The sequence below is a fragment of the Pholcus phalangioides genome, unplaced genomic scaffold, assembly GCF_987345545.1.
Source record: "Pholcus phalangioides strain wild (caught in Gottingen) unplaced genomic scaffold, Ppha-v1.0 ptg000007l_1, whole genome shotgun sequence".
Lineage (NCBI taxonomy): Eukaryota > Metazoa > Arthropoda > Arachnida > Araneae > Pholcidae > Pholcus > Pholcus phalangioides.
In genome coordinates, this window is record NW_028301600.1 from 44,501,255 (window position 1) to 44,573,343 (window position 72,089).

The 72,089-nt window shown below is 35.1% G+C and overlaps 1 protein-coding gene and 1 non-coding gene across 2 annotated transcripts; both read left to right on the plus strand.

The window, feature by feature from the left end:
- The first annotated feature begins 842 nt into the window (after positions 1-842).
- Positions 843-32,052, plus strand: LOC149085344 (NK1 transcription factor-related protein 1-like). Its single transcript, XM_089233905.1, has 2 exons — positions 843-1,038; positions 30,860-32,052. The coding sequence occupies exons 1-2, from the start codon at positions 843-845 to the stop codon at positions 31,411-31,413; spliced, it is 750 nt and encodes a 249-aa protein (XP_089090031.1). The 3' UTR covers positions 31,414-32,052.
- A 39,333-nt stretch (positions 32,053-71,385) lies between these two features.
- TRNAK-UUU (transfer RNA lysine (anticodon UUU)) lies at positions 71,386-71,458 on the plus strand. Its single transcript has one exon. It is a non-coding gene; the product is annotated as a tRNA-Lys (tRNA).
- The last annotated feature ends 631 nt before the right edge of the window (positions 71,459-72,089 follow it).

Below are 72,089 nucleotides of genomic sequence, written 5' to 3' on the forward strand. Positions count from 1 at the left end.
GATCGAGTCTAACTAAACTAAAATTTTTAACTGCGATTAATAATTGATCGATTAACCGTCCCAATTAACCAATTAATCGGACCAGTCCTAATTTAAAATCTTTTTCTGAGTTAAAAAAATTTTTTGAGTCCTTATTGAGAATTATATTGGACAGCAGAAATTTTTTTCTTTTCTTTTGGCCCGCTCCGAAAATAAGTTTGCCCATCACTGAGCTACACAAATTTTTCCGCTTTAATTTCATATTCTACTAATTTCCTTTACTATTCATTCTGCAAATTTGTCACCCCTGCAAACTTGCCGCCCAGGCCCCGATGTAAATACGATTCTAATTTTTTTCCTAAGCATTAATTAATCTTGAAAAGAATTTGGGGGGGGGGCAAAATATATTTTAAAAAAATGACACACTCTACAATACCTGAAAAACCTAAAAATTAAATGGTCTTAAATCAATTTTATATCGATCAAACATCAAAAGCTTTCCTCCTCCAAGCAAATAGGATAATGCAATCTCAGCCTTTATTTAGGTTGGTGGCAATATGATAGTCGTTTTATAGCATACGTTTCGGGGATTTATCGCGTTATTCGGAAATGGCGCGAAATTCGTTTTGAGTGGCTTTACTTTTGTACAAGCGAATGTGAAGCATGTGGTGAGAGTGAGAGAGAGCGTGTCGTCACGTGGCACGCGAGCGAGTTTCGGGAGGAGGGCCGGGCCTTGTGTGCGCTCTGCAACAACGAACGACAAGTTGCGCATTACGAGGGGCGGAGGGCGTGACGTTTGCCGCCGAACAAAGAGGCCTTTTGGGCCTAACGAGCCTTTTTCGAGACTTGAACAATTTCATGTCATGGACGGCGGCGGTGAAGAAACCGGCAGCGGTTGCGCCACCGAGGATGGTGAAAAGGTGCTGCCGCCCACCCCGACTCCTTTCTCCGTCGATGATATCCTTGATCCCGGCAAATTCACTGGATCTTCTCGTTTGCGGACCTCGTGTTGGCCACCGAGATCTGAAACTTCTTTTTGTAGGAGCGATGGAGCCAAAGGTAAGAAAAATATTAACCACCGTTCTATAAAAACCTGTCATACATCGAATATATATCGTACTTATTTTTTGAATATTAACCCTTTCATTGGCAAACACTGAGATATAAAAAAATGCAAACATTTTGAGGGGTTATATTAAGCAAACGAGGTAGCCTACTTTGAATGCTACAATGACAGAAAAATTTACTGTCAGTGTTAAAAAATTACTGGACGTTTCACTTCGCAGAACACACTGTATTTATATGGTTTACACAGATTTGAATAATATAAAAAAAAATGTCATTTATTGTTTGACAACTTATTTTTCTATCATTGTTGAAGAATACACAGCAATATGTCTCCCCCACACATGGTATTCCCCTCCAAAATGCAAGGGTCAAAAATCATTCTTGCTTGGCTTGTCAGAAATACGAGACGTGTACCTTTGATTTATTTTTCTGGTAATTATAGAAACTTCGTGAACAGCTCACAAGTAAAAATCGAATGTTTAGAAGTTGCTTAGAAGCATCAATGCCGAAACGAGCTCAAAATATACAATGCCTTTATTTGAAAAATATAAGAAACTCATGTGTTGCTTGTGAGAGAAACACGGCCAAATAAAGGGTGTAAATAAAAATTACCTGAGGACTTCAAATTAGACTCTTTGACTAAGAAACAATCGTTGTGACATACAATCAACATAACGGTCGATGCGAAGGGTTCGACAGCTGGCTGATGCGAAGATGAATTCAGAATTTATGACTGAATAACGGTCGATATTCTTAAAAACTCTATCCTCAAACTTTCTCAAACTGAGAACAAATAAAATGTCCAAAAAAAAAATTCGACGGACAGTAGGCCTAAGTGTGTCTAATTTTAACTTACTTGAATATTTTTAATACAGTATCAGTTTCATACAAATGAATATATGATTAAAATTTTATTTAGAAATTAGTCTGCCTGCGTATCGCATCTGGCCCGCCGATCATAGGTTGAGAATGCTGCTCCATCAAAACCGAATGAGTACGTATTCGGTAAACACAATATTTGTATTTCAGAAATAAAAAAAGAAGTAGATTTATTTATTTATTTATGCATACATCTCAACAGACAAGCATTACTCAGTTACAGAGATGCACAAGAGAAGACAAAGACAATAAAAATACAAATATACATAGACAAGCGAGAAATGATGATTAAAAACATAAATTACATGATACGGTAATTCGAGACAAAAAAGATTCATAAATGCAGCTTGTAAAAAATAGAAAAGAAATTCTGATTCCATGGATATAGTAAAAAACAATAATTAATTAACAAATAAAAATTTTAACGCTGAAATTATACATACCGTATTTGCCAGTCGTTTCGGTAATTAAGATGATTATTCGATAGCAAGTTATTATTATTTTGTGTTTAATACTTTTCAGTAAAGCAAGGCGATAGATGAAACATGAGAGATCTGCGAATACGAAGAGTAAATTTATTAAATTAAAATATTCGTTGTATAGGTTCTGGTTTTTGTAAATTGATTGTTAAATCTTCAATTCTTTGTTAATTTAAAGAATGATTGAATCATCATATGTAAATGTTAGTGTGAGAATGCATAGACTCTTTGCAAACTACCGCTTTATGATCAGATCAATAAACGCATCATAACGAATATCGTAACTGTATTATTAGAGAATCTTGGCTGTTATAACCCCACGCTGTAAACTCATATAAAAAAAAAATAACTTACTTGCATATCCTTTCTTGTGTCATAATCAATTAGTTAATTTCTAACCTGGACTCGACCCTAGAATCTGATCAATGTGAGGTAGTGATTTTCAAAAAATGCTCTATAGGATGTTTTTCAGAACAAAGTAGAAGTAAAAATGAAAATATAAAGAGTGACCACATGGCATATATCGAAAGGGGTCTGTGGTTTCCTTGGTTTTCTCTTTAATCAAGGGGTCCTCGGATAAGTGCTAACTGAAAAAAAAAAGTAAGGTACGCGTGGATCAGGTTCCGGATTGAGTTATCTATACTTCGAAATCAAATTTGTCAATTATTGACCATTATGTCTAATATCGACGGTTTATAGAATTGCTAAGCTGCATTAAAATGTTCATAAAATTCCTATGGCTTCAATAAATTTTGGTAGAAAAGCGTTTACTAGCCTATAGGGTGGTGAGAAAAATAACATGAGAAACTAATAACCATTTTTCATTTTGTTTTCAATGAACAAAAACATAAATTTCACGCGTTTTTCTCAAGAAGACGAGGAAAAATATACGCATTAAACTGTGTATGTATATGAAAAGAAAGAAATGAATAGAAATTTTTAAAAAGTCATTAAGCTTGGCAAAAATCCAGCTCACATTAGGAAAAATGTACAAATTTATTTATAATTCATTCCAGGAATTTCGAAATCATCAGCTAAACGAGATTTCATATAATTATGATCTAAAACAGATTTTGTAATCATATCTACTTTCGCATTTTCTGTATCTCCCATTATGATCCAAGTTTTTTTTTCTTGACGGCTTGTACAAGATGAGTAATGTATTAAGAAAGCGTTTTGGTTTTATTGGCGCGAATGGATATTTCTTTCTCTCTTTTTATTAAATGCCTTTCTTTTTTGATACGATTTGATCTCATTAAAATGAAAAATGGAAGATACGGTATGCTGGAAAAACTACATTAAATATGTAGATTTTTCCATCATTAAAAACTTATAAAATTCTTTATAGAGATCTAAACACGTGTTCGGAGATATTGCATATTCAACACATAATATACAATGGACATTTTAAATTATAAAATCTTCTTGTACATGAACATCTTGTGAATAACTCAGGCTATAATACCAATATTATGATTGAAAAAAAAACAACAACCTCAAACAAACACGAAAAAATATTATTTTGCACACGTTTCTGTGAGGCACTACAGTTTCAAATGTTCTTTGCTATTCTTTATAAAGTAAACGTTACACGGACGGAATATCGGAATGTTGCATTTAAAATTCATTGCTTAAGTTTTTACATAAAAATAATAATCCAGATTGTGTCGAGAAAATACACTTCATGGAAACTGAAGGATAGTATGGTTTTTGATGGGCGATTTTTTTCTATGTACAATTTCTATCCGGTTGAATTAGACCTTGAAAACTAGATGAAGAGTTTTGAAAAGACTTTGTTTCTCGAATCTACTTGGCTCATAGTAGATCAGCCATTGCGTCGTACAAAAAAATATAGAATATAAGTTTGAAGCGATAAATCATTATTTGTACAGAAGTTTCAATTTCTAAATAAATATTTAAATCCGTGCAGAAGCCCACCTGGCAGTCCAGTGGTTAGGGAGCTAGTTTCTGACTATGCAGGTCTGGGTTCGAATCCCGGTTCGGGCATGGATGTCTACTAACAAATTCCCTGGATAGATCGTAAAGATCTATTGGGAATACGTGGTGATCACATACTCTATGAAACTAAGTTGAATTTTGATATCATTAATATCATTAATCCATACTTTGATGAGACAACCATAATTTTTTAAGGGCAGTGTATTATATTTTACCATAATTATTAGTTGGGTTTTTTTTCGTGACCAATTGCTCTTTTTTGAGTTGCTGTATTTTGGATATATTTGACATCCATATTTTTTATGGACATCTTTTTTTCAGCCACTTTGTTGGGAATTTTGTTTGTTGTGGTCTTTGGATTTATATAATTACAGAGAAATATATTGCTATGCGCATTTGAAGATCATTTCATGTTTAAGAGAATAAATACTATACTTTCATCTTTAGTCCAAACTACGATATATTTTAAACAAAAATCAGATAAATGCAAACTTCAGTTATCTCTCTTTAGCAGGGCTGGACAAATCGCAAAAATATCTAGGCGCTAGAAAAAATTTTTAAGCGCCAAAAAAAAAAATTTTTACCTCAAGAAAAATGTCCAAAACAGTGCTCCTTTTGACTTTTTCAGAGAGCACAGGATCCTCTTTTATATGTTATCAGAAATGCTGCTATAAGTTCCAAACATTTTGTGCTGCTCTCAGCCTGCATTGTAGTAGCTACACTAAGAAAATTTTAGGCGCCAATACCAATTTTTTAGTCGCCATGGCGACCTGGCACCTGGGATTTGTCTTGCCCTGCTCTTTAGTGAATATCTCAAAACAAAATACCCTTCTCAAATATAAGTACTGAATATATATAGCCGTATGCTGTTAAAGGAGGCTTTCACATGCCTTATATATTTTGTCTGATGTATTTTTCATTTTTTTACGATTCATGCAAAAACTCAAAGAGCATCGTCCTTGAAGTATTACTCGCGTGAAAATCTCCACTTGGATTTTTTGTGCATCTAACGGAGCAATAAAGGATTGAGGATTGGAATAAGAAGAAGAAGAAAAAAAATGTTTTCGCCTTTTTCTTCTCGATAGCAAATAGCGCGGTAGTTTCGCTTCAGATTTCTGTCTCGTGTTCAAAAAAGAAACCAAAATAAAATAAATAAATAAAAAAACCGGACATTTGGGTCTGAAAAGGAGCGGGAAAAATAAATACGAGAATATATAGCCGTTTTCTATCCCGTACATATCCGTATATAGCTGCGATTACTCTCTTCAAAAGAGCCACTCACCGCAACAACGTGCTAAAAGTGGCAATGGTAACGCGCTAAACTTGGATCACTTTTCATTTCATGGAATTGACCACGTGGCAATGGGTTTTGGACTCGAAGTGACCCATCTCATTTTTTTTTTTTTACACGTGTGAAAAAATGGGAAGCACAAGTTTCCATACCTTCGTCTTTTTTTACATTTTTTTATAGATCCTTTCCTAAAAGGGTGTTTCGTTTTCTTTACGCTCTCTCTTTTGTGCCTCGAGGTCTCAAAAATCGGGATTTTAAATCGTTGAGAAGTTTCTTTTCTGGAGTTTTATCCTTTATATATATATATATATATATATATTCAGTATATTCCTCAAGGCCGTACAAAGAATATATGATCTTAAATACACACGTTTTCTTATCTTTGAAGAAAAATCTAAAAAAAAAAGAAAGAGAGAAGAACGGTTATAGAAGTTTGTGTATTGATATTCGTTATTTTTACTTGATCTCTGAACGGAAAATATTCCACAAAATTTGTGTCGTTTCAACATAAACTAAATTGATGAGATTAAGATAATTTTTATAGCTTTTCTTTTATGCCGTATCAAAATTCTACGCTTAAAACGCGTGTATTTTCTCTCGAAGTAAGCTAATTCTAATGTAGGTCTACTGTATTTCGATTCGAAGAAATATGATGTTTGTGACTCGAAACAATCAAATTTTTTACGTATCCCAAAGAGCTGATACTGGTGAATCCCGTTTTAACGAATACCGTTATAGCGAAAAATCTCGTTTTAACGAATACTGTTATAGCGAAAAATCTCGTTTTAATGAATACTGTTATAGCGAAAAATCTCGTTTTAACGAACACTTTTCTAATCCCCCAGATAACTTTACATAGGAACAATACAAAAAAACCTATAATTCCTTTATAACGAAATTTCGTTATAACAAAGTGATTTCTCCGGTCTCTTGGAGTTCGTTATAACGGAATTCGACTGCAATACAATATACCTTCCATATACATTCCATTTTCCATTAATGTATCATGTGATTCTGTATTTAAACTGTTTAAATTATTGAGGTCTTCGTTGCTCATTTCTAAGTTTTACTTAGTAATAAGAGGATTATTGTGTAATGCTAACACTTTTCAGCCAAAATGTGTTTTATAATACTATAAATTAATCTTCTATAGCAGTGATTCTCAACCTTTAGATGCCTGTTGCCCGGTTGATTTTTTTTTGTAAGTGAAAGACCCGGTCACAGGGCCGCAACTAGGCTGAAGCAGGTGGGTCTGGTGCCCCCCGCGCTGGACCAGAGGGGGGGGGGAACCGAATTCCCCCATTTACTCAGGGGTTCTTAACTTTTTCCAGCCGTGACCCAAAATCAGCAACAAGCTCAGCTTCGCGACCCACGAATCTGTTAGTTTTTCAAAATTAGTGAAACCAGTGACGCAACAAGTGCATTTATAAGTGGATTTGTACAACCCATTTCGGAGACATATGCGAATCAAGTTTTGGTCGTGACCCATATCTCAAAAATCTCTGGCTGTAAATAAGGTACGAGCCTCTCGGAAGCCACTGTGAATTAAGTTTGGGTAATGACCAATAGCTCTAATCCCTATCTATAAGATTCGTACAACTCATCTCTGAAACCCCTGTGACCCAAGTTCCGTTTGCGATCCATAATTCAAGAATCCCTGCTTTAACTGATCCATTTACATTACACGTACTGTATTTACATTACACGGGGAGCAAAAATGAATACTTGCCCCTGCTGACAAAGTATCTGGTGGTGGCCCTGTCCGGTCATACATTTAACTAACAGGAAATAAATAGTAAAAATGAAACGGTGAATCACCCATGGCCCAGTTTGACTGATGTCAGGGTAATGATCGGTGCTCGGTACCGACAAGCGGCCCGGTACAAACACCATGTGAATAATTATTTTTCATATACATAATACAGACATAAATTCTATATGCCCTCAAAATAATTTCAATCATTCACACAGTAAATTAATTAATTTATTTAGACGATAATTAAAATGTACTTATTATAGCTATAAGAGTATTTTTAATTTAAAAAAATAGCTGACTATATTCTTTTTTACTTTCACTTTATTTCCCATTTCTTCAACTTGGTGTAGTTTTATAGGTCTCTCTGAACACATGAAATGTTATCAGAGCGTTTCAAAATGATAGTATCAATAAATTTACTACTTTACCAAACACCAACTCTGGTCATATTGATATATTGCAATTTACTGCCATTAATGAGATGGGTTTGAAATGAAGGCGCTGTCTATTGGTGGTCGCCTCAAGCTCGTTAGGGAAAAAATATCTTATCTATATCTTCCCTCGGTTTCGAACCCGGGACCGTGACAGCAACCTTCACAGTGATAGACCAGCATTTTTACCACCAATAAATTTACTGGTAATATACATGATATAGAAACAGTGATGTAAAAAAATCTGGTAATATACATCTATCTGTGATATGCTAAAATAAATCTTGAAGATGTGTTTTCTATAATACAATGTAGGTTTTAAGAGCACAGTTTTGTAATAATTAGTTTTTGACGATATATTTGCTATCATAAGCGTACGCAGAATTTTCTCAAAGGGGGGTTTTAAATTTTTTTTTTCTTCTCAAGGAGGGGGTATTTACGTTTTTTCCTGCAAAATAACACTATAATCTCGGCTTGAGGGGGGGGGGGGTTAGAACCCCAAAATCCCCCTCTTTGCGTACGCCAATGTTAGCTATTCAAATACTGTAGAATGTGATAAATCGGTTACTAGGCATACTTACCAATCGTGTAAGTTTGATAAATTTATCACTTTCACCAGCGATTATGCATAATAACCAAGTGTCGTTAGTAAATTTGATAAACACTTGAAATTTATCGTCTTTATTTGTGATTATCCATAATATCCTAGTGTAATTGGTGAATTTGATAAATATGAAAAAAAAAAACCAAATGAGCGTAGTATGTGTAAATGAATATAGTCGGATCTCGATGTAATAACAAATTTCACGATCGTGCCCCGATATAATGATACAATACATGTATGAATTATCATTTAGTACGATTTATCATGTTTACCAACGACGCAACGCTTAGGTATTATGCATAATCACCGGTAAAAGTGGTAACTTGTTTAGTACTTACCAAATTTACTAACGACGCTTGGGTACTATGCATAAACGCCGGAAAAAGTGATAAATTTATGGAAATTTATCATGCTTACAAAAATGTTTAGCGATTATGCATAACAACCGGATTTATCACATTTACCGTAACATATACACTACTCTATAGAGGGTTAAAATAAAGTTTTTTGAGAACATATTTTCCTTAATTTACTCTACTTATGCTGTTTGAGATTAAAGAAACTGGATTAAATTTACTAATAACTGAGAAATTAGTCTCATCAATTAATAATAGGTAATTAGACTAATAATTAAGAAAATCTCGAAAAAACTCATCCAGCCGATATTAAGTATCCAGTTCAATCCAGTACTAATATTAGTTGGTGCCTCCATTGCTGAGAGTTCGGTTTGTCATAGATTTTGCTTAAGGTCACGGAAATGGGAATATCGATTGTAAATATTGCTGTTATATGCAAATGCTCAGACTTATCGACCTGAAGAGAAAAAAAAAAGTTAGTGGAAGCTCGCGCATTTTGTGACAGGTGGAAAAAAAAAAGAATCGAAGTTTACCCATGTTTGCAAACTACTCGTCTTTATTGATCTTATCTAAATATTTTTTTACTTCAATTTTTTCCTCCCTTCGAATAGATGCTCACGTTATTTTGTTGATCTATCCATTTATTTACGCCATCCTCCTAAAAAAATATCACTTGATCAGTGTTTTTTGCTGGATTCTTTCGAGGCTTGCGTTGACGCCTCAATGCCTTAACGCTATTTGACGTTAACCTATTGATTGTCGATGTCTGGCAAAGTTTTGGGAATCTTTCGAAGATGAGAGAGAAAGCCAAAAAAAAAACCAAAAAAAAAAAAAAACCCAATAAATTGGCGCGTCTCACCAAATGTTGGAATTTCTAGGAAAAAAATAATAATATCCGCTCTCTTCAAATTTTATTTTTTATTTTGCTCCTCGCCATTTTGATAGAATTCGGTTCGTTTGTTCTATTCAAAATAATGTTTCTAAAATCTCAAAATATTTTAAGAATTTTAACAAGGTCTAAAAAAATATCTGATCTATAATTCGACTCGACGATGGGTCTGTAAAATATTTCCTGTTGTTTGAAGACGAACTTTAAAAAATTAGGGACTTTATTATTAAATTAAAAAACCATTATTGAAAATTAATTTCGGAATAAAAAATTTTGTATGTATAGGTAGAACAAAACAAATTAGGTATGAGTTTTGAATAAAACAGATAACAGCGTGATCGCAATTTTCAATGGTTGTTCATTAAATTATTGAGTAGATATTTTTAATGAAAAACTAGCTTTCAATAACAAATAATTTCGGTCACTCATTAAAATTTGTATACAATGACAATCGATCGGAATTTATTATTTCATTTTATTCTTTTTAATAATTATAATATTGATTATACAAGGTGATTCTAGGATTCCTCTTGATGCATTTTACTGGCGAACCGTTGATACCAGAGGCATGCTTTCAATTAGAAAAAATATCCAAATAACGTGTAGAACTAGGATATGAAATTTATGTTGCAAGGGTTGCAGTTTTTTAAATATGAAGAGTAACTTTTCATACGCACACCCGGTGTTCAAAAACCCAATTATAATGTTGTAGCCCTATCTTTCCTGAGGCCACCAAATAAAATTTCCACGTTTCTAAGTGCAACATTCGCTGAGATATTTGAATTCAAATATCTCCGTAAACATTGCACTTAGAAATGTTTTTGTTGGCCTCAGGAAAGGCAGGTAAACAACTTTCCTATTGGGTTTCTGAGGACAGGGTGTACATATAAAAAGTTAATTCTTTTTATTTTAATAACCTTACGACCCTTTGCAACATAAATGATGTATCCGAGTTCTACACGTTATTTGGATACTTTTTCCAACTGGAAGTATGCTTCTAGGATCAACGGTTTTCCATTAAAATTCGGCAAAGGGAATTATGGAATCACCCTGTATATTTGGTTGAATTTTTTCCTATACAGCTTATCAAAATTCTGCACTACATAATTATGAGTAAACAATAACATTATTAACATTACATAATTAACATAATACAAGTTTATTTCGTTATTGAGAGTAATATGTCGAGAGTAATAGTCGTATCATGAGAAACTCAAAGCAAACTTCTATATGAAGATTTAAAAATCTGTTCATCTCTACAATATTAATTCTCAAGTAAAAATTAATTGGCCTAGAACAATTTAGTGCATTTTATGCAGAACGAAAGCAATATCGCTTCAAGGCAAATACAGTAGGCCTATACATCTTCTATTTGTTTAAAATGCCCTATTTTTTGCAATTCCAATAAATTTTTTCGCGTACATCTTAGGCTTGTAACTCGAGTATTTGTTCGCATATTTTGGGTCATTTTAGCGAATATTTTTGCTCGTAACCTGTATTATTGGTGAGTCGAGGCATTTGTGACTAAGCGTACCACTGTATATTCACAAGAAATATTAAATAAATAAATTAAATTAAAAAATAAATAAATATACAATCATCAAAGTATTTATGACTATAAGTCCGGGATTGCACTATAAAAGTCTGATAAAAGTTCTTTTATAAAACTTGAAAAATGCAACCAATAAGCATATTGCGTACATTCGAGCGAAGGTAATAATAGGCTTATTTGTTGTTTGTGTTGCTGCCCCGTTGATAGGAAGTGGCTCCAATATTTTTTATCCAAGTTTCCAACAAAAAGTAATAGTAATGCTACATTGTAGTAATAAGTACATTGTCAAAACCTGCTTTGAGACGTTTTTCACAGCAGTCGCGCACTGACTACCAGCCACAGCATAAGGTTCAGTGCGTGCTTCTGCTAGCCGAATTTGAATCAGTGACTTATGTTGAATGCCGAGTACGAACTGAGTGGAATGAAGGGCTTCCAACCATGGGGCGGAGATACGGGGGGGGGGCATTGCCCCCCAGCGTCAGAGGTGAAGTTGACTGATCTAATGTATAAATGCATATATTAATTGACATCATCATCATCTTGCCCCCCCCCCCCCACCAGACTTCCAAGTCTATCTTCGCCTATGCTTCCAACATCTGACATCAACAACGTATCTCTGTAGCAGTTGATTTACTAATACACAAATGACTTGGCAAGACATCAAATACCGTTTGGACCTCTGTAGAAATGCTAATGGTGTCGGGCGCGGTAGCCCAGGTCGATATAATACTCGCCTAAAGTACGAGTTCGATACCCGGTTCGTCCTTGTCAGAAACTTTCCTGACACAAGAGTGCAACCGAAATGGCGACATGACCGCAGAAGAAAATTGCTATCGTAGGGAGTCCCACATCGAGGTGTTAGTGCACCAACCCCTCGATGAGTGTAAAAAACAAGTCTGCCGTTCGGAATCGGCAATAAATTGTAGATCCCGGTCTAAATAATTAGCCCTCGTATGCACAAAATGACCGTGGTGCGATAAAATGATCAAATGGTGCCAAACTAAATCAAACTAATGGTGTCACATTTAAACAATTGAACTTTCTTAACCTGCAAATAAACTTGAGGAATAGGCCTCTTTAATGCAACTAAAATTTGTACCTAATCATGGGTTGTTCTCTTGCTATAAACCATTATTTTTGGTTACCTTTAGCCCAGACACCTGTATTTCGTAGAAAAAGTGCGGCGCTTACGTTAACCTTATATATTTGATTATACGTAGCAAATTACTAGATGGTAAAAAAATCCATTATATGTGTTTTTCTTAGTTTTTTTTTTGGTATTTTAGAAAGTAGTCCTACATCTTATAGTGTCATTTCAGTACAAAATACGGCTAACATAAGTATAAAATGTTTTTTTAATCTACAAAGAGTTGATTCCTTCCTTGTTGGTGTCATTTTTTGAGAGCTGCTCAGATTTTAGGTGATCAGAAATTTATAAAACCGTACGAAATTCCGGGGATTGAAAATGAAATTCAAGGTAGAAACTGTTCAACTTTTTTCCGCAAAATTTTATCGCTTTATAGATAACGGTAAAATAAAAGCAAACTATATATTTACCCATAATTAATCGTTTTAGTCTAATTAAAAAATTCACTCTGGTTAATTAAATTACTGTGCTCTGATGTATTATTTCAATTAAAAATATGCTAACAGCGACCCATTCGCATTCGTATTTTCTAAAAAAAAATTCAATACGTTTTTAATGGGGCGAACCACATAAAGAGGTAAATTTTTTTTCAGTGCCGAAAAATACGGAATAGGTATGACAAAAACGGTAATTAAATATTGTTCAAGGTATCCGACTACTCTTTCCAGAGCACTTTTCTGTAAAATGGTACTGGTGTGAACTTTAATAACATTTTTTGATAGAAAGTGTCTCAAAATGGTGAAAAGAATAAAATAAATTTTGGACTATCTATATAATTTTCTATGAAAAAGTGATTTTTATGTAAAATTTTAAGCAAAATTTGTCTAATATTCGAAACACGATTGCAAAAATTTCTATGAATGGAATATTTCGTTGTTTTCACTCTATATGCTATAGTGATGGTGCAGGTTATGGACCAAAATTTAAAGGATTGTATGTGATGCTCATAAGTTATACTCAAATCTGTTATATAAGTACGTGTGAATTTTTTGAAAGTTCATTCTACATATCGTTTGTAAAAAACATTGTAATTAGACAAATACATGAGATAGACCTTAAATTTTGGTGCATGTGAATGTTAAGAATATATAGTAGACTAGCATAATGAAATTTCGTAATGATTCATCCAATAGATTTTTATAAATCATGTTTCAAACTCAAATAAAATGTCAAAAATAGCATTCTTCGTAAAACTCGTTCAAAGTTTTTTATTCACGAATTACCTGTATGTAAAACCACATCACTAAAGTGAACGTAACTTCGATTCTATGCGTCATATAAACGAAACAAGGCTGTTTTGGAATCGCAAGAAATCGGGCTTTCATACTAAAATAAATAAATAAAAATTTGTATTTCTTACAAAATGACATTTTCAACGTAGTCCTTAAGGGGTCTCATATCCTTTAACCTGGGGAAAAACTGTGATCTAGTTTGAATATCTGTAAAAAATACTATTTAATCGTTGATTTATTAGCAATTTTTTCAGATGCTTTTGATCAAATACGCTATCCTATGGCAGTATAAATTTTTACATACATTTTCCATACCTTTAATATTTACATACATTTTCCATATCTTTAATATTTACATGCATTTTCCACACCTTTAATATTTACATGCATTATGGTCCCCAGTCATGATGAATGATTTTTTCATGAAATATATTTTAGTTTATTGCTATTTGCGCGGTCCTTTATTTCCCCACTCTTCAGCAATTTTAACAATAATCAGCAAATTTGTTGAAAATTTCCATTTTTGTCTACAATTTACTCCATATTTAGTATTGCGATTTACAGTATTTTCCTCGATTAGATATGGTTACCCTAAGTATTAAAGTCTAATTTTTATTCGAACCCAGGGCCGGAACTAGAGGGGGCAGGGGGGCAACTGCCTCGGGCAAAATTTTGGGGGTGGCAATTTTTATATGAACACATAGAACACCGTCATGAAATTATCGAATTTCAAATTTGTGGGAGCGGCAAGACAATACAAAAATTCCAGCTAGTTACTGCCCTGTTCGATTTCATAAGAATATTACTAATATCAATGAAAACATTTTTCATTTAATTAGAATTAAAATTATCAAGTCTGCCCAGACTACCTGTACCATACCTCGTCGCGAACCATAGGTTGAGAAACGCTGCTTTAACCCATTTTTGACCGCTTCCCTAATTGACCGAATTGCAATATTTTTTTGTACATGATAAATGGTTACTTGTGAATAACATATTTGAGAAGTATCAAAAAAATTAGACGTTAATTTAGCATGTTTTTCTTCATAATTTATACAAATTTCCGATTAATAAAATTTTTAATTAATATAAATAAACGTAATTGAAATTTGAATAATTCGAAATTATGATTTTAGGAAACCACATGTGCCATGTAGAATTTTAAAAAAATACAATGACATTCATTAGACTTTCTAATTTCCAAAAATGTTAATATCATACAAAAAATTTGTTGAAAACATTTTTGAACAAAGCGTTGTGCAAATGCAACGTCAGTCAAAAATGGGTTGAGGGGTATGTACTGCGCTTCCGCACAATGTAATTAACATCATTAAAATTGGCCAAAAAAAACCCCCTAAAACCCCCATTATAATAAGATCCACGTGGAAATCACGACTACCAGTCAGTGTGAAAAATCGGTGATTATGCCTATTAAAAAAAAGGCTGCCGTTCGGAATCGGCAATTTAAAAATTGTAGTTCTTTATTTACTTATTTATACATACAATATTGTTTGGCCGAGGCCTATACAAGAGGGTACGGTGATGGGATTTGACATAGGCGATTGATGCTACATACAAAATCAGAGATTGAAGTACAGAATTTGATGAATTATAAATCAAGAGCGTGCCGTTTATTAAATATAGATTTTTTTAAGCTCTAAGACGGAGCAAATGGGTCTCTAGTGCATAGGGCATGTTTTGTCTTTTGTTCTGTTGTCCTTATTTATTTATTTTGTATATTATTTGTATTCTGTATTCATGTATTTTATATGTGCTGTTTTGCAATAATAATAATAAAAAAAGGTTGTTCCAATCAATAATTGTATGGGAGAAAAACTAAATTTTTGAAGCAATCTGTGGATGCAAAAAAAGGTTTCAATTTCCTTGAGTGATTGAGTCTACTGGAAAAACGTGAATATTTGATTAGAATGTGGTTAGTGTCAATGTTAAAGTAGCCGTGGATAATTTTGAAAAGTAATGAGTCTTAAAACAATCTCAGTCTAATTAGCCCTCGTGTGCAGAAAATGACCATGATGAGACAAAAATGATCAACCAGTCAGTATGCTTTATGCCAGGGGTTCTTAATTCCAGAATTAATGAAAAATAACTCAAGAATTAATGGAAAATCCCTAGAATTAATGGAAAAGAATTCTTAGGCCGGTATTACACTATAAAAGTTTGATAAAAGTCCTATTATAAAACTTGAAAAATGCAGCCAATGAGGTCAACGGTTGCATTTTCTAGAATGTAGCCAATAACCTTATTGGTTAGATTTTTCAACTTTTATAAAAGGGATTTTATCAAACTTTTATAGTGTAATACCGGCCTAAGATTAATGAAAGGTATAATTGAAAACTTATTAAGGAAATAATTTCAGAATTAATGCAAATTTCGAATTTTATGAAAGAAATAATTTGAGAATTATTGAAAGTTCCTAAAACCTGGCGCCCTCTGTTTGATTCGGGGGGGGGGGGCGGCTCTCAGGTCCCATTGGCCCACCTGTGAAGGCACCACGAACTGGGTTTGAGTAGGTCCAAAACTAAAAAAACATTTTATGTTGATCAGCATTATTTAATAAGAATTTTTAAATCAAAAACAGCCGAAGTTGATCATGTTGTTGATTTTGGGTCGCGGCTGGAAAAAGTTAAGAACCTGCTTTATGCATTAGAGAAAGGCAAGGTTTCTCCATTAGACTGGAACTCAATTCACAGAGAGAGAGAGAGAGAGAGCTATCATCGGCGATTAGGGAACGCGGATCATGATGATGGTGATGCACTTAAGTCACTCTCAATGTTCACTGTCAAGACAGAGGAGAAAAGAGAGATTTTTACGAAATCTCAGCACACAGAGTGAGAGCGAAATAAAGGCCATTCTCCCTCTTTCTAATATAAGAAGAGATTTTTAAGGATTATCTGTTCGGGAGAGAATCTACAAGGCTGTTGCCTCACCTACAGCCAATGGCTTTCGAGGTTTCCGCCTCCAGCAATGCCCCACCTTCTCTCTCTCTTCTCTCTCTCTCTCTACCTGTGTGATCTCTCTCGCTCTCTCTCTCTCTCTCTCTTTCCTTTATCCAAAAGGAAATTTTACGATTCAAACAAAAAAAAAACCACCGTATCGAAACAGGGGTTCTTAACCTATGGTTCGTGACCCAAAATCGAGTCGCAAGGGCTTCTGAGATGGGTCGTACAAATCCACTTGCAGCTAAGAATTCTTGCGCTATGGGTCACGACCAGAGGCACATTTATGGTTTTGCCACCTGCGGGCTATACGAATTTTGCCGCCCTTCTGCCATTCTAGTCTAACTTTCTTGAGTACTCTTTCCTCGAATTCGCCACCCTGTGCTATAACCCGCTTGAACGCCCCCCCCCCGCCCTTCCCCAATCCTGTAAGTACATTTGTGTTTCTAGGGAAGTATTCACCGATATGGTTTAAACTGTAGTCACAATTTTTGGATAAGAGATCAATATAGATTGGTTAAAAACCTGAATTTAATGAATCCGCGTGGATATCTTATATCAAAAAAATGGAACTATAGTTTAAACCATGTCGGTGAATACCGCCCTGAGTTACTCGTTTGGTCACCCCCATGCCACACACTCTTTAATTCACTTTTTTAGTCATTCACATGCTTGCACAAGTTCTAGTTCACTCTTTTGATTGTTCACTGACATAGTACCTCTCTGGATCACTCTTTTGATCATTTACACCTTTACACATGCTCTAGGTCATTCTTTTGGTCATTCACATGCTTGCACGCACTCTAGGTTACTCTTTTGGTCATTCACAAGCTTGTACACGTTCTAAATCATTCACTGACCTGGTCTCTCGCTCTGTAGGTCATTCCTTTTGGTCAGTCACATGCTTGCTCACTCTCTTAGTCAATCTTTTGCTCACTCACGTGTTTGCAATCTCTCTAGGTCACTTTCTTAGTCACTCACGTGTTTGCAAACTCTCTACGTCACTTTCATAGTCACTCACTGACCTAGCCTCTAACTGTCTGGGCAGAGGTGGATTTTTGAGAGCTATACAAATTCTCCCATTCTACTAATTTTTTTGGCCAATTTTCCCTCAAATCTGCCGCCCCTCTGAACTTGCCGTCTTGGGTCCCCCGTGTAAATACGCCATTGGTCACGACACCCAAACTTGATTTTCAGGGGTTTCCGAGCTGGGTCGTTCAAATACACTACCAGCCAGATTTTTCATTTATGGGTCCCAAAAAATCAAGGCAAACTCTATATTTTACCCTTATATAAATAATCATTTCAGCTAATTAAAAAAAATCTACTCTAATATAATTATTTTGCTAGGCTGATGTATTATTTCAATTAAAAATATGCTATAACAGCAGCCATTCACACATCCGCATTTTCTTAAAAAATTTTCTCAATGTGTTTTTACGGGGATGAAAACTATGGAAGGTTAATATGCTGAATGAACTTGTCACACAGACTCTGGAATTTCTTTCTCTGGAACTACTTTCGATCTTTATACTGTTGCTTGTTCACCCTAGACACTCTTTACAAATAATACTTGGTGATGCTCTCTGAATACAAAAACTGCTGTTTACAGTGAAGACAATGAGAGAGAGAGAGAGAACTTCTGTCTTATAATATTAAATATTCTTATAAAAAACTTATTTCATTCAGGCGTTCCTCTCTATATTTATGTATCCCCTATCATTCTATGCTGTTAACTTTAAAAGGTACCGGATATAGTACACTATTATGTCCTTTGCATTCTAATATACACCGAAAACTCAAAATAGGATATACACCAAAGAATCTGAGTGCTGCTATAGTGTTGTTGTTATAAGTGAAATTGCGTCTTTTGCGTGTGTCATGGCTAGCATATTCACGAGATCTTGATCCGGGAAATTTTTGGTTTTGGGACACATAAAGAATGTTGAATGAAATAAAAGAAATTAGAGATACAAATTCGGTGGAACTCAAAGCCACAGCGCACGCACGCACGCACGCACACGCACACACACACACACATATCATATCAAAAACATCTCTACAGAAACACACACATCTGTTGTTAAACATGCTATTTTGATATCCCACCCTGTGTGTATTAGAATGCAAAAGACAGTATAGTCGAATATCATTATAACGAACTCCCCAAGAGACCGGAGAAATCACTTCGTTATCACGAAATGTCGTTATAAAGAAGTTCCAGGTTTTTGTATTGTTCCTATGTGAACTTATTTGGGGGAATAAGAAAAGTATTCGCTGAAACGAGATTCAATCGTATATACTGTCAATGTTTATTAGTATTGCTTTTCACTATAGCGAAGCATCAGGTATTTTCCCACACAGTGGCGAATTTCTGCATTAGTTTTTTTCCCCTCTTCAAACGAAATTCAATTTTTATAGGAGTATTGGCACAAAATTCCAAAATACTCTGACCAGTGGTTTGTATTTCAGAAAATTTTGAAATCGGATCGTTAATTTTAATCACCCAGTAAAAACACTACATGAACTGTTGAAACTCAATATTTACTCAGGTCGCAGCTTTGGTTCAGATGGGAGATACTACTTCACCAAACACCAACTCTGGCCATATCGCTATGTTGCAATTAGTGAGATGGGTTGGAAGTGAAGGCGCTGTCTATCGGTGGTCGCCTCGAGTTCGTTAGGGAAAATATCTTATCTATATCCTCCCTTGGGTTCGAACCCGGGACCCTGACCATCATACCACTCGGGCACTTGATCAGTTGAGAGATACTAGAGTGACTTGTCGCGCATATGCGGAATTATAGCTAATGATTTTCTAAAATATTATGCCCTGGGTAAAAAAGAAGTCAAAGACGCTGAACGGAACTTCTTCAATCCATGTCCCATGGGCCAAACATGTTCAACAAAGTCGCTTGAAGTAGCCCGTAAGGTCTAATTCACATGATAGCTGAAATAAAATTATGAAATTTTAAGTGAGGAACGACTGACATTAACAGAGTCCCTGGTTATTGCATCGATACGAAGAAAACATTGTAGGGTTCCCACCTCCCGGTTGCCTGATGGCCTTTATATATGGGATTCTAGAGCATGGGATTCCAACTGGTATTCGCGGAACCCTGGGGTTCTTCATGATCAAACACCACGGAACCCATAAAAATCCCGGAACCCAGATAGCTTTCAAAGAAGAAAACTTTCTTGTTACTGATAATCGCAAAGCTGTTCTTCGGTTTGATTTTTAACGAAATACTGTCGTTTAAAAAGAATCAGACCAATTAAATGACTAAACAACTCAGAAACAGTTACATCAAATTTTTTCACATCGAATTTTCGAACCAGAAGCACCAGAAGATCATGAATGAGTCGTTTTTCGTTTCATCAGGAAATTATGTATAAGTTGTAAAAACGATGTTTTTTCTTGGGAATATTTTATCCACTAGAAGTAAGGATACTTGAATTGCAGAATTTACGTCTACTTTACTACTTTACGGGACAACCAGGGCAATCTCAACACACAAGTCCCTACCGGGGCACTACACTGGGTCCTCATTTGCATAGGAGGCTTCCACGATAAGATCTGGTTCGATGATTTATGACAATAAATATGTAAACTAAGATGTGGTGCCTATGCCGTCTTTCATTTTACCTGAGGCCATGATGCTGTTGAGACGGCAGTAGAAAAAGCTTTTTACGGATAAATATTCAAAATTGTTTTGAGAGTTCCGTGGAACAGCCAGATTGTCATCAAGGGTTCCGCAGAACAGCCTTATAACTATCAACGGTTTCGTTAGAAGTTTTACGTTGGAAACCCCCTGTTCTAGAAGCACGTGTGCATTAGGCATGCCTTATTTACGAAGTATTGGGGAGGGGAGCTTAAGATCAGCATTAAAAAGCAGGCGATGCACACAACGAATGGCCAAAAGATACATCTTCCACAATCCTCAATTAGATTAATTAAGACTAGATAAATTTCTATTTTTGTATTGCTTATTTTAATATTAACATTATACTTAGTAACGATATCTTGCCTCCTTAAAAGTCTTTTATTTTATCACTGGCAAGCAAAAATATTTTGTAAAGTTTATTTCTCAATGGAACACTTTTCCCTATACCCCTTACTTTAGACCTGCTGAAAATCGCAGCCCATTTAACTTTTAAAAAAAGTATTTTATAGGGGTTTTTTTTAGTGATTTTTACTATGCCGCGCTCTTGAAGGGTTATTTTAACGTCATTTTGAAACATGAATGAACTTTTCTTTGCACTACATTCATTTTCAATGCAACGAGGATATTTTGACCTGGACGTACAGTTTGAAGCTGATTTCAAACGGCTTTTACGAAAGACTCAATGGCGCAAAATTTAAACTCGGCTCTCTTAAATCGAAGACTAGTGTGGCTTGAAAGTGTTTCGTTATAAAATTATACCTGCAATGAGAAAAGTGCTATTATGCGGTCTTAATTGACATTTTTCTGGGCCTACTTTCTCCAATGGCATTTCCCAAGATTATTAAGAAGCGGATCTAGAAAAAAAACGAAACCCCGAAATTTAAGCAGAAATATATGATGACAGACACGAGACAGCGTAACACATGATTTATATTTTTTCAATAGAAAGAAATATTTTATGCAAAATAAGTTTCCGTAGGCGTTGCAATATTCCGAAAAATGAAAACACTGATTTAAAGAAAACAAATCATACGAGCCATGTAATTCTCATTTAATAATTAGTAAAATTGAGTTAAAAATATGAAAAAAAAGAAGCACTTGAGTAATTTTCAAAGAGATATTGAAGCTTTCCTCGAAATTAAATACAAATTCAAAGCGAGTTCTTCTAAATTTCACGGAATTCCATTATTTCAGAATTCGTATATGAAAAGTTAAAATGTTTTTTTTAATAGGAAAGAAAAAGATGCCATTGTTTAAAATGTCTTAACATTAAGCGTTCGTGCTTCATTAAATCTTCATGAACCATTTTTTAGAATGTACGAAAGAGAAAAAGCATTAAGTACCTGAATTTTAAATTATTCTACTCTTATTACGTAAATTCGAAACATTTAAAACCCTAATCATCTTAATCGTATCACAAATTTCAAATCTTTTCTAGGAAATATATGATATCAATTTAATATTTAATTATTTTAAATGTTGAAAAGAAATCAGAATTATTCTGTATTTTCTTTAAAATAACACAGGTTTAATTTTGAATATTTCAGACAAGATGAAATGAAACCACAAAAGAGTTAATTCATTTCAAATACTAATGAAAACACACGAATATCCTTTTCATTAATTTGTTTAAGTGACTTTTAAGTTCTAGATACAAAAATTTGAATTATTAATTCCAATAATCTGTACAAATACACAGGCCACAACAGGCAAATTGCCCAACGAGGTGGCTGAAAAATTATACCCATAAAAAAATATGGATGAAAGATGTATAAGAAATGAAGTTTTTTCTCCTTTTTAATTTCGTTTGCAAAGAAATTTTTGTTTTAAAATGAAACACTTAAAAGCAGGAACATTGAATGCCGCGAGGAAAATTCGTGAAATATTAATTATTTTGATTAGTTTTGACGATTATAAATTATCATACGGAACAGATATTTTAAATTTGAATGCTTTCCGAGCATTTTTTATTATGAATATTGTAATAACACTAAAAACGTTTTCATCTCCAAATTTTTTGTACTATTATGGATGTTTCTAGTAACCGAGATAATCATCTCGATGAAAATCCTGGTATTATTTCCACTTGTTATTGATTAATCTCCATTCATTTATCAACTCAGTACATTCCACATCAAGTTCTGTTTATGTGACAAGGCAAGTGGATTTTATTTTTCGTATTTTTCATATAAGATATCGCTGATAGTTGGCCACATCCTGAGACCCACTACTTATTAAGAACATAAAGAAGTTCGACCAAAAAACGAAAGACAAACGAATAACAGGGTAAGCATTAATTTTTTTTACTGTACCATTAAAAGCTGATATAGTCGGAAAGTAATGTCCCTGAGAAACTAAAAGGTATACAGGGTGTTGCCTTGAAGTGGCGACAATCTCAGATGGGTGATATTAGGCATCAAAAAGAACGAAAATTGCCATAGAACATGGTATCGCAAACTACATTTTCGGTGAAAATCGCAAAAATACATACTTATGAAGGGTGAATGTCAAAAAGTACACGAAGAGAAATGATTACAGGAGTTCTTGACACCACAGGCTGTGTTGTAATCACACATGCTGTCAAATTAATATTTTTTCTTACTTATTTTTTATTGGCCTTTTTTGTCCCACTCGACGTCACACCCTTCATGGGTATTTTTGCGATTTTCATCGATTAAACGTGGTTTGCGATACCATGTTCTATGGCAATTTTTGTTCCTCTTGTTGCCTAATATCGCCTCTCTGACTTTGTCGCCACTTCAAGGCAACACCCCGTATAGAATGGAGACGAATATTTTCATCAGTGTATAGTACGTTCGGGTAATATGGAATAATAGGTTGTCGCAGCCTTCAGGTATGGCTTCTAAGTGTAACAATGATAAACAATTCCAAAACGCCTCCATGATGCTATAGAGCATAGTTTCCAAACTCGTCTCCTCTTCAGAAACTTTTTCTCTCATCGCCCCCAATTCAAACAAGTCCATAGAATCCTATGTTATAACCGCAGCTTCTACTGTATAGCCCCCCTGGACCATTCCATCGCCCACCAGGGGGCGATATTGGCCACTTTGGGAAACACTGCTATTGAGTCAGTATCGCTTGGCTGTCACCACCATCATGGCTGCTATAAGAGAATATTTGTTTTTACACTTCCCGAAATTTACTCAGGCAAGTTTGCAAAAGTGTTCATCAATTATTGGAAATGTGCCCAATAATTTGAAATTAAGCACAATGTACATCACAAGTATTGTATTTTATTGTGCTGTGCTCATTTTTAGCAAGCGATTCTCTCAGGTTAGATGGAACGCTAATTTTTCACAGATAGTATGTCGGGTAATATGGAATACTATAAATATTACCTGAATTGGGCTAGAATAGCTCAGTTTTTTTAATTCGACCCCCCCCCCCTTTTACATATTACCCCACGAAAATATTTTTAATACCTTTTTCATTTTAGTTACACAATATCTATTTTTAAATACGATAAACTTGTCAATGCAAAGACGAGACAAAATTTTACATGAATACAAGTTTCATTTTTCTACAATGTTCAAATTGGAATAATCGAAAAAGTAAGAGAGAGAGAGTGGTATTGCACACATATTACCCGAATGTACTATATCCATACTATGTAATATCTAATTGTGTGTTCAGATAAAAAAAAAACCTGAACTTTTACTGTAATTATTAGTAAAAATCTTAGAAACGCTCCACTTGAGTTTCAATAATTTTTTGAGGGCAAATAATTTGCACCTCATATTTAACGAAACATTACTTTCCGAAAAACAGCAGAATTTTTTCATTCAGTAAATACTATACAATGTAAAATATTTCCATGAGTATTTAAATAAATATCACACATGTAAATGTAGTGATAGGACTAGTTTTAGGCTATGTGCTTATAGAATATATGTAATACTTGGATATATGTGTGTGTTGGTTTCTGTATGAATGACTATATGATGTAGCGTTCATGGTACGCTTCTAAAATTTTAAAGTAATTGAATTTTTGAGGAAATTTGTAGTATTTATTCTCACCGGGATATACGTAGTTGTTCTCTTGCAACTTTCCAACATCAAATGCTGCTGATAACCCCCCCCCCCCCCCCCCCATTGGCAAAAACATTTTGTTCTCTTGAGAGCATTATGGCTCGGACAGTTTCCCTATCTCAAGAAAAAACACATTTAGAAATTTCAGATAAAGTAGAATGACTAATGTTGTTCCAATTGTTGATTTCGTTCATACCGCGGCCGGAGGTACTTCTAATTAATGCATTAATGTGCGTAATGGTCTTAATTCCAAGATCTGATTCAAATAGGATGTTACAAATAATATAAATGAAATTACATAAAGATGTCATATATGGCCATGTAGACACAGTATATAAGTATTATTTTTACCTCATCAGGTATTATTTTGTTTCTTGTTTTTTTTTTCACGATTCCAAAAAAAATTAGTTGATTCTAGTTTTCAAAAAATGTAGCTCACATGATACAAATGTACGATGATATAGGCGCAACAAAGTTTTCTTTCGGCGCACCACGATCAGCAAACTTGTTTCATTAAATGAACTAAATTGTCAATGTTTCATTTCATATTGCCTTAATATGCCAGAAAAAAAGATTTCTTTGAAAGAAGTGTCAAACGATTATATTCTTGCTCATACAAAATGAAAAATTTGTCTTGTAAAAAAAATTATAAGTAGAAAAACGAATCATGGTTGAAATTTTTATAATATAAGTTTTCAATATGACATTTCCACGTTTTCAAATGACAATGTTTTATTTTAAATTCTATGAGCTCATTGTGGTTTTATCAAAGCCCTTCTTATGACATAAAGTGATGGTTCGCTGTGGGTCTGGATTCAAAAGAAAATTTTCAAACTAAGTATCACATTAGCTTATTAGCTGATGTAAATTCGACATTTATGCGATCAAAAGCCTCTTAATGTATTTAGAACGCGAAAGTAAAGTCTTATTCTAATACCATTTGATTCTTAGCCACATCATGGTTATTTTATGCATACAGGGTCTAATCAAATCAGGTCTTACAATTTAACCCCTTCGCTTACAAGCGAATTGGCAAGAAATTCGGATGCTCTCTATTTGACGAATCGGCAATAAATATAGTAATCTTGTGTCCTAACCTAACCGCACTTAGAAAAAGGGAAGGAAAAAAAACACAAATAAAAGAGTGAGACAGTATAAAAGATGAGATAATAAGAATGTAGGTACACAAAAATTTATTTTCACCTTCACCCTACTTGTTCTCTTTCACCCTTATAAGAAAGACACATCATATGTGAGAAAAAAAATCACTATCAGGGTATACAAAAAACCAAAAGGAAAAAAAGAGTTGTGAGGTTGCAACAAAGCTTTGGGATAATCAGGAGAGAGGAAAGGAAACAGAGCAAGCTTGTTTGAATTCATTCCACTGGCGTTAGGACGCAATATTACGTCCTTTGATCGTAAAGTGGTTAAAGCAATTCCGAGCAGATATATGAAGGATTTCATGTTATAGAGAGAGACGAATCATTAACGGTTACACTATTCAAATGTCACGGTTTCAATAAAGTTACAATCATGAAGTAATCTACTAGTCATATTTGCACTGAACAAAATTTAGAAAAACTGACATGTGCAAAACTCATATTTGAAAGTAATTTTTACATTAACAACACATATTTGTAGTTACATAATGCATTTTCGGTTTTTCTTTCTCTTTATTTGACATTAAATCATCTTAAAAAAATCGAAAAGAAATTTATTGCTAACAATATTGTCTGGAAATATTCTATACAAAAATTATAAAACTAAAACTACTATATACAACCTTTCAAAATAAAGAAATATCCATGCAACACTATATTAAATGGCCTGTATTATTATTAGAGCACGTCATTGATCGAATGCATTGGAAGGTGACATTATTATTTTTTCTATTTTTAATTTATTTTTGGTTCGACTATAACAATTCGTTCAAAATTTGAGGGTAAGTAATATTCATAGCAGTAAATGTAATTTTATAAGTAGAAAAAGTGATAGCAAAACTATCTATAATACTAGAAAGGTAAGAAATATGATAAAAATACTTAGTTAATCACATTTTTTTTTATCTCGAATCAGTCATAGTGATACCTCAATATTGGTCTTACATTTAACATTTTCGCTAAATATCCAAATTTCGTAATACGGAAATATTTTGCAGGAAAACATTTCGTTACGTAAATTTTCTTTAATCTTCGTGTCAGTAATACGCAGAGATATTTTACAACGTTCTCAAGATTTTCTACGGGAAACTTCATAATATCGTAAAAGATTGGAAAATCACATAAACTTCGTTTTTAAATACTATAAAAATTAGAGCAGTTAAAGAGTGCATAACTGAATGTATTAGAACTTAGTACTTGGCTTGTATATTAATCACGTCAGTGTTATGTGCGATAACTGTAACTATAACGCGTCATTAATGCCAAAGTCGACAACAAGCCGAACGTTGTCAGAACTCTAGATAATTTTAGTCTGAGATTTTGAAGAGGGTGAGTTTTATAGCTCGAACACGAAGATTACCCTGTATTCTCTTTTCCTTCCCCTTTAGTGAAGTTGTTCATTAAATATTTATGAACATTTATTAATAGTCGTCGCCGCAGTCATTTGCAAGCACCTATTTTTGAGTCAATTCCCATCGCGTTTTCCTTGAAGCTGAAGCCCCTCCTGGTTTACTGATAAAATATTCACGCTCAGAATTTCTCTCAAAGCGCTAATATAATCACAAATTTCATATTTCGCCGCTTATTTGATGCAGATTCAATTTAGTAACGGGCTTCGTGAATTTTGAAAATTCATAACCGCGTAAATCACTTGCCGGTGTTGAGAACTGATCATGAAATTTCTGATGCTGTTTTTATAACCGCGAGAAAATATTTTTCAATGCTTGATGCAAGATAGGAATATACTCCAACAAAAAAACTGTTTGTTATTTCGTTTAAAACATCGTTACTAAAATGTAATTTTTTGTGATATTACTGTACATATTTAATAAATATGTATGCAATCATAAATGCTGTTAGAAAGAATCATTGTTTATATACCTATGTATAATCTAGTATGTATTTTTCAAATATGACAACAGTTATTTTCATTTCAGGTTACTTTTGCGGGATGAAAATTTGATCCACTTGAAGATCTGGTTGTCCATCAAAGATCAATGATTTTCGAAAGAAGATTAATAGAAGGAATTATGCGTGTGTCATGATAATGTCATATTAAGATCCACCGATTCAAAGTAATAACGAAGCGAAGACAGCAAAAGTGCATAAGCAAATTGAAGTTCATAAAAATTTTAAATCAAATATGTATCTGCAATCAATAGTGAAATTGAGTTAAACAAATACTTTCATTATATGCTATTGATATAATCCCTTTCATCAAAACTTCTTAAATTGAGATAATTAAAATTCACAATTTCGGAATATTTCAACGTCTTTTTTTGTTATACTATCGCATTTAAATTCTCTTGTCACAACAATTAATTCCTATCATATTTGAGTTAATTATCTCATTATGCTTTGTCGCAATTTCCATCAATTTAATTAAACTACTCATCAATTTCTTTACCCCCCCCCCCAAACATGTAAAATAAGTCGGTAAAGAATGTATGTACAACGTATCAGGTTAGTAATTGATTAAACACGGTAAAATTGAATGTTTGACGAATAAAAATTGAGCACGGGTAATTTCTCATTAATACACTCCAGATAATTTTCAGTTACTATTAATTATCAATATCTTAGAAAAGTGTGTTTTATTCTTTTCTATTAGTAATGAGATGAGAGCATGTCATTTCCGAGCAAAAATGGAATCATGAGAAATTTCTCGAATGCCTTTCTCTTAAAGTAAAAACTTCGAAATCCTAATTAAATGTAATTCTCTGCAGGGTAGGCTATTTCCTAATAACAACGTCTTTTTTTAATTATTTCATTTCATTTTAGACCCTAGCAAGAAAAGAAAAATGCAGAGTTGATCGATCGATTTCGCCCATCTTATAACGAATGAAAACTCAAGATTTAATTAAGAATAAAGTAATACGGAAATTGGAAATGCGCTTATATTAACAAAGTTAATTACAAAAAAGGGGAGCAGATCGTATATCTTAATTTTCATTAGTGTTTATTCTAGATGATGATTGGTTCCCTCAAAAGGAACGTGATATTCTTACTTAACAGGCAATTTAATGTAGCTGTAAGAAAGTAATAACAATGATAATGAAATTACGTGTGGAATATTTGATATCTCCGTTGTTGCATTACCAGTTCATCAAATAACCTACATATGCGTGTTTGTAACATCGTAATCATCATTCTACCATTAAAAGAAATTCCTAGAAAAATTTATAAATTAATTCATATGTGTGGACTGAAGCTTATTACTACACGAAATAATGTCGTTTAATTTTCTGGATGTAGATAGTCTTTGGAATGTGTTTTGTATAACAAAATTTCATTCATTTAATTATGTAATTTATGTTTGAATTTTGTACAAAATATAATATTCAATAAATCATATAATACTTTTTCTCACACACAAACAATTGAAAATGATCATTTATTTATTTAGGTATCCAAACAGAGAAATTTTATGTAGAAGATATATTGCATGTATAATACCTTTCAGATTATATTCATTAACGCATTTAACTTTCAATCACTGTAAAAGCAACTCACGTTCATAGGTAATCACATATGGATGATATAACTTCGACAAAAATTGAACGATAATGATTCCAGCTGAATTTGATTGGGTAATCGGTTTTCATTAATGGAATTAAATAATGTGTGTGACGGATTCGTTTTCATCGTTTTCACAAGTCGTTGCCTTTCGTGTTACCATGAGTTTGAAGTTATTTTTCTGAGAAAAAGTAAAATTTTTATACTCATTTTTTTTTATGGTCATTTCTAGTACTTAACAAATGTGAATTTTTTGCTGCTCTATTTATAGTTGTAAGGAAGTGCGAGGATTTTCGAATACCGTTCTTATTTTTCTTTTATTATTACAATTTAAAAGATGATAAGAACCTGAAACTTGTATTTTAATAAAATGTAGATTCTTGTCGTTGCATTGACAAATGTATGGCATTAAAGAAATAAATTCATGTCCAAAAAAAAAAAGTGTTCATAAAAAATGATATTTGGAGGTAATATAACTGTATGAAATAGTCGAATAATATGGAATAGGGGGGTTCAAAATGAAGAAAACTAAGTGAAATTAATCAAAAAACAAGATTTGATGAATCTATGACAATGAAAAATTTAATTTCATCGTTGGTTTTTGTAGTTGATGATGTGTGCGTAGTATGATAATCTGTTTACAAAAGTCACAAATGCAATCTTCCTATTCTGCTCCAGAACAGTCAAGATGGGCCCACAGAGAACAAGACACACTATTCCCAGACCTGTCCTTTTCTATCTTCCTTAAACTTTTCGTCTTGAGCCAAATTCAGATGACACGGAACTTATAGTATTCCATATATAACCAGACACACCATCTTTGAAAAATACCGTTCCACCTAACCGGAAAGAATCGCTAGCTAAAAATGAGCGTGGCATAATCAAATACAACTTTTATGTATACATTGAGCTTATGTTCATCCTATTAGGCACTTTTTCAATAATTAATTAACACTTTCTAAACTTACCTGGGTAAATGTTTGGAAGTGGAAAAACAAATATTCTTCTTGTAGGCTTATAGAAGCCTGACTAATCCATAATCCCTGCAGTTCCTATAAATTATCAAACAGGTTTCATTGCTTTTTCATCATTTATCAGGTATCACTGAAGTTGTTATAACTCACAAGAGTTGGTTTAGACGTCGGAGCACATGACAGCAAATCATGAATTTGACTTTCATTGGGATATTTGAAAAATTTCTATTTATCTATTTACACGTTTCGCTTTATTACTATCATAAAAAAAACCAAGCACTCGATTTAAAATATCAGAATTTTCATCTACGTGAAAATTATATTAATCCTGTAATACATGAGATAAGTATTACGTGTATACTAAAATATTAGTATAACGTGAACGTGTGTTCTGGTTGAAAATTGTGCAAATCTCGATATGCAAAATAGTTTGGTTCATAAATACAGTATTATTTAAGTTTGAATTTTTTTATATGCAAATTTTATGTAGATACTCATTCGGTAAACTTATTATTCACGATTTCAAATCAAATTTTACTGTTGCGTATGTAAGCCGCAGTATACCAATTGTCGTGGCATACGGGGGTCGTTCCCCCTTATGCCAGAGACATGAATGTGCAAATTTTCACTTTTTGGATTTATCAGCTGGTTGTGGATAACTTAAAAACTTAATAAAATAATTATTAAGTTTTACCAAAAAAGCGAATATGTATCCTCTCTTGAAAAACATATTAAAAACAGGAAAATGGTATCCATAGAGTAACATGGGTCTAGTAAATATTCAAACGTGATTTCCAAAACTTTTGAAATTCGCGAATTCATGTTTATGACATAACGATTTGGTATAATAGAACGATATGTTCTATTTATGTCTCATGAGAGATCTAATCCATTACTTTTCAATTGTTGTTTCAGTTGACATCCACGGTGCAGATTCGACTACCGAAGATCTTACAGAAAGTAATCAGTTTTGTTCTAGAGACGATCACCAACACGAGAAGAACAGTTTACCATGTCGTACAGATAAAGATGGTGGCAAGAATCTGGGATCGAGTAAAAAGAAAAAATCGTCAGTGGACACAAAAGCAGGAAAGCCACGCCGAGCGCGGACAGCATTTACTTACGAGCAACTGGTCGCTCTAGAGAACAAATTCAAAACGACGCGTTACTTGTCAGTGTGCGAGAGGCTTAACCTCGCTTTATCTCTTCGATTAACTGAGACCCAAGTCAAGATATGGTTTCAGAACCGTAGGACAAAGTGGAAAAAACAGAATCCGGGAATGGATGCGAACAGTCCAACTATACCGCTATCACAGACATCTAACATGACGAACTCTTACGTGAGTACTTCGTATCCCGGCAGCCACAACCTAATCTACGGTACGCAGATACCTTATTTATCGACGGCGCTGCAGTACCAAGTGTTACCACCGTCTCATCCATACTTTCATTCAATTGGACACTCGTGACAGTGCCAGAAAATTTCTGTAGACTCTGTGCTCGATCTCACAGCTGAAGCAGCAACACAGAAACTCTACAATGGTTATGAGTACGAACAAAATGAAACGGAAAGTGAGTAATTGCGATTGACCATGAACACAGATGAAATCGTCAGGATTTCTAAGTGATTTCAGCGGATCAATATACGTGTAGTTCCAATGTGAGAATATAAATATGTGTATACATGGAGTTGATTTTTGTAATTGTGATGCAATAACAAGATATAATACTTGCACTCATTTCAAACTCAATGCCATTATTGTGTGAAAATCTATGTTCTAAGAACAAAACCCCCTGTGATTTTCCAATCGATTTTTTGTGGAATAAATTAAAAAATTAAATTTTAGAACTTAAACTTTCTAAAATACACGTAAAAAGAAAAATATACCTTAAAATAAAGCACTAATTTGCTTAGTAGGTTGTATATGTTGTGAAACTTGAACAAGATACGTATAATTGGAATATAACATTGTGTTTCAAAAATTATTAAAATACGTTGATAATTTCAAAAATTATCTTCATAACGTTCTTGAAAAATTTAAAAGTACGATTGCTCTGAAAGAAAATCTATATTCATACTCTGATAATATCTGATGAATAAACAAGTCTAATGTGGGAAATACACAATAAATAATTTAAATTTTTTTTTAATAATGGGAATAGTTATTATTCAAATTATAAGCGTAACACAACATGTGATTATACAGAAGGATATACAAAATGTTTTTATCAAGTACATTATTGAATTATATATACATATGTATATGCCTGTATGTAGTCAGAAGCGATGTGAATACAAATTGCTTATTAAACTGTAAAAAAAGTTGTGTATGTAAATATAAAAAAAATTGCATTATACGAGTATTGTCTACATTGTATGTTCTTGCGTATCATAGTAGATATGATCGTTCGAAAAATAAATCGTTTTTCTACCAAGTATTTCTCATTATTTTTCTGAAAGGCTTCAATGTGAAATTAAACGTGAAATTGATTCAAAGTTATTTCAAATATTCAAAATGATTTGGTCCTATAACCATTAGATAAAACGTGAGACTGCCTATACAAAAAAAAATGACCTAAAATTTGCCTATACAGTCTGTGTTACCAAATGTGTGTGGAAGGAATACATATTCTACGGCTCATTTTGAGATTCAAGTTTAATATGAAATTATAAGCAAAAACTAAACAAAAAAGTTAGTGTGAATGTAAAAATTAAAAGTTTTATACGGCATTCGATCAAAAAAGAAATTTAACCCGTAACAGTTGAATGAAAATTTGCTGAGATATCGGGGTGATTGAAATTCTTGATTTTTTGAAATTCTTGATTTTGACCCCTTTTCGAAGTCCTGAAATTTTTTGAGGCAATTATTTTAACTGGTAGCAAAAATCAGGAATTCCAATAACTGATGTTTTTATGAATTTTCATTCCATTGTTACTGGGTAAATTTCTTTCAGTATAGTAGAGAGAGGTATAAATTTTATTATTTGACAAATTTTTTGATAAGGGGACGTATAAAAATTTTAGTCCTTCACATATTCCCAAGCAATCATTTTTCACTATCATAGATTAATTCTACTCTCTCTCTGCTGGGAATTTTTCATATTTTAATATAATTTTGAAGCAAACCGTAGAATTTACATTTTCTCCGGACACTTTTGGTAAAACACCCAGCATATAGAACTAAAATTAAAGCCCGAACGCTATTTTTTTACCAAAAAAGGAGAAAAAATTTCAACAGGAAAGCGAATAATTTAAATAAGCGAGGACGCAATGTGTCAGCAATAAATTCGGACGCACCTATAAAGAAAATGCGCACCATCTGCATGTACAGTGTGTAAAATATGACTTATGAAGTATTAGCAAAACCATAAAAAGTTGGTATATACCTGAAAAAAACTTGATATTGTGTTTAATGACTTTTCATAAGGCTAGCAATGACGAGGAATGGAGTGCTTTGAATCATACCAGTTATAACATTCTGCTGTTTCTGCAAAAAAAAAAGGAATTTCATACTTCTGTATGAGTAACTCTACCTTCTATATGAATAAGTTAAAATGAATTTCTTATAATTTAAGAAATAAAAAATAATATAATATAATAATAAAATATAATTCAAATTTTTTATAATACCAAAATTCTTTGGTATTGAATTACGAAGTATGTGAGTACATGAGACTTTTAGTTATTAAACATGCGATTTCTCAATTTTAATTAAATTTATATATTATTGACTAATTATTTTCTTGAAAAAAAAACGTACCTTCCAAAATATATTTACCCGTCACGAACGCTAAATGATTCAAATATTTGTGCGAGCAACAATTTTTATCGACTACACCAGCGGTTCTCAACCAGGAGCCATATGCCCCCCCCCCCTTGTGGTGGTGGGATATATTAAGGGAAGCCACGGGTGGAAAGGGAAGCCTTGATAAATGATGAAAAATGCTGTAAACAAATATCGCCTTCAAGTGAAATATGCAGTTTCAGAGTCCAGCTGAGATGGAACCGGGGCAATCTACTCGTCTCCATAGCCTCAACTAGAAACGAAAACTTACTCTGTCGTTCGGGGCCAATATCAATTTTGGCACCCCTCCCCCCGAATGCCGAATGGAGAAATCGTCAGCCCAGCGTCTGGTGCACCAGACCCCCGCCCTCCCTTAGTTGTGGCTCTGATAATGTTTATGAGAAGCCTATATATGATGAGAGTTGTTGATTTTCGAGTGTAAGTATGTAAATATGTAAGCGGTTACTTCCAGCTGAGTATGGGGGGAATCATAACACCACTTTTCCCAGGGAACCTTGTTGGTGAGACGGCTATGCATAGAGCCCCGACAATAAGAAAGCTCGCTCTAGCCCCACGGTAAGTGTGGACCCATGGTGATGTACCGGAAGGGGCGATTCATTATGTATGTTTCTTGCATCGTGCCGCATTTTATTCACACCTATTTTTAACCATACAATTCAGGTCTTCGGAAGAACGATCAACCTCCTCTTCTGGATCTGTGAATGGTCCAAGGGTATCGATTTTATTTATGAAATTTTAGTTCATTATAAATTTACTTTAACTAAATTCGATTAAGTAAGTAAGAGGGATTTCCCTCCTGGGTGAGGGTGGATGAGGAGTGGGGGGAAGACAAAAAATATGGTCCATGGGGGGGGGGGCAAGGGCTAAAAAGGTTAAGAAACATAAGACCAGTGGTTCTCAACATGCGGGCTTGGGATATTTTAAGGGGGGCTACAAGTGAGAATTGGATGAAAAGGGAACCATCACAAGTAGTGACAGAGAGCTGAGAAAAAATAAAACATTCAAGTAAAACAGGATGGGAAAAAATGTGACTACTTTCAGAATACAGGGACCCGTAAGACATAATCCGGGGCCTCATATCCATGGAGTCCAACACGATGAGATCTGTACCATGATTTTCAAATGTAAGTATGCAAATACAGAGTGTCCCACAATCGACTGATGGTTTCCAAAGTGGGATAGCAAGAAAACGGGGCTCATTGATCATTTTTGTCACACCACGGTCATTTTCTGCCCACGAGGGCTAATTAGACCGGGACCTACAATTTATTGCCGATTCCGAACGGCAGGCTTGTTTTTTTTATACTCATCGAGAGGTTGGTGCGCTAACAGAAAACGGTGCTTTGAATAAAAATGAGACTAATGAGAATATTAGTCATTTTGCGGAATTTAAATGTGCAAAGTCAGGAATTTCAGATACGTTATTCATGTTGCATGGGGATATACAGTCAAACCTCGTTAGTGCGTCACCCGGTTAACACGTCACTCCGCTTACCGGGTCACTTTTTGGAACTCCCAATTGGAATTGGCACAGCTATGGGTTACTCCGCTTACTAAGTCATATTTTTGCGCTCCCAAGAGTGACTCATTAACGAGGTTTGACTGTATATAGTTATTAAAATTAAATAATAACTTTTTATATGGACATCCTGTCCTCAAAAACTCAATTAGAAAATTGTTTCCCTGTCTCTTCTGATGACGACAAAAAAAAAAATCGCGTTTCCAAGTGCAGTATTCGCAGAGATGTTAATTAGAGTTAAAAAATCGGAGGAAAGTGGGGAAAGAACACAGCAAAAACTAACGGACAACGCCTCTTTGGCGTAGGGGAATTACCGCAGTATTTACAGAAACGTTGAAAAATACTCATCAATGAAAATTCAGCATTAATGAAAGAAAAACCCCAGAATGTTGATGAGAAAAAAATTTCCAGAATTGATGAAAATTCAGAATTAATGAGAGGAAAAATCCTAGAATTAATGAAAATTAGAATTAAATCAGTTGAAACGCAGATACCTTGTTTACTATAAAAAATAATGTATATATTTGATTTTTGCATATATTTTCACTTCTATTACCGCAAGTGGTCCCTCTCCCAAACCTCGGTGCGACCGCACCTGTCACATCTAAGCGCAGCTCTGACCACAAATGGAAATTATCGTAAAAGAACTGAGAATTGGAAAAAGAAAAATCGTAATACTTTTTACTTCATAAAAACAAAATCGAACGTTAACAGAAGAAAGAAAAACCACAAAACTATTAGACCCAAGATATGGCCGACGTTTATCAAAAAACAGAAAGAAAGGATAGAAAATTGATGGGACTTTTATTATTATATATTTTTTCGCCTTCTTCTTTATGTTATACAATACAAGTGGTAATGAAGCATTTTGGCCAAACGCCGTCCCATTACATCCAATGCTTGATATCTCCTCGAAACCTAAGGTGGTACAAAATAGCGAGAAATTTCTTTCCAATCATCCTTAAAATTTCGAAATTGCTGGTTTAAAGGCAGGCCGTTTTTCCGGCCGATTTGCCGTATTCCGATGACAAATGTAGCTCAAATGATTTTGCTCTTTTGCCGCTGAATACAACTAGCTTAGGATAAGAATGGAAGGAAATAAAGTAAAAACGATTGGAATAAGGAGTTGAAAATAATACCTTTCGTTATTATGTATTCTTCTCGTATATATTCGACGTATCGCTTCGCATCGATGGTATTAAGCACCGAGTATTGTCACGAAAAATCGATTTACTGTGTATGGTAATGCCAATATTTGTATTGAAAAAGCAAATTATCTCGCTGTGGTCATGTGGTATCGTATTTCCTAACAAATGCCAAGAAAATTATAAATCGAAATTAGTTATCATGGAGTATAAACTCAATTGCTGGTCACGTGAAAAATAATATAAATTTTTCTGATATTTACACAGGGTGCATTTTACTGGCAAACCATTGATTCTAGAACCATACTTGCAATTAGTAAAAGTATCAAAATAACGTGTGGATCTGAAATACGTCATTCATATTGCATGGAGTTTATAGCTATAAAAATTGAAAAAATAACTTCTTATACGGACGCCCTGTGCTCGAAAACCCAATAAAAAAGTTTTTAATTTGACTTATGAAGCCAAAAAAAAAATCCACTTTCCAAAGTGCAATATTCACTGAGATATTGGAAATGGGAGAGAAGTTAGGGAAAAATAGCATAACAAAAAGGAGGGGGAAAGAGTGTTTTCCGTTAGTTTATGCGACTTTTTCCTAACTTTTTTCAATTCAAATGTTCCAGCAAATACTGCACTTAGAAACATGGTTCAATAGTAAAATGCGGCGCGTATTGTTAGCTATGCACCCTGCTTATTGAGTTTTGCCAACCGATTTTGAAATTTTTATAAAATGAATCCGTGGTTCGTAGCATGAATGAGGTTAGTTAAAATTTTATTGACATATTTAATTAGCTCATACTAACGTTCCTTAGTGTCTGATCGCGGAATTTCAATAAAAAATATTTGAGAAGAAAATTGAAAATTTAACAGTAAAAATGTATTTTAATCTCAGCAATGATTGCTCCATATAACCTATGGACCCCCGTTACGGAGTTGAATATTTAAAAAAATTTCTTACATTGCAAAATAAAAACACTGACCAAGTTTCATATTTGCTGCTTCAGTGGTTTCTGCTCAGCATGATTCCTTTATGGGGGAGGAACTTCTCTTTGAACCCCCTAATGACCTCCTTAGGGGTCGAACTTCGAAAAAACATTTCTTAGTGAGTCGTTATGTCATGAATTAAAACTGACTGAATTTCATATTTATAGCTAAAGCGGTTTCGGCACAGACATCAGTCAGTACAAGTCATTGTATATATATAGATTCACAGAGCATGTTGTTGTTTATTGTGTATAGAAATTTTATTAAGTTCGAAGACGGACGAATAGGCACCTAAGAGTTACATTTAGTTGTATGTATTATTTTTTTGTATTGTCTTTCTTTTGTATGTGTGTGATTGTGTGTGTGTTGTGTTTGTGGTAATGTGTTTTTGAAATAATTTTTTTTTTTGTTATAATCATTGAAATAAATCCACGCTCCATCAGTCGTGACGAAGTTTTCCCGATTTTCTACTCTGTGTTCCAATTAGAATCAAATCTTTATTAATTACAGTATTTTATTTATAGTTTATGCAAATATATGTAAAGTTTCCGAAATACATCTTTGAGGTTTTTTTTTTTTACAAACCATAGACCGCACTTTAGAAATGTTAGCAAAACTACGTATCTCTTTGATGCTCATTTGATGCTTCTTCAGTTAAAGCATAACGATTGTTTCCTTATATAATGAATGGTATAGTTTGAAGTCACAGCCGGCGTTCAATGCGTTACAAGCGGTTTCCGGATTTTACAAGCGGCCATGGTCTAAGGCATTTTCTACCTGACGTGTCGCCCACTTCTGAGATTAAACACACGTAGGTTTCTGTTAGGGCTGGGAATCGATTAAAATTTTTAACTGGTTAATCAAAAAAAAATTGAATCGATTAATCGACCGATTAACCGAATTTTAATCGGATATTTTTGTGACCAAATAATATTAATAGATGCTATAAAAATAGTTTATTCATTTCACTCACCTATTCGGTAGATGTAAACAAATGTAGGAATAGGTTTAAAAATTAAGGCTGCTCGCTTCAAGCAATTTGATATTCTGAACATAATTGCCTAAACCTGTGATTTCTTCATTTGGATCTTGTCGTGTTTTGAAAAAAACAATCGATTATTTTTGTTCATTATTCACTGATATCGAAACTACTCTTTCGATTGTACTGTTTCTTGCTTGTTTTCCTAGAAACTCTTCTCGAATAGTACTTGTGAGGTACTTGTGAGTACTTGAGATAAGCTGATGCTTCCAAGAATACGAAAACAACTATTCACAGTGGAGACAATAAATTTTGGTAGTCTTTTAAAACTCGTTTGATATAGAACTTTCACAGCGGCACCTACAATCCCATCAAACTCAATTTGAAAGTGAAATCATCAGTTTCCACTGAATCTAATTTGATCAAAATATTCATTCAAATATTTTTAAACAGGGTCACTTATCCAAAATGTTAACTGTATAGAACATGATTTTTATGACACCTGATCGGTTTTTTTCAAAAAAATCGAGTTAATTCACAAACATTTATTAAAATTTTAATCGAATTGATCGAGCCAATTAACTCATCTAAAATTGTTGACTGCGATCAACAATTGATTGATTAACCGACCCAATTAATTGATTAATCGGACCAGCCCTAGTTTCTATGGCAAGCGAGAGCGTAAGAAGTTTGTCTCGCTTGCCACAGAAACCTACATGTGTTTAACAACAGAAGATGCCTGCCACAGATGTGGGCGAAACGTCAGGAAGAAAATGCCTTAGACCATGGCTTAAAGCCCAGAAACCGCTTGTAACTCAATGATATAGTTTATTTTGGACTCCGAAATTATTTGTTTTCCTGTCGATATCTTTTTTTTCGGTTAATATGTAATTCCTATGACGACTTAAATCGAATGCTTTGAACAACCTCAACGGTGGTTCGTCATTCAATGATAGCTCAGTAATGGTCATGATATGAATTTTTGATCCCGTTGTCCGATTGAAACGGCTGTGTCTTATGCCATTCACAAATTTTCTAACGACTTTTCCGCTGTATTAGCTGCAAAATTAAAACGTAATAATTTTTTTTCAGTGCTGTTCTGGAGGATAAAAACTCCATCAAAACCAACAAAATCTTCAAAAATCATTCTAAAAAATGCTCAAAGAATAAAACCTTACACGTCGGAAGAAAGTTGTTTTCTTACTTTACCCGGGTCTTCCAAATTTGTATAGCTCGACACGACTTGATATTAATGAAAATTAACCCATTAATTGGCAAGCATTGAAATATCTGGAGGAGAAAAATTTTGAGGGGTTATATATTAAGCAAATGAGAGGTACCCCGAATGCTATTACATAATAAAAAAAATTATTATCAACACTAAAAAAAACATGAGATATTGCACTTCAGGGAACGCACTGTATTTGTATGATTTATGTAGACTTGAATAGTGTAAAAATATCGTTCATTGTTTGCCAACTTACTTTCCTATAATTGCTGAAGAATGCACAGCAATATGTCTGCTACACACATGGAATTTCCCTCCAAAATACAAGGGTCAAAAATCGTTCTTACTAGGTTTGCCAAGAAATAGAAGACATTTGTACCTTTAAGCCATTCTGCTGGTAATTATAGAAACTTCATGAATAGCTCTCAAGTAAAAATTAAATGTTTAGGAGATGCTTAAGAGCATGAATACAGAAACGAGCTCAAAATATAAAATGTCCTTTTTTGAAAAAATATAAGAAACTTATGTTGCTTTTGAGAGCACCACTGCCAAATAAAGGGTAAAAAAACAGCATTGATAAATGGCAATTTTACTTCGGATCACGAATGCTATTTATTTAAAACATCAGTGAAGAAAACCAACATATAAAAGAAAAACAGATGGAATTCACCAGAGTTTTTTTGCATTCTCGTTTCCAAAAAACCACGGAAAAGTATCGAAAAAAGTAAACTACATTTATTATAAATATAACATTTTTTTTTGCAGTCACGACATCATACAACTCAGATTATCGGTGTTTGTTTGACTTACCATAAAGTCACCAAAGCAGAAGAAAAAGGAAGACCAACAACAGCAAGCAACCTTAAACCCCCCCAAAAAAGTGAAACTAAAATAATAATATATAATAAGAAAAAAAGTGGTAAAAAAAACTGTAGAGAAAAGAGAAGGCAAGCATAAAATATTGATCGCATTAAACCATACGCCAGTATTCCCAAATTACATTTCTCAACTTGCTGTTTAAGCGTGTGCTACGCTCATTATAAATTAAAAAAGATGACTTTCCATATCTCGTTTACAGTGAATGGTCTCGTGCTTTTGCGCTGCATCATCATCACTGCTGCCTTAGAAAAAGCACCAGCTCGGAGCATCTTGAGCATAAAGTTGGAGATTCGCTGACACGGGACAGTTAAAGCAAAGTAGGAGAATAACCTAAAAGTATATATATATATATACATAATAAAATGGGAGTAAAAAAAATGGGAAAAAACGGGAAAAACGACAGTCTTTTTCTAAACGACTTTCCTTATCGCTGAATGAGGTCTCCCCAGGGCGCCATGGCCCCTTTTCTCTCTCTCTCTCTCTCGCGTCTCTTTCTTACCATTTCGGGGCTCAACTTAAGAGCGAAGCACAAAGAAGGAGCAGAAAGATGAGGTAGAAGAAGAAGAACAAGGAGTGACAAAAAATAAAATATGAAATAAAAATAAAATATCCAAAAAAAAAAAAAAAGTAGGAAAAGCGGCGCTTTCGTTCGCAGCACCAGTGCCTTCTAGAAGCGCACTTTTAACTCCATTACCCTTCTCCATCTTACGGTCCCGCATATTTGATTTTCAAATTGCAGAGCAACTCCGGGCCCCAATTATTGGCACTCTCTGTTCTGCTTATTGCGCTCGGGGTTTCGTGACAAATTGCGCTAAATTACTAGGGTTATCGAAGGCACTGCTCTCGGAAATAAAGAGGCCGCCGCCTGCGAAGCGCCGCCGCCACCGAAAAAGACGTTTGGTGCTCGCTTTTCGCTAAAGTGGCATCGGGGAAGGGAAGTCTGTACTAACTTAGTATAAGGTACCCAGGGAGGAGGAGGAAAAGGTTGGATGGAACGTCGCCCCATCATTCCGGACCCACTGTCCGTGTCAGATTGCGAGCGCAGCCGCCCGCTACAATGGCCAATTGGGCTCTGATATCTATTCATCACGACGATTATTCGAGGCGACGGATGCCATTCCCTAGTGGTATATCGACTCGTCCGCTCCCGATGGTGTCATCCTGGCTGAATCTCTTCAATTTTCAGAAACCGATCAGCCCGTTTCTGCTCTGCAACTACTGAGAGGTGATAGAGGTGGTCGGTGGGTGGATGATGTCGGAGGGGGAACGACGACCTCCCCCCCCATCTCTTACCATCCTCTTGACAATACCTCTCCTGCAGAATGCCTTATCCACTTTCCATTGCTCCTGCCACCAACCAGTAGTTCCCCTTAGCCTTGTCATCTCGATGCAGCCATCCTCTGTTATTTTCGAGCATCTTATCCCGTGCCTCCGATATTCTTTTCCTCTCATTCCCACACATACATACACCCACGTTCTTTTTCTTTTTTTTTTTTTTTTGTTTCGGGCATATCTTCTAAGAGGCTGCGTTGAACCGCTTTTCCTTATCTGGGTCACCAAAGTGTTGTCGAGATCGTCGTTGGATTGCCAGGGAGGCAACGTCATCCGATCCGTCATCACTTGTCCTAAAAGTAGGGAACGGGGAAAATGCTATCCAAGCCTTTCCCCACCAACCAAATCCTTTTGGTCAAGCGTGATAGTTGGCCGCATCAGTCGGATGACATATCTATACATTGTCTCTCTCACACACATACATTTCCTTCTTTAACTCGTTGGTAGAAAACAACTGCGAGTTTTCCACTGGAAGAGCATCATCGACAATAGCATCTTTTCCACTTAACGATCATCGTTTTCAAAGTATCATAGAAAAGTTTTATGAGGTTATTTCGGGACATGATGATAATAATAATAATAAGAAGAAGAAGAAGAAAAGCCATCCATCGAGAATACTTTCCGAAAGATTGAACATCTTTTGGAAATCCCTCGAAATCTCTGAGGCTTCGAATTGAATGACATGTCGAGGACACGCGTTTTTGGAATCACATCCTTAGCAGCGGATCTCTTTGAAGAACTTTATAAATTCACATAAGTAATGTTCAACCCACAAACACACATAAAATTATCTTACTAGGCAGACCTAAAATTATTTTACAGCAGACACAAATCCTGGGAATTTTAGACTCTAATATCCACAAGTTTCAGAATCGCTTATCCGACATAGAATTCATTTTCGTCTCCAACAGCAGTCTTTAATCTTTGGCTCACACCGTTTATGACAACACCGAAAAAAAAAAAACAGGCACATATGTCATCTCCGACGTATTCTTCAACTCAGACCAAACATAATGCGAGTTGTTGAATGAAATTTGAATGGGATCGTTCTGAACTCTAATTATTAGAGTGCCGGTCAAAAGTCTTAAGCATGAAATAGGGCATAAGAATCGGAAATGCTTGAGTGTTTCAGAGAGCTGAGCTACAAGGTATTGTCGAGCACTAGGTTGAAGATGCTTGATCTACGACCATATACGCTAACGCTTAAATTACCCGAAATTCTTTCATTAACAAAAATTAGCGAACATATCTATGTTAAAGCATTATATAAAAGAGTAGCACCATATGATTATGTGTGCCAATATACAGGATGCATAGCTAACAGCACGCACCGCATTTTACTGGCGAACCGTTGTTCTAACAAGCATACTTGAAATTAGAAAAAGTATAGAAATCAGGTACGACTTTCATGTTGCAAGGGGTTGAATAGTTATTAAAATAAAATAAAAAACTTTTTATACGGACACCTTGTGCTCAAAAACCCAATTAGAAAGTTGTGCACTGTCTCTCCTGATGTAAAAAGAAAAAATTCTACGTTTGTAAATGCATTATTATTAGTAAGTGTAACATTCACTGATACATTTGAATTCGAAAAATGGCGAAGAGTTGGTAAAAACTGCAAAAAAAAGAAACAAACGAAAAACGCTTTTTACCCTCATTCATGCTGTTTTCCCCCCAACTTTTCTCGGTTTTTTTAATTCAAATATCCCAGTGAATATTGCGTTTAGAAACGTGGAATGTTTTTTGTTGGCATCAGGAGAAACAAAATGCAACAACATTCAAATCGAGTTTGTGAGCATAGGGTGTCGGTATAAAAAGCTAATTTTTATATTTCAATAACTACACAACCCATTACAATATGAATGAGGTATCTGGGTTCTAAACGTTAATTTGGATAATGTTTCTAATTGGAAGTATGTCTCTAGGATCAACGCTACACCAGTAAATGCACCTGTATATACAATTACTTAACCCTCTGACAAGATTATATTGTTGCTTATATTTACAGTTATATTGTTGGTTATTCTGATTATTTATTTTTATTTTTTCATGTTTGCCCTTTGATTCACTTGCACATAGCTAGTTTTGAGTTGCGGTACTTTAAATAAATGAGGAATTTCACACACACACTTGAATCTAAATTAATACTTATTTCCGATAAGCATACTAGTATTATAAAGGAAATCACGCAGTAGAATTTCTCGTAACAGGTTCTCATTTAACCGAACTGGTGCCTACACCGGCCTCGGTAACCATATTTGATACAGTCGAATCCCGTTTTAACGAATACCGTTATAGCAAAAATCTCGTTTTAACGAATACCGTTATAGCAAAAATCTCGTTTTAACGAACATTTTTATAATCCCCCCAAATAAGTTTACATAGGAACAATGCTAGGTAACCTGAAATTCCTTTATAACGAAATTTCGTTTTAACGAAGTGATTCCTCCGGTCTCTTGGCGTTCTTTATAACGGAATTCGACTGTATTATAAGTCACAAACAATGTTCCAGTCTCTGTTGGTTCTATAAAACACTGAAATACAATACTTTGACTTTTAATACTTTTGACATACTTTTAATACTTTTAATACTTTTAATACTTTTAATACTTTTAATACTTTTAATACTTTTAATACTTTGACTTTTAATTTATTAGTATAATCGTTGGATTTCTTGTAATTTGATATCTTTCCATTAACCCTCTATGGTTAGGTGCATATTTGAATATAAATTAATATTGACAAATACATGATCAAAGATCTCTTTATACCAATTTCGTTTCTCAATTTTTTTGGTATATTAGAAAGTACATCTTTAAGTGTAATTTCAGTACAAAATACGGCAATAAAACTGCGGTACTATTTCATCTGAAAAGATGTTGATTCCTTGTCGGCGTCATTTTTTGAGAGGTGCTGAAATTTTAGGTGTTCAGAGATTTCTGAAATTGCACCAAACTGAGGGAATTGGAAATAACATTCAAATTAACAAATGTTCAAATTTGCTAAACAAGATTTTATCAGTTTATAGATAATAGCAAAATAAAAGGAAAAAACTGAATATAAATCTAACTCTTAATTGTTTATTGTAATTAAAATATCCACTCTAATTAATAAAATTGCTGTGCGAATGTATTCTTTCAATTAAAAATATGCTAACAGCACCCATTTACATCCATATATATATATGTTTGCAAAAATAAATCAATACATTTTTATGAGATTAACTATAGGGGTTAAGTAGGCTACCTAACAGATTCAATATGCCTCTGTAATTAATTTCGAAGTGTAAATATATAGTATATATAAGAAATTAATTTTTCCTTCCCCTCATTTAATAAATATAATTAGACTTTTTCATCAATCTCTACTGACTCTCCGCCCAGATAGGCCAATTAATACAGCTTCTACTGAGAGTTCAAGTTTTTCGATGAAAATATTTAGTTTGCCAGTATAGTATTTCTTTAAAACCTACTCATTCAGGTCACCGATGTATTGTCTAAAATATGTTTCGGAAAATGTTTCAACGTCAATTCCAACAACCATTCCTGAAGAAAACAAAGAATGCCTTGGTTCGATCCCGACATCAGAAAAGTGACATTTTCATAAAAAAAAGCAATACTGATATAGAGAAATCCAATAAAAATTAAAATCAACAACAAAAGGAAAATAAACTTTTCGAACGTCCAAAGAGCCATCCAGTGATGACGCCATTAAGAAAACGCGCAATGTTTATGGTAATTATCCATAGTATACCGACCATTTATTTTTAAAGTGTGTATAGTACCGTTTTGAAAAAAATAAATAAATGGAAAAAGTATCTGTCGATTTGTGCTCGTATATCTATTACAATAAGGATACGCATCGGACAATACAGAGACTGTCATGTATAACGACCCTTATGTAAGTGCCTATAAACTCATTGACTCTCTCCTGTGAGAACACGATTTTACAGGAAACTGTAATAATAATAACGTAAATAATATATATATATATATATATATATATATATATATATATATATATATATATATATATATATATATATATATATATATACGCAATTAATTTTCCGTTTCCTTCATTTAATGAATATAATTAGACTTTCACGGCAAATTACACTGACTTTTGGCCCAGATATAGGCTGGTTAATAGCGCTTCTACTTAGTGCAAAAGTTTTTGAGACAAAATATTTAGTTTGCGAGTACAAAGATTTCTTTAAAACCTACTTATTAACGTCTACTACATCAGGTTTACTCATTCAATATTGTCTAAAATATGTTTCAGAAATGCCTCCAACGTTACAATTCCAACAGCCATTTCTGCATCAGACAAAGAATGCCTTAGTTCAATCCAGACATCAGAAGTGACATTTTCATGAATAAAACCAATACTGTTGTGGGAGGGGGGGGGGAGAAATCCATTAAAAATAAAAATCAACAAGAAAATAAATTCTCAAACGTTCGAGGAGCCATCCAGTGACGAGGCCATTAAGAAAACGCGCAATGTTTATGGCAATTATCCATAATATACCAGCCATTTATTTTTGAAGTGGAGTACCGTTTTAAAAAAAAAAAGCAGCATCGATTAATAAGGTATCGATCGATTTGTGCTCGTATATCTATTACAATAAGGATACGCATCGGACAATACGGACACAGTCATGCATAACGACCCTTATGTAAGTGCCTATAAAACTCACTGACTCCCTCCTGTGAGAGAACACGATTTTACTGCAAACAGTAACAGAAAACCCGAAAGTGGGAGAGTTTGTCCATCTATTTTATATATATATATATATTTTTTTTTTTGATCCCGGGATCGTTGTTAGTAGGGCGAAAGAGAGAGCACAAGAAGAGATTTTCCGCCAATTCCCTTCGCCCTTCCGCGGGTATTACGTGTGGCGGATCTCATTTGGACAATGGGTCCAATTCATCCTGACACTTTACGGGGATCAAGTGAAAAATAGTGGCTATTACCGTGGGGCGAACCGTCCCTCGAGAGCCTGTTCAAGAACCTTCCCTTTGGGGTGGAAGGATTACGGTGAGGTTTGGGAAAAGTTGGGATGATCGCGTTTCTTCGCGCCTGCGTACGAGCCAATTACTGGCAAAGCAAGCGAGCGACCCAGAGGAGACAAGAGAGAAAGCGATCGCTCTTAATGAAGGGCTCTCCACCAGCCCCCCACCCCCTCCACAACGATCGAAATCCACGTCCTCTACTCAGATTAAGCTCGAATTAATAGTTGCTCTGCGAGCCGATTTTGAGGGTTGTAGGGATTTGTACACCGACGATCGGTCATTCTCCTCCACATACACACTACTCGAGCTTTTTTTTTTATAGGTTCCAAGCTATTATATGATCCGACTCGGAGCACTAGAAAATAAAAAAAAACCGAAACTATGGAAAGAATTTGGCTCCTCTCTCTCTCTCTTTTTTTTTAAGTTCTCCATCTCGTGGAATGCGAGTTTTTGACTGGTGCGATGATTATATTATCGCCTTATGTTAATGACTTTAACTGAGATTTTTCCTGAGAGAGAGAACGCTCCGGATGTTACTACTCTCTCTCTCTCTCTCTCTCTCTGCGCTTATCACCGGATTCTTACGGCGGCAAATTATCGCGTAATTATCTCATCAATACTGATTATCTGAAATGCAGACACTTGCTCCGGGAATTATTTACGTTCGGGACCATCATGGATAGAGTGTGGCCTTATCTCTCTCTCTCTCTCTCTGTGAATAGTAGCCTATTCTCTTCTAATGGTCAGGGGAGTGTTGTTGTAATTCGAAAAAGGACCATTGGAATGATTCCGAGTCTCTCGATAATTACTACGATAATTATATCTCGTGTGTGTGTTTCGATATTATATTTCAAGTTAATTACTTTTTTTTTTGTTGTTCCCTAATTAAGAACTTTCTTTGGAAATTTCGCCGGTGACGCATGAATATACGTGACTTTCTTAAATGCTACAAGAATGTCGGTGTTTGTTCTTTAACGATGGAAAAAAATCATTTAAAAAAAGTATTTTGTTTTCGAATTATTGGTTGTTTTCATTTTTAAAGCAAATTTTGGCGGATGTCCAAATATGGCTTAGTCGGTATGAATCAATCGAATTCAAATGATTCAATTGTTACTTAGCACTGAAATTATAAAAGTGCTTTATGATTATCATAGAAAAGAATTTTCTTGTACTCTGTTTTTTCAGACACTATCAGAAAAGTGTCTCATATTCAGCCTCATGAAAATTCATCTGAATTAGAACATTTTGTGACTAAAATATTTTGGTATGTTTCACAATGATTCCTTCTCAACCAGTCATCTGGCCAATTAATTTCTTCTTTTCCCTTTTTTGGAAATTTGAAGAATAAAATAAATTTTTTGAATAAAAATTTTTTATGAATACATTGAAACTGTTCTTTATGTTCGTAGCTCTTTTTCAATATTATCAACAAAAATAAATTTAATAATTGAAGAAATTAGTAATTAGTTTTCTAAATTATGTTGATTTTCGGCAAAACGTGCTATTCTGTCATAGCCAGATGAATGGTTGAGATAATTGATAATTATTGCGTAATTACCTCATCAATACTGATTATCTGGAATGCAGACATTTGCTCCGGTAACTATTTGCGTTCGGGACCATCATGGATATAGTCGTCTTATCTCTCACTCTCTGAATAGTAGCCTATTCTCTTTTAATAGTCAGGGGAGTGTTGTTCTAATTCGAAAAAGGACCATTGGAATGATTCCGAGTCTCTCGATAATTACTAGTACAATTATATCTCGTGTGTGTGTTTCGATATTATACTTCAAGTTAATTAAATTTTTTGTTGTTTTCTAATTAAGAACTTTCTTTAGAAATTTCGCCTGTGACGCATGAATATGCGTGACTTTCTTAAATACAAGAATGTCGGTGTTTGTTCCTTAACGATGGAAAAAGGCATTTAAAAAATTGTCTTTTGTTTCGAATATTTCGGTATCGAATTTTTAAAGCAAATTTTGGTACACGTCGAAATATGGCTTACCGACATGAATCAATTGAATTCAAATCATTCAATTGTTCATGATTATGATGGAAGAGCATTTTCTTGGACTCTGAGCCAAGTTCATCTTTTCTAGATAGAATCAAAAACAATATATCTCATAAAAATTCACCAATAATAGAAAATTCTTTGACTCAAATAATTCGGCATGTTTCATAATTCTTTTTAATTTGAATAAATTAGAACTGAATTGATTCCGAATTAACTGAACCCAGCATTAGAACTGATATTTAGTTTTCTCAATGCTACGTCATGATAAATAACTCTCTTTCTCTCTTCTCAATATTAATCTGACTGAGAAAAAAATTATTATTATTTAGAATGACGTTTTGTACCTTGCATTTGCTGTTGCGCATTCGTGTGGGTTTGTCATGGCTTCAGATTTGTGAAACCCCGGGTTCGACCCTCCCCACTTTACGGTAGAGGGCTGTTGAATTTTGTCGGCTTTCTTCAAAAATGTCGTACTAAAACCGTAAGCAAACTAATAGCATAAATATGCATTCATTACATATGCACTCATTGGAGTCCAATAATCTGAAAACAATTGGCGTGTCCTATGAAATGCGGAATAATCCAAGGAATCTGAATAATAAGTGGCTATGATATCGAAAACTTACTCCAAAATCAAAATTTTTGTCAACACCATGAGTGTAAGCTGTCACGAGTCAATTATTCAAATTTTATAGTTTCTTCTTATAGATCTTTCGAGAATACCAAGTGCCTCAGACAGCAATTGTTAATACATTAATTGCTAATTGACCGCGAGATGATAATGACCATTATGATTGAATATATGTATCGCTGTATAGACCTGTTGCTCTCTGTGGAGAGACTTTTTAACGGGGATATCTTCTCTCATTTTTACCTAAGTTAGGACCCACAGAAAACCAACTCCGGCCGACCGCCACTGTGGCGCCGGCGGGGTTTGAGCCCAGGATCTCGCGATGCGAGTCCGTCAATATGACCACTCGATCACTACAGCGGCAGATGACAATCACCGTTCACATTTGGTTGATGCTGAATATTTTGGAGATAAAATTATACTCTAATATAATGTATATACAGCAAAACCTATCCACAACTTTATAACGATACTCGATATAACGATAAATCGCTCTACACCGATATTTTTTTCAAACCTTATTTGGAATCGCCGGTAATGTAACGTTTAATCTGTGGAATATAATGCTTTACTAAGATAATTCTTTTTCTAACGATATATTTTGAAGAGATTTTTATATCGCTGCAACGATATTTTTTTTATATCTCTCTCAAAATCACCTCTAATATATTTTTGTAAAGGTCCGTTCTTTTTTTATCTGTTCTTCTGAGGTCATCTGATATAATATCGACAATTCACTCCACTTGATCACCGAAAGTGTTAATAAATTTCTCTGTACTGCTCTTTCTGTGTAGTATATGAAAGTGTGGTGAGGTAAACCCTTTTACACACAGAACAAAACATCTATATAACGGAATTTTATCAATCAAATTACATGTATAATTTTGTTCGGCAAATGAATGTTCACAAGTGCATTTTCTGATGTCACTAACAACGCCGATTTAGGAGAGATTTCAACAGCAGCAATATAAATTTAGTTGCACTTTATAAAAATGCTGCTTCCCGATATAATGATATTTTCTGTTGGTCCGCAAAGTATCGTATAGCGGGTGTGTCACCAAAGGCCTTTGCGAGAAAGGGTGACCAAAGAAACGGGTATGCTCCCCCAAATGCAAAAAAATGCTGATATACATGGGCAAACATGGTAAAGTCTATTGTTCTATTGCTTTGGTCTGGCCACATGAACCATCAGTTATCCCCACCGGAAGAAATTTCTAGCTATGCTCCTTGTACCACCGGAGTACAGTAGAACCTCGCTACAACGATACTCAATATAACGACAAATCTCTCTACTACGATATTTATTTGAATTTTCTGCATTTTTTGCATCGATATTTTTTTAAAATCGTATTGCAAACAAGATTTACAATATCCTCTCGATACAACCGTAACCTTTACTAACAAAAATCCCTCGATAAATCCCTCTACAATACTACTTTTCAAGAGACTGCAAGCGCTACAACGATATTTTTTACATTTCGCTCAAAATTGTCTTGAATTCAATGTTAATTTCATCGCTTCTTTTCGTTCTTACGATAGTGTTTCCTAAAATCGGTATTTTGCGTCACCTGATCACCGAAAAGTGTTGACATTGCTACTTTCTGTAAGACACAAAACAACTTCACAGAAGCAATGCATGTAACCGAATTTTATTAATCACGTAATCAATTACAATTTTTTGCAATTGTTGAATACTTGAAACTCATTTTAGGGTAGTACAGCGCTGATTCAGAAAAGATGTCAACATAAGTTTCGTAGCACATGATGCCTCTCACACATTACCTCTCGATATAACGATAATCTCTCTACAACGATATTTTTTGTTGATCTACGGCGTATCTTTATATCGAGGTTTCACTGTATCTCAAGATTAGTCTGGAGATGTTTTATTGTCCGCTAGATATCTGAAATTTTAATCTCATTCCTAACGATGCCGAGAACTTGAAAAGTTTGGGAATCTCTGGCCTGAAAGTCTTTTTCACCAGTACAATAGGCAAATATTTCACGGATTCATGGAAATCGATTCCATTAGTTGTTTTTCTTCACGGAAATGAATGAAAATTGGATGTAAGCCAGTAAATTCGATCACAAAATAATTCCCATTAAACGACGGAATTTTATCACACATGGCAGAGCGTTTAATTTAGTTACTAATGTAATTTCAAAATCCTTAAAGATACCTCAGAACAATCTAATTGCCGTTTGACTTTTAGGACCCTCTCTTCAATTCGATCAAAAGCTGCAAAATAATATATATATATACGACAAGATTCGGAGACGGGTTGTGAGAGAAATACGAAAAATCATACAATGCACATCCTATCAAAGTAAAGAGTTCAGTCGCATTGTCCGCGTGTATTTTTTCTTATTCCTCCTATTCCATCTACTGTAAAGTTTTTTTTTTTGGTAAGGATTCTTTAGGCGAGAGGAAAGTACAGGAGCAGGACTCGCTCCTGAAACCATCTTTACGGAATTTTCCTGCCATCGTTCGTTCGTTTGCAAGGCTTTCACTCTTTCAATTGGCTTCTTGAAGGCGGTAGTTGATACAATGGCCAGGGAGGCTCGACTCACTCATTGCGAGCCTGCTGCTTGAGTCTGATACGGGCTCTCAGCCGCTCGCCAATTACTTACTTTGGAAAAGTATTTTCTGCTCTATTGGCTTCGCAAAGAAAGAAATAATAATAATAATAAAAAAGACTACGGAGAGCAAGAGAAAGGCTTCTTCTACCTTCGTCTTATCTTTCCTGCTTTTCTTTCCACTCTCCTTAATTTTTTTTTTTCTCGTTGGCCAAAAGAAAAGGCGGATGCGAAAGTGGTGCAGCTCTTAGCATCCTATTGTACGGTATTAAGTAAAAGCTTTATGGCAGTGCTTGGTTCGTAATTTTATCGGGATTTTCATTCTCCAACCTTCTTCCTAAAAAAAAAAAAAAAATGAAAACACAACCATTTATGGCACTAGTAGAAAAAAATAAGAGAAGATATTCTTTGAGAGTTTCCAACTCTTGTGAAGAACTCTTTTGTTAATAATATTTAATTTGATGCTTCTAGAGTATTATTTCCAGCTATCTTGAAGCGATTAGCAGTTCTTGCTCTACTGTTTTCATAGATATATATGCTTTAGAACATACTGCGCTTTGTAGGAGAGCGTTTGTTGAATTCAGCTGCAATGAAAGTCTTAAGCTTCATTTCATATAAATTTATTTCGTCTATGGCAAGAGGTGGAAAAAAAGTACGTACTTTGGTTTCTCGTAAAAATCCAATTGTTATGATAGCGTTTATGAGGTTATATGTGTGAAATGTTTATCGTTGAAAAGTTAATCGTAGTGGAATAACGAAACTAAATGACGGGGAACGTCAAAACTCCGCAAGAATTCATTTTCAAGAGGTCGAATTTAAAGAGAGAAAAATTCATTATGTGATGTGTGCAATAGAACCTCCACTTTATGATATACCTAAAGGCGAGCATGTTGAGGTAAAATGCAGATAAACGAGAGACATTGAAACCAGTGTAAAATTTATTACGTACGTGTATCGCATATTTAATCTGTTATGCAGGGTGCATAGCTACCATTACGCACCGTATTTCACTAGCAAACCGTTGTTCCTAGAGGCATACTTCCAATTAGAAAAAGTATTCAAATAACGTGTAAAACTCAGACGCATCATTCATGTTTCAAGAGGTTAAAAAGATATTAAAGTAAAAAAATTAACTTTTTATACAGACACCCTGTACTCAAAAACCCAATTAGAAAGATTTTCCCTCTCTCTCTCCTGATACCAAAAAAAATTCCACGTTTCTAAGTGTAATATACGCTAGGAGTATATATATAATGTCTTACAACTCCAAGTATACTATCTCATCTAGACATGATGGAAGCTTTGTAAAATCCCTATAGGTCACACAGTGTGTGTATAATTTTTTTCTCTTTTTTTGTTTTTTACCTATATTGTACTGTTTTGTGTTTTGACGTTCACTGTTTTTTGTATTTTTGTCTGATTGTGTGTGTAATTTGAAAAAAAGATATTTGAATTCATAAAACGGAGGAAAGTTGGGAAAAACAACATAAACGAGGAAAAGAAGCGTTTTTCGTTCATTGTTGTCGGGGTGTTTTTATTTTTATTTTATTTTATTTTATTTTTGGAACAACTTTTTCCCATTTTAGAATTCAAATATCTCAGTGAAAATTTCATTTAGAGACGTGGAATTTTTTTTTTGTTTGTCATCAGGATAGATAGGGTAACAACTTTCTCATTTGGTTTATGAACATAGGGCATCCGTAGAAAAAAAGTTAATTTTTTTTATTTTAGTAACTTTCAACCCCTTGCAATATGAATGACGTACATCTGAGTTTTATATGTTATTTGAATACTTTTCCGAATTGAGAGTATGCCTCTAGGATCAACGGTTCGCTAGTAAAATGCGCTGTGTGCTGGTAGCTATGCACCCTGCATAGTAGTGAAAAATTTCATTGCGCGAATGCCCATCAAAGATTAAGCGCATAAAGCACAATTTAAAAAATTACCGTATTTCTTCGCTATCTACCACAACGTTTGCTTTCTTAAAAATACAATTTTGGGGGCTTGAGGCTTTTACACTGATGAAGCACCTGCGCAATGTTTTTGTTTCAGAAAATACAATGTTTAAGGGCTTTTCTATTAGCATTATCCATCCAGTATTTAAATATTAACTGATGAAATTGCATTTCAACTATTTGGAATTGGCTCTTAGCATTTGACAAGCATTTTCTGACAAATATCTGTTTGAAGAATTCATAACAACAGTAGTTACAATTTTATCCTAGAAATTGTGCGTTGAACAATTTTTTTTATGTTTCTTTTTGACTTTTCATAAAAAATATTCATGTTACTTTTCATAAAAATGGCACTAACATGTAATATTGCGAACTATATATATAAGATATATATAGATACATATATATTATAGAGTATGATAAACTTTTATAGATTCATACTGAAATAATATTATGAGACCACTCACTGCATGTAAGGAATGGGATTTTTTTAAACCCGATTAGAAAAGATACTGTTAAGAGAGAGAGGTTTACTATATAGTTAATTTGAAAAAAACTATTTTTCCCTCGATGAAAAATGCCTTTCCGTGAGATATGGAAGTCTCTAAAATCACAAATCATAGGCGTACAATTAATCTCAGCAGTTTTTATAAATTGAATAATTGAGTTCACACCAGTATTCGAAATCACCATTGATTGGGGAAAATTATCTCTCACGATATGAATGATCCTCAGGCAAATGAGTTATCAATTAACGGCGTTATATTGTCTCTACAAGCTTAGCTACGTATGGGGGAAAGCGAAGATTTACATTAATAGTCTACCCTTATTGTATTTAAAAGCAGTTCCTTTTTTATGTTGATATATGCAAGGGAATATTATGCGAGCGAATAACTCGTCTCTAACCTATAGAAGCTGACCCAAATTGTTTGCACAGCGGATATCGCTGTAACCGTTGATTTTCGAGAGAGAGAGAGAGAGAGAAACATACTTCCAATTACAAAAGTTTTCAAATATCGTGCAGTTACTTAAACTCTTGGAATTTGTTTAAGGGGTCGTATACATGAAAAATAAAGAAATAAACTTTTTATGCAGTCTCCGTGTGCTCAAAAATCGAATTAGAAAGTAGTTGAACTGTCTCTTCTGAGTTCAACAAAAAAATTCCACGTTTCTAAGTGCAATATTCACAGAGATATTCGAATTCGAAAAACGAAGGAAATATAAGGAAAAAAGCGTTAAATGTGTGTTAAAGGATTTTTTCCGCATTTAGAGCTATTTTTCCCTAAATTCCCTCTGTTTTTCGAATTCGAATATCTCAGTGACTTAGAAACGTGGATTTTTGTTGTTGTTGTTGTTGGCCTTAGAAGAGATGGGAGAAAACTTTCTAATTCGGTTTTTGAGCACACGGGGACTGTATAAAAAGTTCATTTCTTTATTTTCTCATGCGTCTCAATTAATTAAATGCATTTACCTCTCAAAATAATTTTGAAATTTTAAGTAACTTCATGCCATTTGAAAACTTTTTGTAATTGAAAGTATGTATCGAAAGTCAACGGTTACAGAAATGTCCGCAGTGCCAACAGTTTTGGGCTGCCAACAGTACTACACGTATTACAGTAACACACATGTTGAAAACCATGAAGTATTCTACTTCTTATAGGTGTTTTACCAATTGGTGTTCGACTTTTAGGTTCCATATTTCTCAACTCTCTCGAAGCACTTCAATAAGGTACTACAATCTAATGCGGAAATTTTCCATTTCACACATCACGGCACACCTACTGATCACTTAAGTAGCCCGCGACACGTTTTCAAACCAATGATGTGGCTCGCACTCTCCAAAACATTGAGCACCCTTGCTGCATATATATAGAACGCGTATTTCAATTAAAATTCAACAATAAATGCTCAACACTGATAAAATTTTTACAGGAAATGACAAACAGCTTTTCCCCCCACTAAACCGTTGCTCCCGTTCCATTTACATATTCGCAGCACTTCCCGTGGCCATTACGCAATATCTTTCAGTAAAGAAGCGATGAAAGAAAAAAAAATGTTTCGGAAAAAGAGAAAAAAAAAAAATCTAGGATATATATCTATCTCTATCCTTTATACTATTGGTAGGACCGCTGCTAAAACCTATCGATCCACATTCAGGGCTGAGTCGTGGAGCGAGGGTGTCAACAAGCTCAGGTGGTCACCGCAGACCAATAGGCTATGGAGTTTGACAACAGTCGGTGATCGCCAAAAGAATGGGCTATCGTTCGCGCCGATGGGAGGCCAAAGTGAGCCTAACGCTAGCTCTTATTTCCGGGAAAATAGCGACGCTGATGGCTAGCGAAAAGCATGTCTTTCTCGAATGGGATGATCTCTCTTGGGATTTGCTTGCTTGCTTTTTTTCCTACGACCAAGAAGAACAGCTTCCTCCTTATACATCACTTCTGAGTATCGCTACAAAATGGTTGTAAGGACGAGAGATGTTAGACGTTGTGCAAGCATACGAAACGAGTCTAACAACAGCACTAGCGCCTGATTATTCCACCCAAGTTGACTATCTTGTCTCTTGCAGGCCTAGTAAAACAAAAAAAGTACTGCTATATTCCCCTTCTTTTGTTTCGGTTTTTTCGCAGTCAAGTATTGTGGGTGAAATATTTTGGATACGGTAAAAAAGAACTCTCTTACAACGATCCGAGTAGATCATTCATCTCTTTTTGTTGCTGGAAAATATTGTGGAAGTTCAAATGAAAAATAATGTGAGGAGTTTATTTTTAAAATGGAACATTTTTTTTTCATTTTTGCTAAATTTACAGTAGAAGTCAAAAACGTATATCTCCGGAATGGACTGCTTTACAAAAGGGGAAAATAGCCCAACAGGTGGCATATGTGAGTGTTATAAGAACATTTGCATAGTAAAACCTCGATACAACGATACACTGCTGACAAAGAAAAAATATCGTTGTAGGGGGATTACCGTTATATCGAAAGGCAATATTATCATCATGTGCTACCAAAATTTTTTGTTTTTTTTGACATCTTTTCTGAATCAGCGTTGTTAGTACAACCAGAAAATTAGTTTAGGTATTTATTCACTGCGAAAAATTGTAATTGATTAGACGATTAATAAAATTCAGTTAGAGAGATGCATTGCCCTGTAAACTTGTTTACCGCATTACACTTTTGTGTCTTACACAGAAAGAAACTATACCAACAACTTTGTCAACCCATTTCGGTGATCAGGTGGTGCAAAATACCGATTTTATTAGACGCCATCGTAAGAACGAAAACAAGCGATGAAGCTAATATTGAATTAAAGACGATTTTGAGCGAAATGTAAAAAATCCCTATCCTTATCCGAGAGAGAGAGAGACCCTTTTTATATATACTCATTAAACTGAATTAACTCAAAACACTAAATTTAATAATGAATAAAAATTGAAGACGAATTAAAAAAGAGAGAAGGCTGTGAGAGCGAAAATGTATATTCTGAGGAAAATCGGCGTAATGGGGAAGCCGATGTATTGGAAGATACATCAAGCGCTATATACCACCTAGTGGGAGCTGCAACAAACTAACCAATTGTCTCTCTTAGGGAACTTTCAGCCTTATTTCATTGCATTGGCGTTGGAACTTTTATTCTTTTTTGTAGCAAAAAAACAATTTTTGAAAAAATACCACTTACAGCCATTTTTAATTGCAGTCTTCAATTCTATGTAAGTCTATTTAATAATTAACAAAAGAAAAAACAGTATAAAATACGGGACGAGGCAACATACACAATAAATTGACGCTCCTAACGCATCACCCTGGATCCACGCCTACCCTGGGCTAGAATTCGGTGAGCTTCTTTCTCGTGGGGGTTTTATGCATGGTCGTCTGTCTCAACATTATGGGTCCCCGGGCAAGGTAATGATCGGGGGTCTCTATACTTGGCTTGCAGAGGCCCTTTATAAGTTTTCACATTTCAAAATCATAGTACCAGATTTCATGGATCCCATATGGATATGTAACACCGGGCCATGCCCACATGGGCCCATGGGTTAAGATGGCCCTGATTCTATGAACAGCTCTGCTGGATTCTGAAGTAGTCGCATTTTTTCCTACCATATTTCACTTGAAAGCTTTATTTCTTTACAGTTCTCTGCGGTCCCCTTCACGACTTCTCGTAGTTCCCCCTTCATCTAATTTTCACCGTAGCACCCTTAAAATATTCGAGGACCGCAAGGGACCATGTGGCCCCAGGTTGAAACCACTGCTCTAGATACCCTACTACAAGACAGCCAACCTTCTCAACTAGGAAAATAGTATAATGTGTGCTTGACATTGCCAGAAAACAATCAGGCATTATTATAATTATAATCATTATTACTGTTATTGCATCCTGCTATCATGAGTCCCCTAAGCACCTTCTCTATTGGGTAGACCCATATAGTAAGACGGCCCTATACACGCTCCTCCGGATAGTTTTGATGGATCCTTAAGCCATGACTTTAATGGTCCCCATAAAGTGAATTTGGATATGTGTATGCAGAGCAAAAATAAGAAAACGTAATTTCTCTCTCCGGTTTCTAGGTTATATTCTTCTCTCCATTGTGGTGGGGTGTGGGATATGTATGTAGATAAACAGTCAAACTCGGTTATAACGGCATCGAAGATTCCACGAAATTTTGTTATTATTACCGAGGGGTCATTACAACCGAGGCTGACGTTTTCAAGACCTTTTTTGACAAAAAATGTAGTTAGAAGTTATCAAGTATTGTGAAACTGAAGTTTTTTATATTTCTTTATGATCATGTTGACCATATTTTGATCGAGAAAAATACGGGAAATTGGACTTATATTAATACGGGATATCGCGATTCTCACCAAATTTGTTGCCAAATGTCTGTGAAATTGCCAAATACATGTATTATTTCTGAATAACCCTTCGCAAGTAATAGTGTTGCAGCAAGTCTGCTAAACTGTATTTCGTGGGAAAAATGAGACTTGACAAATATGTGAGACGAATATTTATAGTCATATTCACATTTATAACACAATTTACAAAAATTATGCAAATTACCTTATACCAAATTACCTGAATCTCGTAAAGATTAGAAATTAGAGTGAGTTTCATTGAAAAAACGTGACATTTTTATAAGAAAAAGTCGGAAAGGGTAAAATACGGATGTGTTTTGTACAATAGGTCATGCCAATAAGCAAATCGGAGCGTCAAACATGTAATAAATCTTCTTATTAACGTTATGTGTTAATAGAACAACAGACGAACATTCCCTGGATGTAATTACCCCTAATCTTAGGAATTTGTTGGGAAAACATCCTTGAAATAGAAACAAAAGTGACGAAAATTTTGCCGTTATATCCGAGGTGGTTGCTTTTCATCCACGTTATAAGAAAAGTTCATTAACGTTATTCTCTATAAGTAACAAGTCTGGCCTGGCACAATTATTGACGTTATACAAAGGTTTTTAACAGCTGGCTGATGCGAAGATATATTTTGAAAAGAGAGAAAATTCAACTTCCCCTGCGGGGAATCGAACCCACGTCCTTTCACTTTCCGGGTGAATGCCTGGTTCGATTCCCCGCAGGGGGAGTTGAAATTTCTCTCTTTCCAAAATCTATCTTCGCATCAGCCAGCTGTTAAAAACCTTTGTATGAATAGCGGAGAGTGACACCATCCTCGGATTGACGTTATAGCTGAGGTTTCGTTACAGCCGAGGTTGTTATAACCGAGTTTGACTGTAATATAGAAAATGCAAAACTGATTTCGGCCACAAAATAACCAGGTCCGGCCCTGAGGATATATAAATATTGCGGTTCTCAATTGAAGTATTTCTACGGGGAACTGGAGGCTTTTCTTCGTTAAAAATGCTGGGCAGGCCTAAGCAGGAAACGGAAAGTGTTATAAATAAAACACTAAAAGTTACCGAGGGAGTTAGATTTGAAGAAAAAAAAAATTGGAATAAAAAAAAAAAGTGCCCCCTAAATTTAAGCTTCAAGTTTCTCAAGCGTCTCATGTTAATTTATGGCGTGGCAACTCCCGTGCTACCAGAGGAGAGACATTTCGCTTCGGGAGAAATGTTCCAAGAAAATATCACGGAATTCGGGCTTTGTGTTTTTAATTGCTTTCTCTTCTCCTCTATAATTGCCTTGAATTATTTTCTTGGTGAAAGGAAAATGTGAAATGTTATACTCGATTTACACGTACAGAAGGCGAAACAGTTCCTGAGATAGTGATCTTAAACAGTTTACTAGATTTTATCAGTGCTACTTTCCCATCTGTTGTTTCTGATCATTTTTGCCTTACGGTTCCGCTACTTCGCGGGTGGCCGAACATTAGCAACATTTACCACGGCCTTTGAGCAAAAAAAAAAAAAAAAAAATTGGCATACCGTCAAGTTTGCGCAATTAATTTTGAAGGAGAATTGTTTGCGGACAGATACAGATGTGTGTAAGGGTGACATAGTACAGTATGTCATTTCTCATACAAGTACAGGAAGGTTATAAATAAACTGACAATACTCAGTCGTATGAAGTGCCCGTTCTGATGAAACTTGATACATGGACCATGGGGAAAAGAAAGATTCAATATATAAAAAAAATAGTTCAAATTTCTGACCACCATGCAAAAAAGTGGCGCTTTTTATCGCAGTTATCGTTTTCCCATGGTCCAAATAACGTGCTTCTGGGACCGGGCGAGTGAGAAGCGGAATTCTTTTGCTTTTATTTGACTGTTTGGAAAAATTTGCTATTTGGGGGGGGGGGGGCCACCAAAATGTACACTTGCCTTCTCTTATGGTAAAATACATTTTTGTTTTTGGTTTTACGGTCCTAAGTCCCGTCTGTTTTCTCAAATTTTCTGAACATTTTCGTTATTAAAGTATGGCTCAAAAGCGTGATGTCGTGTGAATTTTTGAAATTTTTAAAAATTTTAGTGTCCAACAAAAACCCAAACTGGTGCATGGCACTTCTTGCATCCTCCCTTAAGCCACCCCTGCGAAGGAATAATAGAGAGATTGAGAAGTTTAAGGCCAAATCACGATTTTTTTTTACTCTAAATGCGACTCCTCTTATCCGGCGCATGGATCAGCAGGTCATTTCAAACTTGGAGAAGATTTGCATCTCGGAGTTACTCAATTATAACTCCATAGTTTACATCAGAAAAAGGGTTCTCAAAATTTTTCCATCCGCGGCGCTCCTTTCCCCTATTCAATGCTTATCCGCGAGCTCCGCCAGCTCCCCAGAGCTGTTCAACAAAGAATATTTTCAAAAACCTTTGTCAGGGTCACCGCTCCTCGGCGCCACTGACAAAGTTTGGGGGCACACCAGGGCACCGCGACGCACAGTTTGAGAACCCCTAGCTTTTACATCAAAGAACTTTTTCAAAGATGTTTTGCAATACCTTTCGACATGGAAACAAGTACTAAACATCTGAAAACATTATTTTAATACCCTACATTGCATACTTCTTATTCACAAAGCTTGGCAACAAGTGACATACAGAATCATTATTACTTCGGTTTGAAAGGAATTTTGGTCAGATTTTGCTCTGCAGGCAGAAAATTTCGAGGGCTTTGATACTGAGATTATAAATCATATTAATGAAATAAAGTATTAGACATGCCCCCGCTCTGTCCCAGTGCTGCTGTAGTGTTCGAGTGGTCATAGTGACAGACTCGCATCGCGATGACCCGGGTTTGAACCCCTCCACAGTGGTGTTTGGCTGAAGCTGATTTTCTGTGGTTACCAACTTCCAGTCGCGAATGCGAGTCGATTTTCCTTTCGAAATGTCTTGTCACAGAGAGCAACATGCCTAGAACGGTACAAAATTTAATCGTTACATTTCACTTTTTGAAATGTAGATGGCAGCATTTAAAAAGACCAGACATAACACTACATACAAAATCACACTGTTAGGTATACACGCTTTGTTCCAGACTCGGCCACGACGCTGAGCTGGAAGAGATCTCGGCAACGTGATAAGTCCTGTGGCAGAATCCTGGCGTTCATACACTGGGACAGAGCCTCTCTTAAGGTTGGGTTGTCTCCCTCCAGGAAAAGGCGTCTTCAGTGTTAGTTCAATGATTTCAATTAGCTCTACGTCACTCATTTGAACGTAAAGCACTATTGTGAAAATTCACACAAAAAATTTTCTGGGTCGCATTAGCGAATTAATTAATCCATTTTACATGGATTCCTATAGGAAAAACTATTTCGGTCTCTGACTATTCGGTCTCTTTGTGAACAATTCAGTTTACGAACGGACTTCATGAACGAATTACGCTAAGTTCGTAAACCATGAATCGACTGTAGTCGCTTCCTTAGTCAAGCAGTAGTTTTTCACTCGGATCATTTTCACTCTATTTACCCTTTGAAGATGCTGTTGTTTCCTTACAGATCAAGGTTAATTTTTGTGGTGTTGATGTAGGTCGAGTTCAGTAATGTCATCATATCTTCAATAAGTTACCCTTCTTCTTTGGGTGGGTTTCTAGCATAAAATAAATCTTGAAAAACTTGGACGTTCATCCTCAAAAAGATATTATTGCCTCATAAACTTTAGTAAGTAAGTATCACGGAGCATATTTTTTTATAGGTAAACGGAAAACAATTTTGTCTCTTAAGGTTTCTTAATATCTAATGATGGGCAGAAAAATGCCAGACATAATGCGTTTCATCCCTATATCGGAAACTTGAGCGTAAAAAAAATCTTTGGCGCTGTAAAAATGTACATTATCAATGTTTTGGCACAGCATAAATAAACTAGATAGAAGAGCATAGATCTTTTTTTTTTATCTCTATGTATGTCTATGAATAGAGGAGGAGTATATGACTCCCTTCTTCATCTCTCACAGCATCTCTCTTCGGTGTATTATGTACATGTATATACTCGCGCATACACATCTCACTATTTTCCATCGCTTTCGGCGCTCTAGTTTCTTTGACGTGGCGCTTTGTGAAGACTTACACATAGGCGGTAGCATCCCAGTACGTCATCTATCCTACTTTGCAAGCGAGAGGGACATCATGGAGGACTTAACTGTGCCTAGTGAAGGGAATTATCTTTGGTGATGAAGTGCTGCTCAACCGGCCGAAAGTCTTCACCTTTGGTGTCTGGGGCCGTATTTCTCAATTACTTGCAGAGTAGGCAATTTCACCCGGCGCTCGCTCGTGCCCACCCACGACTCGGGATTTTATTGCGGAGTTGGTTTCTCGGCTTGCGCCGCATGAAATATTCAAGCAGCTATATAGGCATCTCGGGGTCGACGTAATAACACGTCAACGTTGCAACGTTTATCATGGCCGCTGCTCCAATCTCGAGCCTCTTCCAGAATCTCTGCATAATCAATTATTCAACAGCACTCCCATTTTACCGCGAGATCTGGGGACGGAGTGGCAATGAGACAATAATCATGGATCAAGATTTTGGAACGTTCTTATTACTGCCCCGTTTCATCAAGGCTCATGAAACTTTGATCGCTCGGGATGGAGGATAGGGCAAAGGGATGAAAGCCCTTCTCTTGCCGTATTTTTGAAGGTAGTTACCAACCGCAAGAGTCGACAATGCTCTCTCTCTGATACTACATACTTTCCAAAGAGAAAACTCATTGCTTTTGCCGTGTGTTGACGTGCGCGCGCTGCTTGCTAGCATCTCTCATCCTCATCTTTAATTTCGGGGCGGAACACTCATCGCACCCTCATATGGCGCTTCTACCACTGGTCACTTCTCGCTTCAAGGAAACATTTTGGCAAATTGCGCTCAACCGAATCCTTGACTGTAGGGTCGGCCGATTAATTAATGATTCAGAGAAACATTTCTGTCCTAGGATAGTGGGCTGCCATGTAATCATTCCGGATTATTTTGGCTGCAAGGGGAAATCCGTTTACATTGGCCAGTTTCTCTCTCTCTCTCTCTCACTCTCTCAAAGGATGGATACTCTGGAAATGAGATGGTACCAGAGATGAAATGGGACTTTTCCGAGGTCGCTTCTATAGTCCAGGAATGCGTCTCTTTTCGTTTGCCTCGAAGATATAATTAATTAGGCTTGCGGTTGGAACAAGAGTGAATCGTCTCATTCAACTAGATAACCAAGTTCTGAAATTGGCAAAACTCTTTGACCGTTGATATTCGTTGAAAATATTGTTAATTCTGGTACTAGTACGTGCTTGTATCGCAAGCGGAGATTTTAAACATCATCAAAGTTGCGCGTAATGTTGTTCAACGCGTCGAGGTCATGTTAAATAATTAATTTTTAATTCGAGTACGTAATTTTATAAAGCAATAAGCGAGCTTTGATTTATTATTTGTTGCCAAGTGTATGTATAGCTTCGAACTAGACTGTACACTTGAACCAATTCCTTGTTTTGGTTAATTTTTCAAAGCGTTGTTCCAACTAGATTTAAAAGATTCCTAAAATTTATTTCCATTTCAATAATATGTGTTCTTGTAAACAGATAAGCAATCAGTCTCGAACATAGGGTGTCTATAATAAAGTTTGTAGTGTTCTGAGCTGTCTAGAGCATTAATGAACAATTAAATAAACATAATCCTTTAGGAACGTCTTAATCCTTTAACCAGTACAGCAGGGATCGCTAAATCCCCTCTAAAATACTATATCTTTATTTATGAAGTAAAAAAAAAATTCACCCATTTTCAGGAGGTGCGAGGTACGAGGGATAGGAAAATGTGTTCCATAGAGAAATAAGATTCACAAAAAAAAACTGGGCTTATCATTGCTAAAATAAAAAGGCGTTTTAGAAGGCGAGATGTCTCGTCATTGCCGGTGAGAGGGTTAATGAAATATTTCGAAGCGACTTCAAAGACCGAAAATCTTTGGTGCGGAATCACCAGGTTCGTAAGAGATTTACCAGTAAAGCATGTTCTCGTAAACTCGACGTGATATTTTCTAGTGAAGAAATAATAATTGAATGACTCTGCTGGGGATGTTTAAATACCCTGCCATGAAACTTGAGCACTTTGGTCATACTGTGCTAAAAAAAATGATCATTTTCACTACAATTCGCATAAAAAACCTTATATAGTGTAGTGCTTCTCAATATTTTATGACCCACGGCTCCCTTGCTTGAGTCATAGTTCTTTCGCGGCTTCCCAGAAAATATATATTCTAATAAATATTCTACACCTGTAAAAGAACCACCTCAAAACACGGAGAATAGGAACACTTTAAGAACACTGCTATAGAGCGGTAAATGCCGAAACTAATTTAGTTGCTCTCGATGTCTTTCCCATCCTATCATTAAGATCAATGCTTCGTGGTTTTCTGATGGGTAGTTAAAGCTGTGTGATTATAGACGCCCCCTCCTCCCCATATTTCAGAACAAACTATGTATCTTGGTGAATCGTTTCGAAATTATCTATAGATCGTTCTAGGTTTAAATTAGTTATAATTTATAGAAATCGTGTTTATATATATATATATATATATAAGACGACCAAGACTACAAACTTGAATACTTTGTAATCACTATGGATAAAAGATGGATATATACAGGGTCATTTCATAATTCAAGTTCCTGTACTCTGAGTAGTTTTTCTCAAAAACTGCTTATCCGACTGCAGCCAAATTTTTAGGATATCTCGATGAGACCATGGGAGAGAGAGATTTATAAATTAAAAAATAGTTCAATGTTCAACCACCAGGTGAAAAAGTGGCGCTTTTTATTGAATTTCCCATGGACTGACTATTTATCAGGTATCATGTATCAATGTATATATCAGGTATCAATGTAATACATCCTCCAGAATGAGCACTACATAGGTCGGGGGTACAGTAGTGTCAGTATACTAGCGGATACTAGTATACTGATACTACTGTACCCCCCGCTTGGTCTGAGTTGAAACTACTCAGGCCTATATAGCAACCGTTCTGGCAGAGGTATTCCATTGAAACTTGGTATATACGCTATATCGGTGGTTCCCGACCGGGGGTGCGAGGTGGAAAAAAAATTACAGCATGTTAACTGATTATTCAGGAAAATTAAAATGATGATAAAAATTGAATTCTTCAATTCCTGAAAAATATGAATCGTACCAATATTTTGACGCCTCATCTTCTGACTTCTGCTGGCAGAAATGTGTCATACGAATTTTGCGTTGTAAAAGTTTTTTTCGATTAGCGATCATACTTGTTTTCCATTTCGGTTGAGAAAAAATACCATTATTTACTTAAACTATTTCGTGGTTTGTTTACATTGGTACCTCGTGTTATTAGTATGTTGTGCTGAGATTTGAAACTGCCATGAACACACATGGCTCAGAAAAAATGTCAAAAAATTCAGTCAAGTGTCAAAGAAATATTAATTTATAGGTGTCGTGGTTGGAATCAATAAGTGAATATCTATTTTTAATGGATCTTTTTTTACAAACCTAAAAAAAATGTTAAAAAATAGTAAATTTTTAGTTTCGTTTCTGAATCAATTTTCAAAAAAATGAAGCCAAAGTTAATTAATAGCCACAGCCGAAAAGACATTAAACAATAAGTAAAAGAATTCATAGAAATTAATTATTGGATAATTAATATAATCAATTACAGAAAAAAAAGACCCTGAATTTTCTAACAGATAAAACGTATTATCCAAGGGAAGGTAAGTCGCATTGCTCTGGGGGTGTGGGAAGAAAAAAAATTTGGGAACTACTGCTCTATATGGACCATGGGAAAATGTAAAATGCAATAAAAAAAAGCTCAACTTTTTCGCCTGGTTGCCAAAAATTAGACTTTTATTTTTATTTCATGTGAATTTCTCTCCCTTGATCTTATTCTTCATCATTAAGATGTCCTAAAAATATGGCTGTATTTGAATAAGCAGTTTTTGAGAAAACTACTCAGAGTACGGGAACTTTAATTATAATCATCCTGTAAATGTAACCATTGCCGTGGTACAAATGAGGAAAATATTGCGAAATGGCATCGCAGGAAAAGTGATGCTATGGAAGCAGCTGCCAGACCTGGTCAAATTTATACTTTCAGTAATTAAAATACAGTGGAATATCTCTTAGTTGACCTTCCTTCAACCCTTTCCGGTCCGATACCCTTTAAAGTTGGAATTTCAAAAAGATAATTTGTAGGCAGTCTATTCACGCCTAGAGGAGTACGCAGGTATAATTTTGTAAAGATTTCACTTGCCGTTTTATAGTATTAGTATACAGCCAACAAAATAGCATAGAATTTTTTTTCCAAAAATCCTATTTATATCCCAAAAAATAGAAAAATCTTTGAAATTTGAATCCATTTCTTTGTGTGTGCGTAAATAGTAAGGGTTTTCAAAAAATAAACACAGGCCAAAAGTATGGATCGACTTGTGTGGCGCTGTTATCCAGTGTTGATAAAGAAGGTTCAAAGTAATCCCTAAAACTAATTTTCATTTTATTTATCGTTTATTTTCAATGTTTCAATAGGGAATTTTTAGGTGTGCCCAGACTAGGAATACCGAGTCGGAAAGGGTTGACTCAGTGGTTCTCAAACTTTTGTCACCAGCTGCTACTTTGGCCAATTCACGATTCATCTGTGGCTCCCCAGAATAGTTTAGTAGATATATTTTACCTTATTAAAGAACCGTTTTTTCTAAATACGCACGCCAATCAATATCTCCAGCTCGTCACGACGCACACTTTGAGGAAGTACTGCTTTAACCGAATCTTTCCGTAAACCGGCCTTAAAATCCTATTCCTTAGTTCAGGGGTGTTCCTCGAAGCTTTTTTCCGTAGCCCATCGACCAGTAACGATGTTTATTTGATACATTACCAGGGCTGTCTTAACAATTTGGGAAAACCAAAACGCAAATAGTTTTTTGGGGGCTCCTGATTTTCATATACGTCAGAACAGAAAAGTCATCAACCAAAAAGACATACGTAATTACAGAAATTACAAAGCTACTGAAAAACTCCTTCACAGAGAGAAAAAAATTCAGAATTCTTGAAAGTAGTAATTTCAGAATTAATGAAAGAAATAATTTCAGAATTAATGAAAGAAATAATTTCAGAATTAATGAAAGAAATAATTTCAGAATTAATGAAAGAAGAAATTTCAAAATTAATGAAAAAAATAATTCCAGCGTTATAGAAAATACTTTGTAATTGATAAAAATTTCTAATTAGTGGAAGAATAATTCTAGAATAATTTAAAGAAATACTAGTAGAATTTTTGAAACATAACTTCAGAGTTGGTGGAACAAATAATTTAAGAATCAATGAAAGAAATGTTTTCAAAATTTGCGTAGAAATTATTTCATAATTATTAAAGTTAATTGTATAATTAGTAAAAGATAATTGCATACTTGGTAAAAGATAATTGCGTAATTATTAAAAGAAATAATTTCAAGATTTATTGAAAGAAGTAATTTTTCAAGATACAGTATATTGAAGAGATAGTTTTAGAGTTTTAGAATTACAGAAATAAATAATTTTTTCAGAATTACGGAGATAAATAATTACAGAACTAACAAATAATTACAGAATAATTATATATGAAAGAATTCAAAAACTTTTACAGAATCGCTGAAAGAATAGAATTTCGGGAAAGACATAGAATTTCGAGCGGCACCAACGTCCCGCGGGTGACGAATAACGTCCTGTTGCCGCATTCTTTCTCGTCAGGCTTTGTGTCAACTTTTTCTGTAAAATGCAAACACATTTAATCTCTGTTGAAACGACACCTCGGCTATAACGTCAAAATCGCGGTCTGGGCTAATTTTCCCCATAAAAAATAATGCCAATGAATCACTAATAACAAATGCTAGAACAAATCAAAATTTGTAATTAATAAAAAAAAATGCCAGTATATAAATGAAAATCTTCAATTATTCCCGCACCTGTTTATTACTCAGGGCCCGTTAACTCTTTTAAGATGCCACCGTACATTACATGAGAGGAACTTATAAATCTGGATTCTATCTTACAATTCAGAATACAAATAAGAATATAACATAAGGTCTTATTAAAATTTTTCACGTTAGTAGTGAAAACCCATGATGAAGGAGATGTAGATCTAAAATTTAAATATTATTTGATCTGGCGCTCTGTATCACTTGTTCACAGTCACGGTCAGAATACTTCCGTACGAGCTGATGACCGATGGGCTTCGTGGGGAATTTAAATTTTGGCCCGCGATTTCTGACAAGTTTAAAACCTTTGCTGATGACGATGTTGTGAGTTGGGGGTTATTGACCTAAATTTATTTGCCTAATCTTTATATAGCATCTATACAGGGTGTCCAGTAAGTCCTAACTCGGCCTTTATCTCGTCAAACATTCGTCGTAGAGGGATGGTTTCAATTTAAAAAAATGCTCAAAATGTGTTCGAAACTCACCCTGTACCAGTTTGGAGAGTGAAAATACAGTACGTGACAAAAAATCTGAATTTTAATACATAGGCACCCTGTTCTAAAAACTCAATTAAAAATTTGTTGCCCTGTCACTTCTGAGGGCAACAAAAAATTTCACGTTTCGAAGTGCAAATTCGCTGACATATTGGAATTAAAAAAATCGAAGAAAAGTTGAGAAAGAGCAGCATAATTGAGGGAAAGAACAGTTGTCCGTTATTTTATGCTATTCTCCCCCCCCCCCTTTCCTCCGATTTTTTAATTCAAAAATATCTCAGCAAATATTGCACTTAGAAACTCGGAAAGTTTTTGGTTGGCCTCAGGGGTGGGGGAGACAGGACAACAATTTCCTAATTACGATTTTGAGGACAGGGTGCCCTCAAAAGAAGAACTCAAAATTTTTTATTTTGTGACGCACTGTATTTTGTCACACGCTCTCAAACCTGGTACGGGGTGACTTTTGAATATATTTTGAGCATTTTTTGAATTAGAACTATTCCTCTACGACTAACGGTTGATGATATAAAGGCCGAAGACACCCTGTATAATACAGTACTGTACATGTAATAAAATATTTCAGAGGTGCAGATACGAAGGAAACATTGTGGGGAGGGGGACAGGGTTAACCCGTTATATACGGGAATTCAAGGATATTCGCTGGAGAGAGGAACGTACGTTGTATTGTATATGCATGAATTATTTCAACATACATATTACATGCATTCAAGTTTATTGAAGGGGGGTAACTAAAAAATTTAGTAGTTAATTTTTCGAATTGATTTCAACATTCCATGTTCAGTTCGATTTTTCTCTAACCGTCCTCTCTGGTCCTTAAGAGAGTTAGACTGTGGTTTAGACAATATCGTACTAATTGAAATAGCTATAAGTAAACTTTCCTTATAGCTCAGTGGATGGTAAACTCGTCAAGCGAAATTTCCCTCGAAAATTTCCCTTTCGACTAAATGTCTCCCCACACATTCCGAGAATTGTGCTGCCATCTATCGGTAGAAATATGGAGGCAAGTATTTTTCACTAGAAAAAAGCATTGTTTTGCATTTATATATATTTTTTTCAATAAAAATTCTTTTTGATGAACTCGCAAAATTTCCCGCAAACGCCAAGAAATTTCCCATGTGGACCAATTTTTCCCACGAACGTGGGAAATTTTCCACGAGTTGTCATCACTGGTTGAGATGGCGGGCCACATTTGGCTCGCGGGTTATGGGTTGATCATGTACCTATGTTAATACCAATATCCCAAAATTTTGTTCCATCGCCCCTTCCTTAAAAAACATTTTTTTCATCAACCCCAAAACCAAGTTTACCCATAGGATCCTATACTAAATCCCAGGGCCACAACTAAATGCTTGGTCACCCGGGGCAAGCGCGCATTTTGACTCCCCCTTGTAATGTTCAAGGACAGGTTTCAGAATGAAATTTGAGCCCCCTCTGGTTTGACGCCCGGAGCACGTGACCTGCCTGCTCCCCCCTAGTTACGGCCATGGCCCCCACAAGGGGTGGGCTGATAAGGCTCCAGCCCCGGGGCCCGGGACAATTTCCACAATTTTTTTGCTTTTTAACGCTATAAATTCATCATAAAGGGGCCCCCGTGAAAGTCTTGTCGGGGGCCCCGCAAAAGATCCCAGCCTAGGGGCCATGGTAACGGCCCTGCTAAATCCACATGTGATACCGCCCTTCTGGACCATTCCATCTCCCCCAAGGGGCGAGATTGCCCACTTTGGAAAATAGTATTGTAACCATTAGCTCAGAAATATCCAGAACCAGAATTAGAATTTTAAGGTGATGTCTTAACGCGAGCCATCTGTCACCATACGGGCTGGGGGCCCTTGCGTCCCCCCCCCCCCCGATGAAGAGAAAGACAAGTGAGTAATGTATGTGTAAAGTGTGAGTGAATGTATGAATTGGAAAGTTTTCCTTTTTTGTCACAATCGGGAAATAGTCGATTTAATAGTTCTTGATTAAATTTGCTCAAAAATATGTGAACTCAAATTGTGGCCGTAGTAAGATATCGCGTTAGCTATTACGCCCGGATAGCTCAGTCGGTAGAGCGTTAGGCTTTTAACCTAACGGTCCAGGGTTCGAGCCCCTGTCCGGGCGGGTGCAACTTTTTTAATGCTGATAAACTAGTGTGATTTGTGTCGGAAAAACTTTTTTTTTGTGATCGACATCGACGAAAAGCCGCGAATATATCCACCAGTCGGTTTGTTTCTATTTGTTTGTTACTACAAGGATAGCAAATAAACATTAATTTAACCACCAAATGAGATGCTTGTGCTGCCATCTGTGATAGTATATTTAGACTTCGACTGTCTTCAAGAATATCTGCGATAAAATGATTTTGTATTTGAAAAAAATAATAATAACAGAACTTTTTTACTATATATAGGGCAGTGTTTCTTAAGCATTTTCCCCATGGCCCCTTTTCGACCATATTTTCTTTTTGTGCCCCCCCCCCCTTCCTCCCAACAGTATTCAGATGAAGCAAAAACCTTTCTACTTACTGCAAGGATCTTCACAGAGGCGTATTTACGGTTTGATCGCCTGTGGGCAGTGCCGTGTTGACGCATGGGCCTTAGGGCCTCAGAAAAATGAGAGACTGAATTTTTCAAGAATTTGCCAGGTAGGGCCTCAGGAAAATGACTTTGGCCCCGGGACCCATGATGCTCTTAAGGCGGCCCTGCCTGTGGGCTACCCAAATTTTGTCGCCCTTCTCTCATTCTAGTTTAAT

Excerpts from the sequence above, each read along its gene's own strand:
- LOC149085344 (XM_089233905.1), top strand. The coding sequence starts at position 843 with ATGGACGGCGGCGGTGAAGAAACCGGCAGCGGTTGCGCCACCGAGGAT. Across the intron at positions 1,039-30,859 it reads TAGGAGCGATGGAGCCAAAG|TTGACATCCACGGTGCAGAT; the intron begins GTAAGAAAAATA and ends TTGTTGTTTCAG.